The sequence below is a fragment of the Phyllobates terribilis genome, unplaced genomic scaffold, assembly GCF_046119375.1.
Source record: "Phyllobates terribilis strain yellow unplaced genomic scaffold, ASM4611937v1 Scaffold_2__4_contigs__length_985480577, whole genome shotgun sequence".
Taxonomy (NCBI): Eukaryota; Metazoa; Chordata; class Amphibia; order Anura; family Dendrobatidae; genus Phyllobates; species Phyllobates terribilis.
This window is the reverse complement of record NW_027362762.1, coordinates 221,737,340-221,809,428: the sequence shown is the minus strand read 5'-3', so window position 1 is coordinate 221,809,428 and position 72,089 is coordinate 221,737,340.

Below are 72,089 nucleotides of genomic sequence, written 5' to 3'. Positions count from 1 at the left end.
GGTAAAAAATCTCTATTATTCAGCTTTTGGTAGTTTTTTCCGTAAAGAAAAACAGTAGTGTCTCCTGACTGTTGTGACACAAAAATATATCTTTTGAAAATAGTCTTGTGCAGGCCCGACATCCCAGTCTGGTTTCGCAGTTCCACGGGTCAAATCGCTGTACTATCCAGTTTTGGGCCTTTGGTATCTAAAAAAAAAGCAGTTTGAGTGTGTCGCTCACTGTTCAGCAGCAAATATCTCTATTTAAAAAAGTGTGGTATAACCCAGTAAACAATAACTGTGGTTTTGCCATCCCACGGTAAAAAATCTCTATTATTCAGCTTTTGGTAGTTTTTTCCGTAAAGAAAAACAGTAGTGTCTCCTGACTGTTGTGACACAAAAATATATCTGTTGAAAATAGTCTTGTGTAGGCCCGACATCCCAGTGTGGTTTTGCAGTTCCACGGGTCAAATCGCTGTACTATCCTGTTTTGGGCCTTTGGTATCTAAAAAAAAAAGCAGTTTGAGTGTGTCGCTCACTGTTCAGCCGCAAATATCTCTATTTAAAAAAGTGTGGTATACCCCAGTAAACAATAACTGTGGTTTTGCCATCCCACAGTAAAAAATCTCTATTATTCAGCTTTTGGTAGTTTTTTCCGTAAAGAAAAACAGTAGTGTCTCCTGACTGTTGTGACACAAAAATATATCTGTTGAAAATAGTCTTGTGTAGGCCCGACATCCCAGTGTGGTTTCGCAGTTCCACGGGTCAAATCGCTGTACTATCCAGTTTTGGGCCTTTGGTATCTAAAAAACAAGCAGTTTGAGTGTGTCGCTCACTGTTCAGCCGCAAATATCTCTATTTAAAAAAGTGTGGTACACCCCAGTAAACAATAACTGTGGTTTTGCCATCCCACTGTAAAAAATCTCTATTATTCAGCTTTTGGTAGTTTTTTCCGTAAAGAAAAACAATAGTGTCTCCTGACTGTTGTGACACAAAAATATATCTGTTGAAAATAGTCTTGTGTAGGCCCGACATCCCAGTGTGGTTTCGCAGTTCCACGGGTCAAATCGCTGTACTATCCAGTTTTGGGCCTTTGGTATCTAAAAAAAAAAGCAGTTTGAGTGTGTCGCTCACTGTTCAGCCGCAAATATCACGATTTAAAAAAGTGTGGTATACCCCAGTAAACAATAACTGTGGTTTTGACATCCCACGGTAAAAATTCTCTATTATTCAGCTTTTGGTAGTTTTTTCCGTAAAGAAAAACAGTAGTGTCTCCTGACTGTTGTGACACAAAAATATATCTTTTGAAAATAGTCTTGTGTAGGCCCGACATCCCAGTGTGGTTTCGCAGTTCCACGGGTCAAATCGCTGTACTATCCAGTTTTGGGCCTTTGGTATCTAAAAAAAAAGCAGTTTGAGTGTGTCGCTCACTGTTCAGCCGCAAATATCTCTATTTAAAAAAGTGTGGTATACCCCAGTAAACAATAGCTGTGGTTTTGCCATCCCACGGTAAAACATCTCTATTATTCAGCTTTTGGTAGTTTTTTCCGTAAAGAAAAACAGTAGTGTCTCCTGACTGTTGTGACACAAAAATATATCTGTTGAAAATAGTCTTGTGTAGGCCCGACATCCCAGTGTGGTTTCGCAGTTCCACGGGTCAAATCGCTGTACTATCCAGTTTTGGGCCTTTGGTATCTAAAAAAAAAAGCAGTTTGAGTGTGTCGCTCACTGTTCAGCCGCAAATATCTCTACTTAAAAAAGTGTGGAATACCCCAGTAAACAATAACAGTGGTTTTGCCATCCCACGGTAAAAAATCTCTATTATTCCTCTTTTGGTAGTTTTTCCGTAAAGAAAAACAGTAGTGTCTCCTGACTGTTGTGACACAAAAATATATCTGTTGAAAATAGTCTTGTGTAGGCCTGACATCCCAGTTTGGTTTCGCAGTTCCACGGGTCAAATCGCTGTACTATCCAGTTTTGGGCCTTTGGTATCTAAAAAAAAAAAAGCAGTTTGAGTGTGTTGCTCACTGTTCAGCCGCAAATATCTCTATTTAAAAAAGTGTGGTATACCCCAGTAAACAATAACTGTGGTTTTGCCATCCCACAGTAAAAAATCTCTATTATTCAGCTTTTGCTAGTTTTTTCTGTAAAGAAAAACAGTAGTGTCTCCTGAATGTTGTGACACAAAAATATATCTGTTGAATATAGTCTTGTGTAGGCCCGACATCCCAGTGTGGTTTCGCAGTTCCACGGGTCAAATCGCAGTACTATCCAGTTTTGGGCCTTTGGTATCTAAAAAAAAAAGCAGTTTGAGTGTGTCGCTCACTGTTCAGCCGCAAATATCTCTATTTAAAAAAGTGTGGTATACCCCAGTAAACAATAACTGTGGTTTTGCCATCCCACGGTAAAAAATCTCTATTATTCAGCTTTTGGTAGTTTTTTCCGTAAAGAAAAACAGTAGTGTCTCCTGACTGTTGTGACACAAAAATATATCTGTTGAAAATAGTCTTGTGTAGGCCCGACATCCCAGTGTGGTTTCGCAGTTCCACGGGTCAAATCGCTGTACTATCCAGTTTTGGGCCTTTGGTATCTAAAAAAAAAGCAGTTTGAGTGTGTCGCTCACTGTTCAGCCGCAAATATCTCTATTTAAAAAAGTGTGGTATACCCCAGTAAACAATAACTGTGGTTTTGCCATCCCACGGTAAAAAATCTCTATTATTCAGCTTTTGGTAGTTTTTTCCGTAAAGAAAAACAGTAGTGTCTCCTGACTGTTGTGACACAAAAATATATCTTTTGAAAATAGTCTTGTGCAGGCCCGACATCCCAGTCTGGTTTCGCAGTTCCACGGGTCAAATCGCTGTACTATCCAGTTTTGGGCCTTTGGTATCTAAAAAAAAAGCAGTTTGAGTGTGTCGGTCACTGTTCAGCAGCAAATATCTCTATTTAAAAAAGTGTGGTATAACCCAGTAAACAATAACTGTGGTTTTGCCATCCCACGGTAAAAAATCTCTATTATTCAGCTTTTGGTAGTTTTTTCCGTAAAGAAAAACAGTAGTGTCTCCTGACTGTTGTGACACAAAAATATATCTGTTGAAAATAGTCTTGTGTAGGCCCGACATCCCAGTGTGGTTTTGCAGTTCCACGGGTCAAATCGCTGTACTATCCTGTTTTGGGCCTTTGGTATCTAAAAAAAAAAGCAGTTTGAGTGTGTCGCTCACTGTTCAGCCGCAAATATCTCTATTTAAAAAAGTGTGGTATACCCCAGTAAACAATAACTGTGGTTTTGCCATCCCACAGTAAAAAATCTCTATTATTCAGCTTTTGGTAGTTTTTTCCGTAAAGAAAAACAGTAGTGTCTCCTGACTGTTGTGACACAAAAATATATCTGTTGAAAATAGTCTTGTGTAGGCCCGACATCCCAGTGTGGTTTCGCAGTTCCACGGGTCAAATCGCTGTACTATCCAGTTTTGGGCCTTTGGTATCTAAAAAACAAGCAGTTTGAGTGTGTCGCTCACTGTTCAGCCGCAAATATCTCTATTTAAAAAAGTGTGGTACACCCCAGTAAACAATAACTGTGGTTTTGCCATCCCACTGTAAAAAATCTCTATTATTCAGCTTTTGGTAGTTTTTTCCGTAAAGAAAAACAATAGTGTCTCCTGACTGTTGTGACACAAAAATATATCTGTTGAAAATAGTCTTGTGTAGGCCCGACATCCCAGTGTGGTTTCGCAGTTCCACGGGTCAAATCGCTGTACTATCCAGTTTTGGGCCTTTGGTATCTAAAAAAAAAAGCAGTTTGAGTGTGTCGCTCACTGTTCAGCCGCAAATATCTCTACTTAAAAAAGTGTGGAATACCCCAGTAAACAATAACAGTGGTTTTGCCATCCCACGGTAAAAAATCTCTATTATTCCTCTTTTGGTAGTTTTTCCGTAAAGAAAAACAGTAGTGTCTCCTGACTGTTGTGACACAAAAATATATCTGTTGAAAATAGTCTTGTGTAGGCCTGACATCCCAGTTTGGTTTCGCAGTTCCACGGGTCAAATCGCTGTACTATCCAGTTTTGGGCCTTTGGTATCTAAAAAAAAAAAAGCAGTTTGAGTGTGTTGCTCACTGTTCAGCCGCAAATATCTCTATTTAAAAAAGTGTGGTATACCCCAGTAAACAATAACTGTGGTTTTGCCATCCCACAGTAAAAAATCTCTATTATTCAGCTTTTGCTAGTTTTTTCTGTAAAGAAAAACAGTAGTGTCTCCTGAATGTTGTGACACAAAAATATATCTGTTGAAAATAGTCTTGTGTAGGCCCGACATCCCAGTGTGGTTTCGCAGTTCCACGGGTCAAATCGCTGTACTATCCAGTTTTGGGCCTTTGGTATCTAAAAAAAAAAGAAGTTTGAGTGTGTCGCTCACTGTTCAGCCGCAAATATCTCTATTTAAAAAAGTGTGGTATACCCCAGTAAACAATAACTGTGGTTTTGCCATCCCACTGTAAAAAATCTCTATTATTCAGCTTTTGCTAGTTTTTTCCGTAAAGAAAAACAGTAGTGTCTCCTGACTGTTGTGACACAAAAATATATCTGTTGAAAATAGTCTTGTGTAGGCCCGACATCCCAGTGTGGTTTCGCAGTTCCACGGGTCAAATCGCTGTACTATCCAGTTTTGGGCCTTTGGTATCTAAAAAAAAAAGCAGTTTGAGTGTGTTGCTCACTGTTCAGCCGCAAATATCTCTATTTAAAAATGTGTGGTATACCCCAGTAAACAATAACTGTGGTTTTGCCATCCCTCTGTAAAAAATCTCTATTATTCAGCTTTTGGTAGTTTTTTCCGTAAAGAAAAACAGTAGTGTCTCCTGACTGTTGTGACACAAAAATATATCTGTTGAAAATAGTCTTGTGTAGGCCCGACATCCCAGTGTGGTTTCGCAGTTCCACGGGTCAAATCGCTGTACTATCCAGTTTTGGGCCTTTGGTATCTAAAAAAAAAAAGCAGTTTGAGTGTGTCGCTCACTGTTCAGCCGCAAATATCTCTATTTAAAAAAGTGTGGTATACCCCAGTAAACAATAACTGTGGTTTTGCCATCCCACAGTAAAAAATCTCTATTATTCAGCTTTTGGTAGTTTTTTCCGTAAAGGAAAACAGTAGTGTCTCCTGACTGTTGTGACACAAAAATATATCTGTTGAAAATAGTCTTGTGTAGGCCCGACATCCCAGTGTGGTTTCGCAGTTCCACGGGTCAAATCGCTGTGCTATCCAGTTTTGGGCCTTTGGTATCTAAAAAACAAGCAGTTTGAGTGTGTCGCTCACTGTTCAGCCGCAAATATCTCTATTTAAAAAAGTGTGGTATACCCCAGTAAACAATAACTGTGGTTTTGCCATCCCACAGTAAAAGATCTCTATTATTCAGCTTTTGGTAGTTTTTTCTGTAAAGAAAAACAGTAGTGTCTATTGACTGTTGTGACACAAAAATATATCTGTTGAAAATAGTCTTGTGTAGGCCCGACATCCCAGTGTGGTTTCGCAGTTCCACGGGTCAAATCGCTGTACTCTCCAGTTTTGGGCCTTTGGTATCTAAAAAAAAATCAGTTTGAGTGTGTCGCTCACTGTTCAGCCGCAAATATCTCTATTTTAAAAAGTGTGGTATACCCCAGTAAACAATAACTGTGGTTTTGCCATCCCACGGTAAAAAATCTCTATTATTCAGCTTTTGGTAGTTTTTTCCGTAAAGAAAAACAGTAGTGTCTCCTGACTGTTGTGACACAAAAATATATCTGTTGAAAATATTCTTGTGTAGGCCCGACATCCCAGTGTGGTTTCGCAGTTCCACGGGTCAAATCGCTGTACTATCCAGTTTTGGGCCTTTGGTATCTAAAAAAAAAAGCAGTTTGAGTGTGTCGCTCACTGTTCAGCCGCAAATATCTCTATTTAAAAAAGTGTGGTATACCCCAGTAAACAATAACTGTGGTTTTGCCATCCCACGGTAAAAAATCTCTATTATTCAGCTTTTGGTAGTTTTTTCCGTAAAGAAAAACAGTAGTGTCTCCTGACTGTTGTGACACAAAAATATATCTGTTGAAAATAGTCTTGTGTAGGCCCGACATCCCAGTGTGCTTTCGCAGTTCCACGGGTCAAATCGCTGTACTATCCAGTTTTGGGCCTTTGGTATCTAAAAAAAAAGCAGTTTGAGTGTGTCGCTCACTGTTCAGCCGCAAATATCTCTATTTAAAAAAGTGTGGTATGCCCCAGTAAACAATAACTGTGGTTTTGCCATCCCACTGTAAAAAATCTCTATTATTCAGCTTTTGGTAGTTTTTTCCGTAAAGAAAAACAGTAGTGTCTACTGACTGTTGTGACACAAAAATATATCTGTTGAAAATAGTCTTGTGTAGGCCCGACATCCCAGTGTGGTTTCGCAGTTCCACGGGTCAAATCGCTGTACTATCCAGTTTTGGGCCTTTGGTATCTAAAAAAAAAAGCAGTTTGAGTGTGTCGCTCACTGTTCAGCCGCAAATATCTCTACTTAAAAAAGTGTGGTATACCCCAGTAAACAATAACTGTGGTTTTGCCATCCCACAGTAAAAGATCTCTATTATTCAGCTTTTGGTAGTTTTTTCTGTAAAGAAAAACAGTAGTGTCTATTGACTGTTGTGACACAAAAATATATCTGTTGAAAATAGTCTTGTGTAGGCCCGACATCCCAGTGTGGTTTCGCAGTTCCACGGGTCAAATCGCTGTACTCTCCAGTTTTGGGCCTTTGGTATCTAAAAAAAAATCAGTTTGAGTGTGTCGCTCACTGTTCAGCCGCAAATATCTCTATTTTAAAAAGTGTGGTATACCCCAGTAAACAATAACTGTGGTTTTGCCATCCCACGGTAAAAAATCTCTATTATTCAGCTTTTGGTAGTTTTTTCCGTAAAGAAAAACAGTAGTGTCTCCTGACTGTTGTGACACAAAAATATCTCTGTTGAAAATATTCTTGTGTAGGCCCGACATCCCAGTGTGGTTTCGCAGTTCCACGGGTCAAATCGCTGTACTATCCAGTTTTGGGCCTTTGGTATCTAAAAAAAAAAGCAGTTTGAGTGTGTCGCTCACTGTTCAGCCGCAAATATCTCTATTTAAAAAAGTGTGGTATACCCCAGTAAACAATAACTGTGGTTTTGCCATCCCACGGTAAAAAATCTCTATTATTCAGCTTTTGGTAGTTTTTTCCGTAAAGAAAAACAGTAGTGTCTCCTGACTGTTGTGACACAAAAATATATCTGTTGAAAATAGTCTTGTGTAGGCCCAACATCCCAGTGTGCTTTCGCAGTTCCACGGGTCAAATCGCTGTACTATCCAGTTTTGGGCCTTTGGTATCTAAAAAAAAAGCAGTTTGAGTGTGTCGCTCACTGTTCAGCCGCAAATATCTCTATTTAAAAAAGTGTGGTATGCCCCAGTAAACAATAACTGTGGTTTTGCCATCCCACTGTAAAAAATCTCTATTATTCAGCTTTTGGTAGTTTTTTCCGTAAAGAAAAACAGTAGTGTCTACTGACTGTTGTGACACAAAAATATATCTGTTGAAAATAGTCTTGTGTAGGCCCGACATCCCAGTGTGCTTTCGCAGTTCCACGGGTCAAATCGCTGTACTATCCAGTTTTGGGCCTTTGGTATCTAAAAAAAAAGCAGTTTGAGTGTGTCGCTCACTGTTCAGCCGCAAATATCTCTATTTAAAAAAGTGTGGTATGCACCAGTAAACAATAACTGTGGTTTTGCCATCCCACTGTAAAAAATCTCTATTATTCAGCTTTTGGTAGTTTTTTCCGTAAAGAAAAACAGTAGTGTCTACTGACTGTTGTGACACAAAAATATATCTGTTGAAAATAGTCTTGTGTAGGCCCGACATCCCAGTGTGGTTTCGCAGTTCCACGGGTCAAATCGCTGTACTATCCAGTTTTGGGCCTTTGGTATCTAAAAAAAAAAAGCAGTTTGAGTGTGTTGCTCACTGTTCAGCCGCAAATATCTCTATTTAAAAAAGTGTGGTATACCCCAGTAAACAATAACTGTGGTTTTGCCATCCCACTGTAAAAAATCTCTATTATTCAGCTTTTGGTAGTTTTTTCCGTAAAGAAAAACAGTAGTGTCTCCTGACTGTTGTGACACAAAAATATATCTGTTGAAAATAGTCTTGTGTAGGCCCGACATCCCAGTGTGGTTTCGCAGTTCCACGGGTCAAATCGCTGTACTATCCAATTTTGGGCCTTTGGTATCTAAAAAAAAAAGCAGTTTGAGTGTGTCGCTCACTGTTCAGCCGCAAATATCTCTATTTAAAAAAGTGTGGTATACCCCAGTAAACAATAACTGTGGTTTTGCCATCCCACAGTAAAAGATCTCTATTATTCAGCTTTTGGTAGTTTTTTCCGTAAAGAAAAACAGTAGTGTCTCCTGACTGTTGTGACACAAATATATATCTGTTGAAAATAGGCTTGTGTAGGCCCGACATCCCAGTGTGGTTTCGCAGTTCCACGGGTCAAATCGCTGTACTATCCAGTTTTGGGCCTTTGGTATCTAAAAAACAAGCAGTTTGAGTATGTCGCTCACTGTTCAGCCGCAAATATCTCTATTTAAAAAAGTGTGGTATACCCCAGTAAACAATAACTGTGGTTTTGCCATCCCACAGTAAAAGATCTCTATTATTCAGCTTTTGGTAGTTTTTTCTGTAAAGAAAAACAGTAGTGTCTCCTGACTGTTGTGACACAAAAATATATTTGTTGAAAATAGTCTTGTGTAGGCCCGACATCCCAGTGTGGTTTCGCAGTTCCACGGGTCAAATCGCTGTACTATCCAGTTTTGGGCCTTTGGTATCTAAAAAAAAATCAGTTTGAGTGTGTCGCTCACTGTTCAGCCGCAAATATCTCTATTTTAAAAAGTGTGGTATACCCCAGTAAACAATAACTGTGGTTTTGCCATCCCACGGTAAAAAATCTCTATTATTCAGCTTTTGGTAGTTTTTTCCGTAAAGAAAAACAGTAGTGTCTCCTGACTGTTGTGACACAAAAATATCTGTGTTGAAAATATTCTTGTGTAGGCCCGACATCCCAGTGTAGTTTCGCAGTTCCACGGGTCAAATCGCTGTACTATCCAGTTTTGGGCCTTTGGTATCTAAAAAAAAAAGCAGTTTGAGTGTGTCGCTCACTGTTCAGCCGCAAATATCTCTATTTAAAAAAGTGTGGTATACCCCAGTAAACAATAACTGTGGTTTTGCCATCCCACGGTAAAAAATCTCTATTATTCAGCTTTTGGTAGTTTTTTCCGTAAAGAAAAACAGTAGTGTCTCCTGACTGTTGTGACACAAAAATATATCTGTTGAAAATAGTCTTGTGTAGGCCCGACATCCCAGTGTGCTTTCGCAGTTCCACGGGTCAAATCGCTGTACTATCCAGTTTTGGGCCTTTGGTATCTAAAAAAAAAGCAGTTTGAGTGTGTCGCTCACTGTTCAGCCGCAAATATCTCTATTTAAAAAAGTGTGGTATGCCCCAGTAAACAATAACTGTGGTTTTGCCATCCCACTGTAAAAAATCTCTATTATTCAGCTTTTGGTAGTTTTTTCCGTAAAGAAAAACAGTAGTGTCTACTGACTGTTGTGACACAAAAATATATCTGTTGAAAATAGTCTTGTGTAGGCCCGACATCCCAGTGTGGTTTCGCAGTTCCACGGGTCAAATCGCTGTACTATCCAGTTTTGGGCCTTTGGTATCTAAAAAAAAAAGCAGTTTGAGTGTGTCGCTCACTGTTCAGCCGCAAATATCTCTATTTAAAAAAGTGTGGTATACCCCAGTAAACAATAACTGTGGTTTTGCCATCCACTGTAAAAAATCTCTATTATTCAGCTTTTGGTTGTTTTTTCCATAAAGAAAAACAGTAGTGTCTCCTGACTGTTGTGACACAAAAATATATCTGTTGAAAATAGTCTTGTGTAGGCCCGACATCCCAGTGTGGTTTCGCAGTTCCACGGGTCAAATCGCTGTACTATCCAGTTTTGGGCCTTTGGTATCTAAAAAAAAAAAGCAGTTTGAGTGTGTTGCTCACTGTTCAGCCGCAAATATCTCTATTTAAAAAAGTGTGGTATACCCCAGTAAACAATAACTGTGGTTTTGCCATCCCACTGTAAAAAATCTCTATTATTCAGCTTTTGGTAGTTTTTTCCGTAAAGAAAAACAGTAGTGTCTCCTGACTGTTGTGACACAAAAATATATCTGTTGAAAATAGTCTTGTGTAGGCCCGACATCCCAGTGTGGTTTCGCAGTTCCACGGGTCAAATCGCTGTACTATCCAGTTTTGGGCCTTTGGTATCTAAAAAAAAAAGCGGTTTGAGTGTGTCGCTCACTGTTCAGCCGCAAATATCTCTTTTTAAAAAAGTGTGGTATACCCCAGTAAACAATAACTGTGGTTTTGCCATCCCACAGTAAAAGATCTCTATTATTCAGCTTTTGGTAGTTTTTTCCGTAAAGAAAAACAGTAGTGTCTCCTGACTGTTGTGACGCAAAAATTTATCTGTTGAAAATAGTCTTGTGTAGGCCCGACATCTCAGTGTGGTTTCGCAGTTCCACGGGTCAAATCGCTGTACTATCCAGTTTTGGGCCTTTGGTATCTAAAAAAAAAGCAGTTTGAGTGTGTCGCTCACTGTTCAGCCGCAAATATCTCTATTTAAAAAAGTGTGGTATACCCCAGTAAACAATAACTGTGGTTTTGCCATCCCACGTTAAAAAATCTCTATTATTCAGCTTTTGGTAGTTTTTTCCGTAAAGAAAAACAGTAGTGTCTCCTGACTGTTGTGACACAAAAATATATCTGTTGAAAATAGTCTTGTGTAGGCCCGACAACTCAGTGTGGTTTCGCAGTTCCACGGGTCAAATCGCTGTACTATCCAGTTTTGGGCCTTTGGTATCTAAAAAAAAAAGCAGTTTGAGTGTGTCGCTCACTGTTCAGCCGCAAATATCTCTTTTTAAAAAAGTGTGGTATACCCCAGTAAACAATAACTGTGGTTTTGCCATCCCACAGTAAAAGATCTCTATTATTCAGCTTTTGGTAGTTTTTTCCGTAAAGAAAAACAGTAGTGTCTCCTGACTGTTGTGACGCAAAAATTTATCTGTTGAAAATAGTCTTGTGTAGGCCCGACATCTCAGTGTGGTTTCGCAGTTCCACGGGTCAAATCGCTGTACTATCCAGTTTTGGGCCTTTGGTATCTAAAAAAAAAGCAGTTTGAGTGTGTCGCTCACTGTTCAGCCGCAAATATCTCTATTTAAAAAAGTGTGGTATACCCCAGTAAACAATAACTGTGGTTTTGCCATCCCACGGTAAAAAATCTCTATTATTCAGCTTTTGGTAGTTTTTTCCGTAAAGAAAAACAGTAGTGTCTCCTGACTGTTGTGACACAAAAATATATCTGTTGAAAATAGTCTTGTGTAGGCCCGACAACTCAGTGTGGTTTCGCAGTTCCACGGGTCAAATCGCTGTACTATCCAGTTTTGGGCCTTTGGTATCTAAAAAAAAGCACTTTGAGTGTGTCGCTCACTGTTCAGCCGCAAATATCTCTATTTAAAAAAGTGTGGTATACCCCAGTAAACAATAACTGTGGTTTTGCCATCCCACGGTAAAAAATCTCTATTATTCAGCTTTTGGTAGTTTTTTCCGTAAAGAAAAACAGTAGTGTCTCCTGACTGTTGTGACACAAAAATATATCTGTTGAAAATAGTCTTGTGTAGGCCCGACATCTCAGTGTGGTTTCGCAGTTCCAAGGGTCAAATCGCTGTACTATCCAGTTTTGGGCCTTTGGTATCTAAAAAAAAATCAGTTTGAGTGTGTCGCTCACTGTTCAGCCGCAAATATCTCTATTTTAAAAAGTGTGGTATACCCCAGTAAACAATAACTGTGGTTTTGCCATCCCACGGTAAAAAATCTCTATTATTCAGCTTTTGGTAGTTTTTTCCGTAAAGAAAAACAGTAGTGTCTCCTGACTGTTGTGACACAAAAATATATCTGTTGAAAATATTCTTTTGTAGGCCCGACATCCCAGTGTGGTTTCGCAGTTCCACGGGTCAAATCGCTGTACTATCCAGTTTTGGGCCTTTGGTATCTAAAAAAAAAGCAGTTTGAGTGTGTCGCTCACTGTTCAGCCGCAAATATCTCTATTTAAAAAAGTGTGGTATACCCCAGTAAACAATAACTGTGGTTTTGCCATCCCACTGTAAAAAATCTCTATTATTCAGCTTTAGGTAGTTTTTTCTGTGAAGAAAAACAGTAGTGTCTACTGACTGTTGTGACACAAAAATATATCTGTTGAAAATAGTCTTGTGTAGGCCCGACATCCCAGTGTGGTTTCGCAGTTCCACGGGTCAAATCGCTGTACTATCCAGTTTTGGGCCTTTGGTATCTAAAAAAAAAAGCGGTTTGAGTGTGTCGCTCACTGTTCAGCCGCAAATATCTCTTTTTAAAAAAGTGTGGTATACCCCAGTAAACAATAACTGTGGTTTTGCCATCCCACAGTAAAAGATCTCTATTATTCAGCTTTTGGTAGTTTTTTCCGTAAAGAAAAACAGTAGTGTCTCCTGACTGTTGTGACGCAAAAATTTATCTGTTGAAAATAGTCTTGTGTAGGCCCGACATCTCAGTGTGGTTTCGCAGTTCCACGGGTCAAATCGCTGTACTATCCAGTTTTGGGCCTTTGGTATCTAAAAAAAAAGCAGTTTGAGTGTGTCGCTCACTGTTCAGCCGCAAATATCTCTATTTAAAAAAGTGTGGTATACCCCAGTAAACAATAACTGTGGTTTTGCCATCCCACGTTAAAAAATCTCTATTATTCAGCTTTTGGTAGTTTTTTCCGTAAAGAAAAACAGTAGTGTCTCCTGACTGTTGTGACACAAAAATATATCTGTTGAAAATAGTCTTGTGTAGGCCCGACAACTCAGTGTGGTTTCGCAGTTCCACGGGTCAAATCGCTGTACTATCCAGTTTTGGGCCTTTGGTATCTAAAAAAAAAAGCAGTTTGAGTGTGTCGCTCACTGTTCAGCCGCAAATATCTCTTTTTAAAAAAGTGTGGTATACCCCAGTAAACAATAACTGTGGTTTTGCCATCCCACAGTAAAAGATCTCTATTATTCAGCTTTTGGTAGTTTTTTCCGTAAAGAAAAACAGTAGTGTCTCCTGACTGTTGTGACGCAAAAATTTATCTGTTGAAAATAGTCTTGTGTAGGCCCGACATCTCAGTGTGGTTTCGCAGTTCCACGGGTCAAATCGCTGTACTATCCAGTTTTGGGCCTTTGGTATCTAAAAAAAAAGCAGTTTGAGTGTGTCGCTCACTGTTCAGCCGCAAATATCTCTATTTAAAAAAGTGTGGTATACCCCAGTAAACAATAACTGTGGTTTTGCCATCCCACGGTAAAAAATCTCTATTATTCAGCTTTTGGTAGTTTTTTCCGTAAAGAAAAACAGTAGTGTCTCCTGACTGTTGTGACACAAAAATATATCTGTTGAAAATAGTCTTGTGTAGGCCCGACAACTCAGTGTGGTTTCGCAGTTCCACGGGTCAAATCGCTGTACTATCCAGTTTTGGGCCTTTGGTATCTAAAAAAAAGCACTTTGAGTGTGTCGCTCACTGTTCAGCCGCAAATATCTCTATTTAAAAAAGTGTGGTATACCCCAGTAAACAATAACTGTGGTTTTGCCATCCCACGGTAAAAAATCTCTATTATTCAGCTTTTGGTAGTTTTTTCCGTAAAGAAAAACAGTAGTGTCTCCTGACTGTTGTGACACAAAAATATATCTGTTGAAAATAGTCTTGTGTAGGCCCGACATCTCAGTGTGGTTTCGCAGTTCCAAGGGTCAAATCGCTGTACTATCCAGTTTTGGGCCTTTGGTATCTAAAAAAAAATCAGTTTGAGTGTGTCGCTCACTGTTCAGCCGCAAATATCTCTATTTTAAAAAGTGTGGTATACCCCAGTAAACAATAACTGTGGTTTTGCCATCCCACGGTAAAAAATCTCTATTATTCAGCTTTTGGTAGTTTTTTCCGTAAAGAAAAACAGTAGTGTCTCCTGACTGTTGTGACACAAAAATATATCTGTTGAAAATATTCTTTTGTAGGCCCGACATCCCAGTGTGGTTTCGCAGTTCCACGGGTCAAATCGCTGTACTATCCAGTTTTGGGCCTTTGGTATCTAAAAAAAAAGCAGTTTGAGTGTGTCGCTCACTGTTCAGCCGCAAATATCTCTATTTAAAAAAGTGTGGTATACCCCAGTAAACAATAACTGTGGTTTTGCCATCCCACTGTAAAAAATCTCTATTATTCAGCTTTAGGTAGTTTTTTCTGTGAAGAAAAACAGTAGTGTCTACTGACTGTTGTGACACAAAAATATATCTGTTGAAAATAGTCTTGTGTAGGCCCGACATCCCAGTGTGGTTTCGCAGTTCCACGGGTCAAATCGCTGTACTATCCAGTTTTGGGCCTTTGGTATCTAAAAAAAAAAGCAGTTTGAGTGTGTCGCTCACTGTTCAGCCACAAATATCTCTACTTAAAAAAGTGTGGTATACCCCAGTAAACAATAACAGTGGTTTTGCCATCCCACGGTAAAAAATCTCTATTATTCAGCTTTTGGTAGTTTTTTCCGTAAAGAAAAACAGTAGTGTCTCCTGACTGTTGTGACACAAAAATATATCTGTTGAAAATAGTCTTGTGTAGGCCCGACATCCCAGTGTGGTTTCGCAGTTCCACGGGTCAAATCGCTGTACTATCCAGTTTTGGGCCTTTGGTATCTAAAAAAAAAAGCAGTTTGAGTGTGTCGCTCACTGTTCAGCCGCAAATATCTCTATTTAAAAAAGTGTGGTATACCCCAGTAAACAATAACTGTGGTTTTGCCATCCACTGTAAAAAATCTCTATTATTCAGCTTTTGGTAGTTTTTTCTGTAAAGAAAAACAGTAGTGTCTCCTGACTGTTGTGACACAAAAATATATCTGTTGAAAATAGTCTTGTGTAGGCTCGACATCCCAGTGTGGTTTCGCAGTTCCACGGGTCAAATCGCTGTACTATCCAGTTTCGGGCCTTTGGTATCTAAAAAAAAGCACTTTGAGTGTGTCGCTCACTGTTCAGCCGCAAATATCTCTATTTAAAAAAGTGTGGTATACCCCAGTAAACAATAACTGTGGTTTTGCCATCCCACGGTAAAAAATCTCTATTATTCAGCTTTTGGTAGTTTTTTCCGTAAAGAAAAACAGTAGTGTCTCCTGACTGTTGTGACACAAAAATATATCTGTTGAAAATAGTCTTGTGTAGGCCCGACATCTCAGTGTGGTTTCGCAGTTCCAAGGGTCAAATCGCTGTACTATCCAGTTTTGGGCCTTTGGTATCTAAAAAAAAATCAGTTTGAGTGTGTCGCTCACTGTTCAGCCGCAAATATCTCTATTTTAAAAAGTGTGGTATACCCCAGTAAACAATAACTGTGGTTTTGCCATCCCACGGTAAAAAATCTCTATTATTCAGCTTTTGGTAGTTTTTTCCGTAAAGAAAAACAGTAGTGTCTCCTGACTGTTGTGACACAAAAATATATCTGTTGAAAATATTCTTTTGTAGGCCCGACATCCCAGTGTGGTTTCGCAGTTCCACGGGTCAAATCGCTGTACTATCCAGTTTTGGGCCTTTGGTATCTAAAAAAAAAGCAGTTTGAGTGTGTCGCTCACTGTTCAGCCGCAAATATCTCTATTTAAAAAAGTGTGGTATACCCCAGTAAACAATAACTGTGGTTTTGCCATCCCACTGTAAAAAATCTCTATTATTCAGCTTTAGGTAGTTTTTTCCGTGAAGAAAAACAGTAGTGTCTACTGACTGTTGTGACACAAAAATATATCTGTTGAAAATAGTCTTGTGTAGGCCCGACATCCCAGTGTGGTTTCGCAGTTCCACGGGTCAAATCGCTGTACTATCCAGTTTTGGGCCTTTGGTATCTAAAAAAAAAAGCAGTTTGAGTGTGTCGCTCACTGTTCAGCCACAAATATCTCTACTTAAAAAAGTGTGGTATACCCCAGTAAACAATAACAGTGGTTTTGCCATCCCACTGTAAAAAATCTCTATTATTCAGCTTTTGGTAGTTTTTTCCGTAAAGAAAAACAGTAGTGTCTCCTGACTGTTGTGACACAAAAATATATCTGTTGAAAATAGTCTTGTGTAGGCCCGACATCTCAGTGTGGTTTCGCAGTTCCAAGGGTCAAATCGCTGTACTATCCAGTTTTGGGCCTTTGGTATCTAAAAAAAAAGCAGTTTGAGTGTGTCGCTCACTGTTCAGCCGCAAATATCTCTATTTAAAAAAGTGTGGTATACCCCAGTAAACAATAACTGTGGTTTTGCCATCCACTGTAAAAAATCTCTATTATTCAGCTTTTGGTAGTTTTTTCCGTAAAGAAAAACAGTAGTGTCTCCTGACTGTTGTGACACAAAAATATATCTGTTGAAAATAGTCTTGTGTAGGCCCGACATCCCAGTGTGGTTTCGCAGTTCCACGGGTCAAATCGCTGTACTATCCAGTTTTGGGCCTTTGGTATCTAAAAAAAAAAAGCAGTTTGAGTGTGTTGCTCACTGTTCAGCCGCAAATATCTCTATTTAAAAAAGTGTGGTATACCCCAGTAAACAATAACTGTGGTTTTGCCATCCCACTGTAAAAAATCTCTATTATTCAGCTTTTGGTAGTTTTTTCCGTAAAGAAAAACAGTAGTGTCTCCTGACTGTTGTGACACAAAAATATATCTGTTGAAAATAGTCTTGTGTAGGCCCGACATCCCAGTGTGGTTTCGCAGTTCCACGGGTCAAATCGCTGTACTATCCAGTTTTGGGCCTTTAGTATCTAAAAAAAAAAGCAGTTTGAGTGTGTCGCTCACTGTTCAGCCGCAAATATCTCTTTTAAAAAAAGTGTGGTATACCCCAGTAAACAATAACTGTGGTTTTGCCATCCCACAGTAAAAGATCTCTATTATTCAGCTTTTGGTAGTTTTTTCCGTAAAGAAAAACAGTAGTGTCTCCTGACTGTTGTGACGCAAAAATTTATCTGTTGAAAATAGTCTTGTGTAGGCCCGACATCTCAGTGTGGTTTCGCAGTTCCACGGGTCAAATCGCTGTACTATCCAGTTTTGGGCCTTTGGTATCTAAAAAAAAAGCAGTTTGAGTGTGTCGCTCACTGTTCAGCCGCAAATATCTCTATTTGAAAAAGTGTGGTATACCCCAGTAAACAATAACTGTGGTTTTGCCATCCCACGTTAAAAAATCTCTATTATTCAGCTTTTGGTAGTTTTTTCCGTAAAGAAAAACAGTAGTGTCTCCTGACTGTTGTGACACAAAAATATATCTGTTGAAAATAGTCTTGTGTAGGCCCAACAACTCAGTGTGGTTTCGCAGTTCCACGGGTCAAATCGCTGTACTATCCAGTTTTGGGCCTTTGGTATCTAAAAAAAAGCACTTTGAGTGTGTCGCTCACTGTTCAGCCGCAAATATCTCTATTTAAAAAAGTGTGGTATACCCCAGTAAATAATAACTGTGGTTTTGCCATCCCACGGTAAAAAATCTCTATTATTCAGCTTTTGGTAGTTTTTTCCGTAAAGAAAAACAGTAGTGTCTCCTGACTGTTGTGACACAAAAATATATCTGTTGAAAATAGTCTTGTGTAGGCCCGACATCTCAGTGTGGTTTCGCAGTTCCAAGGGTCAAATCGCTGTACTATCCAGTTTTGGGCCTTTGGTATCTAAAAAAAAAGCAGTTTGAGTGTGTCGCTCACTGTTCAGCCGCAAATATCTCTATTTGAAAAAGTGTGGTATACCCCAGTAAACAATAACTGTGGTTTTGCCATCCCACGTTAAAAAATCTCTATTATTCAGCTTTTGGTAGTTTTTTCCGTAAAGAAAAACAGTAGTGTCTCCTGACTGTTGTGACACAAAAATATATCTGTTGAAAATAGTCTTGTGTAGGCCCGACAACTCAGTGTGGTTTCGCAGTTCCACGGGTAAAATCGCTGTACTATCCAGTTTTGGGCCTTTGGTATCTAAAAAAAAGCACTTTGAGTGTGTCGCTCACTGTTCAGCCGCAAATATCTCTATTTAAAAAAGTGTGGTATACCCCAGTAAACAATAACTGTGGTTTTGCCATCCCACGGTAAAAAATCTCTATTATTCAGCTTTTGGTAGTTTTTTCCGTAAAGAAAAACAGTAGTGTCTCCTGACTGTTGTGACACAAAAATATATCTGTTGAAAATAGTCTTGTGTAGGCCCGACATCTCAGTGTGGTTTCGCAGTTCCAAGGGTCAAATCGCTGTACTATCCAGTTTTGGGCCTTTGGTATCTAAAAAAAAATCAGTTTGAGTGTGTCGCTCACTGTTCAGCCGCAAATATCTCTATTTTAAAAAGTGTGGTATACCCCAGTAAACAATAACTGTGGTTTTGCCATCCCACGGTAAAAAATCTCTATTATTCAGCTTTTGGTAGTTTTTTCCGTAAAGAAAAACAGTAGTGTCTCCTGACTGTTGTGACACAAAAATATATCTGTTGAAAATAGTCTTGTGTAGGCCCGACAACTCAGTGTGGTTTCGCAGTTCCACGGGTCAAATCGCTGTACTATCCAGTTTTGGGCCTTTGGTATCTAAAAAAAAAAGCAGTTTGAGTGTGTCGCTCACTGTTCAGCCGCAAATATCTCTTTTTAAAAAGGTGTGGTATACCCCAGTAAACAATAACTGTGGTTTTGCCATCCCACAGTAAAAGATCTCTATTATTCAGCTTTTGGTAGTTTTTTCCGTAAAGAAAAACAGTAGTGTCTCCTGACTGTTGTGACGCAAAAATTTATCTGTTGAAAATAGTCTTGTGTAGGCCCGACATCTCAGTGTGGTTTCGCAGTTCCACGGGTCAAATCGCTGTACTATCCAGTTTTGGGCCTTTGGTATCTAAAAAAAAAGCAGTTTGAGTGTGTCGCTCACTGTTCAGCCGCAAATATCTCTATTTGAAAAAGTGTGGTATACCCCAGTAAACAATAACTGTGGTTTTGCCATCCCACGTTAAAAAATCTCTATTATTCAGCTTTTGGTAGTTTTTTCCGTAAAGAAAAACAGTAGTGTCTCCTGACTGTTGTGACACAAAAATATATCTGTTGAAAATAGTCTTGTGTAGGCCCGACATCTCAGTGTGGTTTCGCAGTTCCAAGGGTCAAATCGCTGTACTATCCAGTTTTGGGCCTTTGGTATCTAAAAAAAAAGCAGTTTGAGTGTGTCGCTCACTGTTCAGCCGCAAATATCTCTATTTAAAAAAGTGTGGTATACCCCAGTAAACAATAACTGTGGTTTTGCCATCCACTGTAAAAAATCTCTATTATTCAGCTTTTGGTAGTTTTTTCCGTAAAGAAAAACAGTAGTGTCTCCTGACTGTTGTGACACAAAAATATATCTGTTGAAAATAGTCTTGTGTAGGCCCGACATCCCAGTGTGGTTTCGCAGTTCCACGGGTCAAATCGCTGTACTATCCAGTTTTGGGCCTTTGGTATCTAAAAAAAAAAAGCAGTTTGAGTGTGTTGCTCACTGTTCAGCCGCAAATATCTCTATTTAAAAAAGTGTGGTATACCCCAGTAAACAATAACTGTGGTTTTGCCATCCCACTGTAAAAAATCTCTATTATTCAGCTTTTGGTAGTTTTTTCCGTAAAGAAAAACAGTAGTGTCTCCTGACTGTTGTGACACAAAAATATATCTGTTGAAAATAGTCTTGTGTAGGCCCGACATCCCAGTGTGGTTTCGCAGTTCCACGGGTCAAATCGCTGTACTATCCAGTTTTGGGCCTTTAGTATCTAAAAAAAAAAGCAGTTTGAGTGTGTCGCTCACTGTTCAGCCGCAAATATCTCTTTTAAAAAAAGTGTGGTATACCCCAGTAAACAATAACTGTGGTTTTGCCATCCCACAGTAAAAGATCTCTATTATTCAGCTTTTGGTAGTTTTTTCCGTAAAGAAAAACAGTAGTGTCTCCTGACTGTTGTGACGCAAAAATTTATCTGTTGAAAATAGTCTTGTGTAGGCCCGACATCTCAGTGTGGTTTCGCAGTTCCACGGGTCAAATCGCTGTACTATCCAGTTTTGGGCCTTTGGTATCTAAAAAAAAAGCAGTTTGAGTGTGTCGCTCACTGTTCAGCCGCAAATATCTCTATTTGAAAAAGTGTGGTATACCCCAGTAAACAATAACTGTGGTTTTGCCATCCCACGTTAAAAAATCTCTATTATTCAGCTTTTGGTAGTTTTTTCCGTAAAGAAAAACAGTAGTGTCTCCTGACTGTTGTGACACAAAAATATATCTGTTGAAAATAGTCTTGTGTAGGCCCAACAACTCAGTGTGGTTTCGCAGTTCCACGGGTCAAATCGCTGTACTATCCAGTTTTGGGCCTTTGGTATCTAAAAAAAAGCACTTTGAGTGTGTCGCTCACTGTTCAGCCGCAAATATCTCTATTTAAAAAAGTGTGGTATACCCCAGTAAATAATAACTGTGGTTTTGCCATCCCACGGTAAAAAATCTCTATTATTCAGCTTTTGGTAGTTTTTTCCGTAAAGAAAAACAGTAGTGTCTCCTGACTGTTGTGACACAAAAATATATCTGTTGAAAATAGTCTTGTGTAGGCCCGACATCTCAGTGTGGTTTCGCAGTTCCAAGGGTCAAATCGCTGTACTATCCAGTTTTGGGCCTTTGGTATCTAAAAAAAAAGCAGTTTGAGTGTGTCGCTCACTGTTCAGCCGCAAATATCTCTATTTGAAAAAGTGTGGTATACCCCAGTAAACAATAACTGTGGTTTTGCCATCCCACGTTAAAAAATCTCTATTATTCAGCTTTTGGTAGTTTTTTCCGTAAAGAAAAACAGTAGTGTCTCCTGACTGTTGTGACACAAAAATATATCTGTTGAAAATAGTCTTGTGTAGGCCCGACAACTCAGTGTGGTTTCGCAGTTCCACGGGTAAAATCGCTGTACTATCCAGTTTTGGGCCTTTGGTATCTAAAAAAAAGCACTTTGAGTGTGTCGCTCACTGTTCAGCCGCAAATATCTCTATTTAAAAAAGTGTGGTATACCCCAGTAAACAATAACTGTGGTTTTGCCATCCCACGGTAAAAAATCTCTATTATTCAGCTTTTGGTAGTTTTTTCCGTAAAGAAAAACAGTAGTGTCTCCTGACTGTTGTGACACAAAAATATATCTGTTGAAAATAGTCTTGTGTAGGCCCGACATCTCAGTGTGGTTTCGCAGTTCCAAGGGTCAAATCGCTGTACTATCCAGTTTTGGGCCTTTGGTATCTAAAAAAAAATCAGTTTGAGTGTGTCGCTCACTGTTCAGCCGCAAATATCTCTATTTTAAAAAGTGTGGTATACCCCAGTAAACAATAACTGTGGTTTTGCCATCCCACGGTAAAAAATCTCTATTATTCAGCTTTTGGTAGTTTTTTCCGTAAAGAAAAACAGTAGTGTCTCCTGACTGTTGTGACACAAAAATATATCTGTTGAAAATAGTCTTGTGTAGGCCCGACAACTCAGTGTGGTTTCGCAGTTCCACGGGTCAAATCGCTGTACTATCCAGTTTTGGGCCTTTGGTATCTAAAAAAAAAAGCAGTTTGAGTGTGTCGCTCACTGTTCAGCCGCAAATATCTCTTTTTAAAAAGGTGTGGTATACCCCAGTAAACAATAACTGTGGTTTTGCCATCCCACAGTAAAAGATCTCTATTATTCAGCTTTTGGTAGTTTTTTCCGTAAAGAAAAACAGTAGTGTCTCCTGACTGTTGTGACGCAAAAATTTATCTGTTGAAAATAGTCTTGTGTAGGCCCGACATCTCAGTGTGGTTTCGCAGTTCCACGGGTCAAATCGCTGTACTATCCAGTTTTGGGCCTTTGGTATCTAAAAAAAAAGCAGTTTGAGTGTGTCGCTCACTGTTCAGCCGCAAATATCTCTATTTGAAAAAGTGTGGTATACCCCAGTAAACAATAACTGTGGTTTTGCCATCCCACGTTAAAAAATCTCTATTATTCAGCTTTTGGTAGTTTTTTCCGTAAAGAAAAACAGTAGTGTCTCCTGACTGTTGTGACACAAAAATATATCTGTTGAAAATAGTCTTGTGTAGGCCCGACAACTCAGTGTGGTTTCGCAGTTCCACGGGTCAAATCGCTGTACTATCCAGTTTTGGGCCTTTGGTATCTAAAAAAAAGCACTTTGAGTGTGTCGCTCACTGTTCAGCCGCAAATATCTCTATTTAAAAAAGTGTGGTATACCCCAGTAAATAATAACTGTGGTTTTGCCATCCCACGGTAAAAAATCTCTATTATTCAGCTTTTGGTAGTTTTTTCCGTAAAGAAAAACAGTAGTGTCTCCTGACTGTTGTGACACAAAAATATATCTGTTGAAAATAGTCTTGTGTAGGCCCGACATCTCAGTGTGGTTTCGCAGTTCCAAGGGTCAAATCGCTGTACTATCCAGTTTCGGGCCTTTGGTATCTAAAAAAAAGCACTTTGAGTGTGTCGCTCACTGTTCAGCCGCAAATATCTCTATTTAAAAAAGTGTGGTATACCCCAGTAAACAATAACTGTGGTTTTGCCATCCCACGGTAAAAAATCTCTATTATTCAGCTTTTGGTAGTTTTTTCCGTAAAGAAAAACAGTAGTGTCTCCTGACTGTTGTGACACAAAAATATATCTGTTGAAAATAGTCTTGTGTAGGCCCGACATCTCAGTGTGGTTTCGCAGTTCCAAGGGTCAAATCGCTGTACTATCCAGTTTTGGGCCTTTGGTATCTAAAAAAAAATCAGTTTGAGTGTGTCGCTCACTGTTCAGCCGCAAATATCTCTATTTTAAAAAGTGTGGTATACCCCAGTAAACAATAACTGTGGTTTTGCCATCCCACGGTAAAAAATCTCTATTATTCAGCTTTTGGTAGTTTTTTCCGTAAAGAAAAACAGTAGTGTCTCCTGACTGTTGTGACACAAAAATATATCTGTTGAAAATATTCTTTTGTAGGCCCGACATCCCAGTGTGGTTTCGCAGTTCCACGGGTCAAATCGCTGTACTATCCAGTTTTGGGCCTTTGGTATCTAAAAAAAAAGCAGTTTGAGTGTGTCGCTCACTGTTCAGCCGCAAATATCTCTATTTAAAAAAGTGTGGTATACCCCAGTAAACAATAACTGTGGTTTTGCCATCCCACTGTAAAAAATCTCTATTATTCAGCTTTAGGTAGTTTTTTCCGTGAAGAAAAACAGTAGTGTCTACTGACTGTTGTGACACAAAAATATATCTGTTGAAAATAGTCTTGTGTAGGCCCGACATCCCAGTGTGGTTTCGCAGTTCCACGGGTCAAATCGCTGTACTATCCAGTTTTGGGCCTTTGGTATCTAAAAAAAAAAGCAGTTTGAGTGTGTCGCTCACTGTTCAGCCACAAATATCTCTACTTAAAAAAGTGTGGTATACCCCAGTAAACAATAACAGTGGTTTTGCCATCCCACTGTAAAAAATCTCTATTATTCAGCTTTTGGTAGTTTTTTCCGTAAAGAAAAACAGTAGTGTCTCCTGACTGTTGTGACACAAAAATATATCTGTTGAAAATAGTCTTGTGTAGGCCCGACATCTCAGTGTGGTTTCGCAGTTCCAAGGGTCAAATCGCTGTACTATCCAGTTTTGGGCCTTTGGTATCTAAAAAAAAAGCAGTTTGAGTGTGTCGCTCACTGTTCAGCCGCAAATATCTCTATTTAAAAAAGTGTGGTATACCCCAGTAAACAATAACTGTGGTTTTGCCATCCACTGTAAAAAATCTCTATTATTCAGCTTTTGGTAGTTTTTTCCGTAAAGAAAAACAGTAGTGTCTCCTGACTGTTGTGACACAAAAATATATCTGTTGAAAATAGTCTTGTGTAGGCCCGACATCCCAGTGTGGTTTCGCAGTTCCACGGGTCAAATCGCTGTACTATCCAGTTTTGGGCCTTTGGTATCTAAAAAAAAAAAGCAGTTTGAGTGTGTTGCTCACTGTTCAGCCGCAAATATCTCTATTTAAAAAAGTGTGGTATACCCCAGTAAACAATAACTGTGGTTTTGCCATCCCACTGTAAAAAATCTCTATTATTCAGCTTTTGGTAGTTTTTTCCGTAAAGAAAAACAGTAGTGTCTCCTGACTGTTGTGACACAAAAATATATCTGTTGAAAATAGTCTTGTGTAGGCCCGACATCCCAGTGTGGTTTCGCAGTTCCACGGGTCAAATCGCTGTACTATCCAGTTTTGGGCCTTTAGTATCTAAAAAAAAAAGCAGTTTGAGTGTGTCGCTCACTGTTCAGCCGCAAATATCTCTTTTAAAAAAAGTGTGGTATACCCCAGTAAACAATAACTGTGGTTTTGCCATCCCACAGTAAAAGATCTCTATTATTCAGCTTTTGGTAGTTTTTTCCGTAAAGAAAAACAGTAGTGTCTCCTGACTGTTGTGACGCAAAAATTTATCTGTTGAAAATAGTCTTGTGTAGGCCCGACATCTCAGTGTGGTTTCGCAGTTCCACGGGTCAAATCGCTGTACTATCCAGTTTTGGGCCTTTGGTATCTAAAAAAAAAGCAGTTTGAGTGTGTCGCTCACTGTTCAGCCGCAAATATCTCTATTTGAAAAAGTGTGGTATACCCCAGTAAACAATAACTGTGGTTTTGCCATCCCACGTTAAAAAATCTCTATTATTCAGCTTTTGGTAGTTTTTTCCGTAAAGAAAAACAGTAGTGTCTCCTGACTGTTGTGACACAAAAATATATCTGTTGAAAATAGTCTTGTGTAGGCCCAACAACTCAGTGTGGTTTCGCAGTTCCACGGGTCAAATCGCTGTACTATCCAGTTTTGGGCCTTTGGTATCTAAAAAAAAGCACTTTGAGTGTGTCGCTCACTGTTCAGCCGCAAATATCTCTATTTAAAAAAGTGTGGTATACCCCAGTAAATAATAACTGTGGTTTTGCCATCCCACGGTAAAAAATCTCTATTATTCAGCTTTTGGTAGTTTTTTCCGTAAAGAAAAACAGTAGTGTCTCCTGACTGTTGTGACACAAAAATATATCTGTTGAAAATAGTCTTGTGTAGGCCCGACATCTCAGTGTGGTTTCGCAGTTCCAAGGGTCAAATCGCTGTACTATCCAGTTTTGGGCCTTTGGTATCTAAAAAAAAAGCAGTTTGAGTGTGTCGCTCACTGTTCAGCCGCAAATATCTCTATTTGAAAAAGTGTGGTATACCCCAGTAAACAATAACTGTGGTTTTGCCATCCCACGTTAAAAAATCTCTATTATTCAGCTTTTGGTAGTTTTTTCCGTAAAGAAAAACAGTAGTGTCTCCTGACTGTTGTGACACAAAAATATATCTGTTGAAAATAGTCTTGTGTAGGCCCGACAACTCAGTGTGGTTTCGCAGTTCCACGGGTAAAATCGCTGTACTATCCAGTTTTGGGCCTTTGGTATCTAAAAAAAAGCACTTTGAGTGTGTCGCTCACTGTTCAGCCGCAAATATCTCTATTTAAAAAAGTGTGGTATACCCCAGTAAACAATAACTGTGGTTTTGCCATCCCACGGTAAAAAATCTCTATTATTCAGCTTTTGGTAGTTTTTTCCGTAAAGAAAAACAGTAGTGTCTCCTGACTGTTGTGACACAAAAATATATCTGTTGAAAATAGTCTTGTGTAGGCCCGACATCTCAGTGTGGTTTCGCAGTTCCAAGGGTCAAATCGCTGTACTATCCAGTTTTGGGCCTTTGGTATCTAAAAAAAAATCAGTTTGAGTGTGTCGCTCACTGTTCAGCCGCAAATATCTCTATTTTAAAAAGTGTGGTATACCCCAGTAAACAATAACTGTGGTTTTGCCATCCCACGGTAAAAAATCTCTATTATTCAGCTTTTGGTAGTTTTTTCCGTAAAGAAAAACAGTAGTGTCTCCTGACTGTTGTGACACAAAAATATATCTGTTGAAAATAGTCTTGTGTAGGCCCGACAACTCAGTGTGGTTTCGCAGTTCCACGGGTCAAATCGCTGTACTATCCAGTTTTGGGCCTTTGGTATCTAAAAAAAAAAGCAGTTTGAGTGTGTCGCTCACTGTTCAGCCGCAAATATCTCTTTTTAAAAAGGTGTGGTATACCCCAGTAAACAATAACTGTGGTTTTGCCATCCCACAGTAAAAGATCTCTATTATTCAGCTTTTGGTAGTTTTTTCCGTAAAGAAAAACAGTAGTGTCTCCTGACTGTTGTGACGCAAAAATTTATCTGTTGAAAATAGTCTTGTGTAGGCCCGACATCTCAGTGTGGTTTCGCAGTTCCACGGGTCAAATCGCTGTACTATCCAGTTTTGGGCCTTTGGTATCTAAAAAAAAAGCAGTTTGAGTGTGTCGCTCACTGTTCAGCCGCAAATATCTCTATTTGAAAAAGTGTGGTATACCCCAGTAAACAATAACTGTGGTTTTGCCATCCCACGTTAAAAAATCTCTATTATTCAGCTTTTGGTAGTTTTTTCCGTAAAGAAAAACAGTAGTGTCTCCTGACTGTTGTGACACAAAAATATATCTGTTGAAAATAGTCTTGTGTAGGCCCGACAACTCAGTGTGGTTTCGCAGTTCCACGGGTCAAATCGCTGTACTATCCAGTTTTGGGCCTTTGGTATCTAAAAAAAAGCACTTTGAGTGTGTCGCTCACTGTTCAGCCGCAAATATCTCTATTTAAAAAAGTGTGGTATACCCCAGTAAATAATAACTGTGGTTTTGCCATCCCACGGTAAAAAATCTCTATTATTCAGCTTTTGGTAGTTTTTTCCGTAAAGAAAAACAGTAGTGTCTCCTGACTGTTGTGACACAAAAATATATCTGTTGAAAATAGTCTTGTGTAGGCCCGACATCTCAGTGTGGTTTCGCAGTTCCAAGGGTCAAATCGCTGTACTATCCAGTTTTGGGCCTTTGGTATCTAAAAAAAAAGCAGTTTGAGTGTGTCGCTCACTGTTCAGCCGCAAATATCTCTATTTGAAAAAGTGTGGTATACCCCAGTAAACAATAACTGTGGTTTTGCCATCCCACGTTAAAAAATCTCTATTATTCAGCTTTTGGTAGTTTTTTCCGTAAAGAAAAACAGTAGTGTCTCCTGACTGTTGTGACACAAAAATATATCTGTTGAAAATAGTCTTGTGTAGGCCCGACAACTCAGTGTGGTTTCGCAGTTCCACGGGTCAAATCGCTGTACTATCCAGTTTTGGGCCTTTGGTATCTAAAAAAAAGCACTTTGAGTGTGTCGCTCACTGTTCAGCCACAAATATCTCTATTTAAAAAAGTGTGGTATACCCCAGTAAACAATAACTGTGGTTTTGCCATCCCACGGTAAAAAATCTCTATTATTCAGCTTTTGGTAGTTTTTTCCGTAAAGAAAAACAGTAGTGTCTCCTGACTGTTGTGACACAAAAATATATCTGTTGAAAATAGTCTTGTGTAGGCCCGACATCTCAGTGTGGTTTCGCAGTTCCAAGGGTCAAATCGCTGTACTATCCAGTTTTGGGCCTTTGGTATCTAAAAAAAAATCAGTTTGAGTGTGTCGCTCACTGTTCAGCCGCAAATATCTCTATTTTAAAAAGTGTGGTATACCCCAGTAAACAATAACTGTGGTTTTGCCATCCCACGGTAAAAAATCTCTATTATTCAGCTTTTGGTAGGTTTTTCCGTAAAGAAAAACAGTAGTGTCTCCTGACTGTTGTGACACAAAAATATATCTGTTGAAAATATTCTTTTGTAGGCCCGACATCCCAGTGTGGTTTCGCAGTTCCACGGGTCAAATCGCTGTACTATCCAGTTTTGGGCCTTTGGTATCTAAAAAAAAAGCAGTTTGAGTGTGTCGCTCACTGTTCAGCCGCAAATATCTCTATTTAAAAAAGTGTGGTATACCCCAGTAAACAATAACTGTGGTTTTGCCATCCCACTGTAAAAAATCTCTATTATTCAGCTTTAGGTAGTTTTTTCCGTAAAGAAAAACAGTAGTGTCTACTGACTGTTGTGACACAAAAATATATCTGTTGAAAATAGTCTTGTGTAGGCCCGACATCCCAGTGTGGTTTCGCAGTTCCACGGGTCAAATCGCTGTACTATCCAGTTTTGGGCCTTTGGTATCTAAAAAAAAAGCAGTTTGAGTGTGTCGCTCACTGTTCAGCCCCAAATATCTCTATTTAAAAAAGTGTGGTATACCCCATTAAACAATAACTGTGGTTTTGCCATCCCACGGTAAAAAATCTCTATTATTCAGCTTTTGGTAGTTTTTTCCGTGAAGAAAAACAGTAGTGTCTCCTGACTGTTGTGACACAAAAATATATCTGTTGAAAATAGTCTTGTGTAGGCCCGACATCTCAGTGTGGTTTCGCAGTTCCAAGGGTCAATTCGCTGTACTATCCAGTTTTGGGCCTTTGGTATCTAAAAAAAAAGCAGTTTGAGTGTGTCGCTCACTGTTCAGCCGCAAATGTCTCTATTTAAAAAAGTGTGGTATACCCCAGTAAACAATAACTGGTTTTGCCATCCCACTGTAAAAAATCTCTATTATTCAGCTTTTGGTAGTTTTTTCCGTAAAGAAAAACATTAGTGTCTCCTGACTGTTGTGACACAAAAATATATCTGTTGAAAATAGTCTTGTGTAGGCCCGACATCCCAGTGTGGTTTCGCAGTTCCACGGGTCAAATCGCTGTACTATCCAGTTTTGGGCCTTTGGTATCTAAAAAAAAACAGTTTGAGTGTGTCGCTCACTGTTCAGCCGCAAATATCTCTATTTAAAAAAGTGTGGTATACCCCAGTAAACAATAACTGTGGTTTTGCCATCCCACGGTAAAAAATCTCTATTATTCAGCTTTTGGTAGTTTTTTCCGTAAAGAAAAACAGTAGTGTCTCCTGACTGTTGTGACACAAAAATATATCTTTTGAAAATAGTCTTGTGTAGGCCCGACATCCCAGTGTGGTTTCGCAGTTCCACGGGTCAAATCGCTGTACTATCCAGTTTTGGGCCTTTGGTATCTAAAAAAAAAGCAGTTTGAGTGTGTCGCTCACTGTTCAGGCGCAAATATCTCTATTTAAAAAAGTGTGGTATACCCCAGTAAACAATAACTGTGGTTTTGCCATCCCACGGTAAAAAATCTCTATTATTCAGCTTTTGGTAGTTTTTTCCGTAAAGAAAAACAGTAGTGTCTCCTGACTGTTGTGACACAAAAATATATCTGTTGAAAATAGTCTTGTGTAGGCCCGACATCTCAGTGTGGTTTCGCAGTTCCAAGGGTCAAATCGCTGTACTATCCAGTTTTGGGCCTTTGGTATCTAAAAAAAAAGCAGTTTGAGTGTGTCGCTCACTGTTCAGCCGCAAATATCTCTATTTAAAAAAGTGTGGTATACCCCAGTAAACAATAACTGTGGTTTTGCCATCCACTGTAAAAAATCTCTATTATTCAGCTTTTGGTAGTTTTTTCCGTAAAGAAAAACAGTAGTGTCTCCTGACTGTTGTGACACAAAAATATATCTGTTGAAAATAGTCTTGTGTAGGCCCGACATACCAGTGTGGTTTCGCAGTTCCAAGGGTCAAATCGCTGTACTATCCAGTTTTGGGCCTTTGGTATCTAAAAAAAAAGCAGTTTGAGTGTGTCGCTCACTGTTCAGGCGCAAATATCTCTATTTAAAAAAGTGTGGTATACCCCAGTAAACAATAACTGTGGTTTTGCCATCCCACGGTAAAAAATCTCTATTATTCAGCTTTTGGTAGTTTTTTCCGTAAAGAAAAACAGTAGTGTCTCCTGACTGTTGTGACACAAAAATATATCTGTTGAAAATAGTCTTGTGTAGGCCCGACATCTCAGTGTGGTTTCGCAGTTCCAAGGGTCAAATCGCTGTACTATCCAGTTTTGGGCCTTTGGTATCTAAAAAAAAAGCAGTTTGAGTGTGTCGCTCACTGTTCAGCCGCAAATATCTCTATTTAAAAAAGTGTGGTATACCCCAGTAAACAATAACTGTGGTTTTGCCATCCACTGTAAAAAATCTCTATTATTCAGCTTTTGGTAGTTTTTTCCGTAAAGAAAAACAGTAGTGTCTCCTGACTGTTGTGACACAAAAATATATCTGTTGAAAATAGTCTTGTGTAGGCCCGACATACCAGTGTGGTTTCGCAGTTCCAAGGGTCAAATCGCTGTACTATCCAGTTTTGGGCCTTTGGTATCTAAAAAAAAAGCAGTTTGAGTGTGTCGCTCACTGTTCAGCCGCAAATATCTCTATTTAAAAAAGTGTGGTATACCCCAGTAAACAATAACTGTGGTTTTGCCATCCACTGTAAAAAATCTCTATTATTCAGCTTTTGGTAGTTTTTTCCGTAAAGAAAAACAGTAGTGTCTCCTGACTGTTGTGACACAAAAATATATCTGTTGAAAATAGTCTTGTGTAGGCCCGACATACCAGTGTGGTTTCGCAGTTCCACGGGTCAAATCGCTGTACTATCCAGTTTTGGGCCTTTGGTATCTAAAAAAAAAGCAGTTTGAGTGTGTCGCTCACTGTTCAGCCCCAAATATCTCTATTTAAAAAAGTGTGGTATACCCCATTAAACAATAACTGTGGTTTTGCCATCCCACGGTAAAAAATCTCTATTATTCAGCTTTTGGTAGTTTTTTCCGTGAAGAAAAACAGTAGTGTCTCCTGACTGTTGTGACACAAAAATATATCTGTTGAAAATAGTCTTGTGTAGGCCCGACATCTCAGTGTGGTTTCGCAGTTCCAAGGGTCAATTCGCTGTACTATCCAGTTTTGGGCCTTTGGTATCTAAAAAAAAAGCAGTTTGAGTGTGTCGCTCACTGTTCAGCCGCAAATGTCTCTATTTAAAAAAGTGTGGTATACCCCAGTAAACAATAACTGTGGTTTTGCCATCCCACTGTAAAAAATCTCTATTATTCAGCTTTTGGTAGTTTTTTCCGTAAAGAAAAACATTAGTGTCTCCTGACTGTTGTGACACAAAAATATATCTGTTGAAAATAGTCTTGTGTAGGCCCGACATCCCAGTGTGGTTTCGCAGTTCCAAGGGTCAAATCGCTGTACTATCCAGTTTTGGGCCTTTGGTATCTAAAAAAAAACAGTTTGAGTGTGTCGCTCACTGTTCAGCCGCAAATATCTCTATTTAAAAAAGTGTGGTATACCCCAGTAAACAATAACTGTGGTTTTGCCATCCCACGGTAAAAAATCTCTATTATTCAGCTTTTGGTAGTTTTTTCCGTAAAGAAAAACAGTAGTGTCTCCTGACTGTTGTGACACAAAAATATATCTTTTGAAAATAGTCTTGTGTAGGCCCGACATCCCAGTGTGGTTTCGCAGTTCCACGGGTCAAATCGCTGTACTATCCAGTTTTGGGCCTTTGGTATCTAAAAAAAAAGCAGTTTGAGTGTGTCGCTCACTGTTCAGGCGCAAATATCTCTATTTAAAAAAGTGTGGTATACCCCAGTAAACAATAACTGTGGTTTTGCCATCCCACGGTAAAAAATCTCTATTATTCAGCTTTTGGTAGTTTTTTCCGTAAAGAAAAACAGTAGTGTCTCCTGACTGTTGTGACACAAAAATATATCTGTTGAAAATAGTCTTGTGTAGGCCCGACATCTCAGTGTGGTTTCGCAGTTCCAAGGGTCAAATCGCTGTACTATCCAGTTTTGGGCCTTTGGTATCTAAAAAAAAAGCAGTTTGAGTGTGTCGCTCACTGTTCAGCCGCAAATATCTCTATTTAAAAAAGTGTGGTATACCCCAGTAAACAATAACTGTGGTTTTGCCATCCACTGTAAAAAATCTCTATTATTCAGCTTTTGGTAGTTTTTTCCGTAAAGAAAAACAGTAGTGTCTCCTGACTGTTGTGACACAAAAATATATCTGTTGAAAATAGTCTTGTGTAGGCCCGACATACCAGTGTGGTTTCGCAGTTCCACGGGTCAAATCGCTGTACTATCCAGTTTTGGGCCTTTGGTATCTAAAAAAAAAAAGCAGTTTGAGTGTGTTGCTCACTGTTCAGCCGCAAATATCTCTATTTAAAAAAGTGTGGTATACCCCAGTAAACAATAACTGTGGTTTTGCCATCCCACTGTAAAAAATCTCTATTATTCAGCTTTTGGTAGTTTTTTCCGTAAAGAAAAACAGTAGTGTCTCCTGACTGTTGTGACACAAAAATATATCTGTTGAAAATAGTCTTGTGTAGGCCCGACATCCCAGTGTGGTTTCGCAGTTCCACGGGTCAAATCGCTGTACTATCCAGTTTTGGGCCTTTGGTATCTAAAAAAAAAAGCAGTTTGAGTGTGTCGCTCACTGTTCAGCCGCAAATATCTCTTTTTAAAAAAGTGTGGTATACCCCAGTAAACAATAACTGTGGTTTTGCCATCCCACAGTAAAAGATCTCTATTATTCAGCTTTTGGTAGTTTTTTCTGTAAAGAAAAACAGTAGTGTCTCCTGACTGTTGTGACGCAAAAATTTATCTGTTGAAAATAGTCTTGTGTAGGCCCGACATCTCAGTGTGGTTTCGCAGTTCCACGGGTCAAATCGCTGTACTATCCAGTTTTGGGCCTTTGGTATCTAAAAAAAAAGCAGTTTGAGTGTGTCGCTCACTGTTCAGCCGCAAATATCTCTATTTAAAAAAGTGTGGTATACCCCAGTAAACAACAACTGTGGTTTTGCCATCCCACGTTAAAAAATCTCTATTATTCAGCTTTTGGTAGTTTTTTCCGTAAAGAAAAACAGTAGTGTCTCCTGACTGTTGTGACACAAAAATATATCTGTTGAAAATAGTCTTGTGTAGGCCCGACAACTCAGTGTGGTTTCGCAGTTCCACGGGTCAAATCGCTGTACTATCCAGTTTTGGGCCTTTGGTATCTAAAAAAAAAAGCAGTTTGAGTGTGTCGCTCACTGTTCAGCCGCAAATATCTCTTTTTAAAAAAGTGTGGTATACCCCAGTAAACAATAACTGTGGTTTTGCCATCCCACAGTAAAAGATCTCTATTATTCAGCTTTTGGTAGTTTTTTCCGTAAAGAAAAACAGTAGTGTCTCCTGACTGTTGTGACGCAAAAATTTATCTGTTGAAAATAGTCTTGTGTAGGCCCGACATCTCAGTGTGGTTTCGCAGTTCCACGGGTCAAATCGCTGTACTATCCAGTTTTGGGCCTTTGGTATCTAAAAAAAAAGCAGTTTGAGTGTGTCGCTCACTGTTCAGCCGCAAATATCTCTATTTGAAAAAGTGTGGTATACCCCAGTAAACAATAACTGTGGTTTTGCCATCCCACGTTAAAAATCTCTATTATTCAGCTTTTGGTAGTTTTTTCCGTAAAGAAAAACAGTAGTGTCTCCTGACTGTTGTGACACAAAAATATATCTGTTGAAAATAGTCTTGTGTAGGCCCGACAACTCAGTGTGGTTTCGCAGTTCCACGGGTCAAATCGCTGTACTATCCAGTTTTGGGCCTTTGGTATCTAAAAAAAAGCACTTTGAGTGTGTCGCTCACTGTTCAGCCGCAAATATCTCTATTTAAAAAAGTGTGGTATACCCCAGTAAATAATAACTGTGGTTTTGCCATCCCACGGTAAAAAATCTCTATTATTCAGCTTTTGGTAGTTTTTTCCATAAAGAAAAACAGTAGTGTCTCCTGACTGTTGTGACACAAAAATATATCTGTTGAAAATAGTCTTGTGTAGGCCCGACATCTCAGTGTGGTTTCGCAGTTCCAAGGGTCAAATCGCTGTACTATCCAGTTTTGGGCCTTTGGTATCTAAAAAAAAAGCAGTTTGAGTGTGTCGCTCACTGTTCAGCCGCAAATATCTCTATTTGAAAAAGTGTGGTGTACCCCAGTAAACAATAACTGTGGTTTTGCCATCCCACGTTAAAAAATCTCTATTATTCAGCTTTTGGTAGTTTTTTCCGTAAAGAAAAACAGTAGTGTCTCCTGACTGTTGTGACACAAAAATATATCTGTTGAAAATAGTCTTGTGTAGGCCCGACAACTCAGTGTGGTTTCGCAGTTCCACGGGTCAAATCGCTGTACTATCCAGTTTTGGGCCTTTGGTATCTAAAAAAAAGCACTTTGAGTGTGTCGCTCACTGTTCAGCCGCAAATATCTCTATTTAAAAAAGTGTGGTATACCCCAGTAAACAATAACTGTGGTTTTGCCATCCCACGGTAAAAAATCTCTATTATTCAGCTTTTGGTAGTTTTTTCCGTAAAGAAAAACAGTAGTGTCTCCTGACTGTTGTGACACAAAAATATATCTGTTGAAAATAGTCTTGTGTAGGCCCGACATCTCAGTGTGGTTTCGCAGTTCCAAGGGTCAAATCGCTGTACTATCCAGTTTTGGGCCTTTGGTATCTAAAAAAAAATCAGTTTGAGTGTGTCGCTCACTGTTCAGCCGCAAATATCTCTATTTTAAAAAGTGTGGTATACCCCAGTAAACAATAACTGTGGTTTTGCCATCCCACGGTAAAAAATCTCTATTATTCAGCTTTTGGTAGTTTTTTCCGTAAAGAAAAACAGTAGTGTCTCCTGACTGTTGTGACACAAAAATATATCTGTTGAAAATATTCTTTTGTAGGTCCGACATCCCAGTGTGGTTTCGCAGTTCCACGGGTCAAATCGCTGTACTATCCAGTTTTGGGCCTTTGGTATCTAAAAAAAAAGCAGTTTGAGTGTGTCGCTCACTGTTCAGCCGCAAATATCTCTATTTAAAAAAGTGTGGTATACCCCAGTAAACAATAACTGTGGTTTTGCCATCCCACTGTAAAAAATCTCTATTATTCAGCTTTAGGTAGTTTTTTCCGTAAAGAAAAACATTAGTGTCTACTGACTGTTGTGACACAAAAATATATCTGTTGAAAATAGTCTTGTGTAGGCCCGACATCCCAGTGTGGTTTCGCAGTTCCACGGGTCAAATCGCTGTACTATCCAGTTTTGGGCCTTTGGTATCTAAAAAAAAAAGCAGTTTGAGTGTGTTGCTCACTGTTCAGCCACAAATATCTCTACTTAAAAAAGTGTGGTATACCCCAGTAAACAATAACAGTGGTTTTGCCATCCCACGGTAAAAAATCTCTATTATTCAGCTTTTGATAGTTTTTTCCGTAAAGAAAAACAGTAGTGTCTCCTGACTGTTGTGACACAAAAATATATCTGTTGAAAATAGTCTTGTGTAGGCCCGACATCCCAGTGTGGTTTCGCAGTTCCACGGGTCAAATCGCTGTACTATCCAGTTTTGGGCCTTTGGTATCTAAAAAAAAAAGCAGTTTGAATGTGTCGCTCACTGTTCAGCCGCAAATATCTCTATTTAAAAAAGTGTGGTATACCCCAGTAAACAATAACTGTGGTTTTGCCATCCACTGTAAAAAATCTCTATTATTCAGCTTTTGGTAGTTTTTTCCGTAAAGAAAACAGTAGTGTCTCCTGACTGTTGTGACACAAAAATATATCTGTTGAAAATAGTCTTGTGTAGGCCCGACATCCCAGTGTGGTTTCGCAGTTCCACGGGTCAAATCGCTGTACTATCCAGTTTTGGGCCTTTGGTATCTAAAAAAAAAAAGCAGTTTGAGTGTGTTGCTCACTGTTCAGCCGCAAATATCTCTATTTAAAAAAGTGTGGTATACCCCAGTAAACAATAACTGTGGTTTTGCCATCCCACTGTAAAAAATCTCTATTATTCAGCTTTTGGTAGTTTTTTCCGTAAAGAAAAACAGTAGTGTCTCCTGACTGTTGTGACACAAAAATATATCTGTTGAAAATAGTCTTGTGTAGGCCCGACATCCCAGTGTGGTTTCGCAGTTCCACGGGTCAAATCGCTGTACTATCCAGTTTTGGGCCTTTGGTATCTAAAAAAAAAAAGCAGTTTGAGTGTGTCGCTCACTGTTCAGCCCCAAATATCTCTATTTAAAAAAGTGTGGTATACTCCAGTAAACAATAACTGTGGTTTTGCCATCCCACAGTAAAAGATCTCTATTATTCAGCTTTTGGTAGTTTTTTCCGTAAAGAAAAACAGTAGTGTCTCCTGACTGTTGTGACGGAAAAATTTATCTGTTGAAAATAGTCTTGTGTAGGCCCGACATCTCAGTGTGGTTTCGCAGTTCCACGGGTCAAATCGCTGTACTATCCAGTTTTGGGCCTTTGGTATCTAAAAAAAAAGCAGTTTGAGTGTGTCGCTCACTGTTCAGCCGCAAATATCTCTATTTAAAAAAGTGTGGTATACCCCAGTAAACAATAACTGTGGTTTTGCCATCCCACGTTAAAAAATCTCTATTATTCAGCTTTTGCCAGTTTTTTCCGTAAAGATAAACAGTAGTGTCTCCTGACTGTTGTGACACAAAAATATATCTGTTGAAAATAGTCTTGTGTAGGCCCGACAACTCAGTGTGGTTTCGCAGTTCCACGGGTCAAATCGCTGTACTATCCAGTTTTGGGCCTTTGGTATCTAAAAAAAAGCACTTTGAGTGTGTCGCTCACTGTTCAGCCGCAAATATCTCTATTTAAAAAAGTGTGGTATACCTCATTAAACAATAACTGTGGTTTTGCCATCCCACGGTAAAAAATCTCTATTATTCAGCTTTTGGTAGTTTTTTCCGTGAAGAAAAACAGTAGTGTCTCCTGACTGTTGTGACACAAAAATATATCTGTTGAAAATAGTCTTGTGTAGGCCCGACATCTCAGTGTGGTTTCGCAGTTCCAAGGGTCAATTCGCTGTACTATCCAGTTTTGGGCCTTTGGTATCTAAAAAAAAAGCAGTTTGAGTGTGTCGCTCACTGTTCAGCCGCAAATGTCTCTATTTAAAAAAGTGTGGTATACCCCAGTAAACAATAACTGTGGTTTTGCCATCCCACTGTAAAAAATCTCTATTATTCAGCTTTTGGTAGTTTTTTCCGTAAAGAAAAACATTAGTGTCTCCTGACTGTTGTGACACAAAAATATATGTGTTGAAAATAGTCTTGTGTAGGCCCGACATCCCAGTGTGGTTTCGCAGTTCCACGGGTCAAATCGCTGTACTATCCAGTTTTGGGCCTTTGGTATCTAAAAAAAAACAGTTTATGTGTGTCGCTCACTGTTCAGCCGCAAATATCTCTATTTAAAAAAGTGTGGTATACCCCAGTAAACAATAACTGTGGTTTTGCCATCCCACGGTAAAAAATCTCTATTATTCAGCTTTTGGTAGTTTTTTCCGTAAAGAAAAACAGTAGTGTCTCCTGACTGTTGTGACACAAAAATATATCTTTTGAAAATAGTCTTGTGTAGGCCCGACATCCCAGTGTGGTTTCGCAGTTCCACGGGTCAAATCGCTGTACTATCCAGTTTTGGGCCTTTGGTATCTAAAAAAAAAAGCAGTTTGAGTGTGTCGCTCACTGTTCAGGCGCAAATATCTCTATTTAAAAAAGTGTGGTATACCCCAGTAAACAATAACTGTGGTTTTGCCATCCCACGGTAAAAAATCTCTATTATTCAGCTTTTGGTAGTTTTTTCCGTAAAGAAAAACAGTAGTGTCTCCTGACTGTTGTGACACAAAAATATATCTGTTGAAAATAGTCTTGTGTAGGCCCGACATCTCAGTGTGGTTTCGCAGTTCCAAGGGTCAAATCGCTGTACTATCCAGTTTTGGGCCTTTGGTATCTAAAAAAAAAGCAGTTTGAGTGTGTCGCTCACTGTTCAGCCGCAAATATCTCTATTTAAAAAAGTGTGGTATACCCCAGTAAACAATAACTGTGGTTTTGCCATCCCACTGTAAAAAATCTCTCTTATTCAGCTTTTGCTAGTTTTTTCCGTAAAGAAAAATAGTAGTGTCTCCTGACTGTTGTGACACAAAAATATATCTGTTGAAAATAGTCTTGTGTAGGCCCGACATCCCAGTGTGGTTTCGCAGTTCCACGGGTCAAATCGCTGTACTATCCAGTTTTGGGCCGTTGGTATCTAAAAAAAAAAGCAGTTTGAGTGTGTTGCTCACTGTTCAGCCGCAAATATCTCTATTTAAAAATGTGTGGTATACCGCAGTAAACAATAACTGTGGTTTTGCCATCCCACAGTAAAAAATGTCTATTATTCAGCTTTTGCTAGTTTTTTCCATAAAGAAAAACAGTAGTGTCTCCTGACTGTTGTGACACAAAAATATATCTGTTGAAAATAGTCTTGTGTAGGCCCGACATCCCAGTGTGGTTTCGCAGTTCCACGGGTCAAATCGCTGTACTATCCAGTTTTGGGCCTTTGGTATCTAAAAAAAAAGCAGTTTGAGTGTGTCGCTCACAGTTCAGCTGCAAATATCTCTATTTAAAAAAGTGTGGTATACCCCAGTAAACAATAACTGTGGTTTTGCCATCCCACTGTAAAAAATCTCTATTATTCAGCTTTTGGTAGTTTTTTCCGTAAAGAAAAACAGTAGTATCTACTGACTGTTGTGACACAAAAATATATCTGTTGAAAATAGTCTTGTGTAGGCCCGACATCCCAGTGTAGTTTCGCAGTTCCACGGGTCAAATCGCTGTACTATCCAGTTTTGGGCCTTTGGTATCTAAAAAAAAAAGCAGTTTGAGTGTGTCGCTCACTGTTCAGCCACAAATATCTCTACTTAAAAAAGTGTGGTATACCCCAGTAAACAATAACAGTGGTTTTGCCATCCCACGGTAAAAAATCTCTATTATTCAGCTTTTGGTAGTTTTTTCCGTAAAGAAAAACAGTAGTGTCTCCTGACTGTTGTGACACAAAAATATATCTGTTGAAAATAGTCTTGTGTAGGCCCGACATCCCAGTGTGGTTTCGCAGTTCCATGGGTCAAATCGCTGTACTATCCAGTTTTGGGCCTTTGGTATCTAAAAAAAAAAGCAGTTTGAGTGTGTCGCTCACTGTTCAGCCGCAAATATTTCTATTTAAAAAAGTGTGGTATACCCCAGTAAACAATAACTGTGGTTTTGCCATCCACTGTAAAAAATCTCTATTATTCAGCTTTTGGTAGTTTTTTCCGTAAAGAAAAACAGTAGTGTCTACTGACTGTTGTGACACAAAAATATATCTGTTGAAAATAGTCTTGTGTAGGCCCGACATCCCAGTGTGGTTTCGCAGTTCCACGGGTCAAATCGCTGTACTATCCAGTTTTGGGCCTTTGGTATCTAAAAAAAAAAAGCAGTTTGAGTGTGTTGCTCACTGTTCAGCCGCAAATATCTCTATTTAAAAAAGTGTGGTATACCCCAGTAAACAATAACTGTGGTTTTGCCATCCCACTGTAAAAAATCTCTATTATTCAGCTTTTGGTAGTTTTTTCCGTAAAGAAAAACAGTAGTGTCTCCTGACTGTTGTGACACAAAAATATATCTGTTGAAAATAGTCTTGTGTAGGCCCGACATCCCAGTGTGGTTTCGCAGTTCCACGGGTCAAATCGCTGTACTATCCAGTTTTGGGCCTTTGGTATCTAAAAAAAAAAGCAGTTTGAGTGTGTCGCTCACTGTTCAGCCCCAAATATCTCTATTTAAAAAAGTGTGGTATACCCCAGTAAACAATAACTGTGGTTTTGCCATCCCACAGTAAAAGATCTCTATTATTCAGCTTTTGGTAGTTTTTTCCGTAAAGAAAAACAGTAGTGTCTCCTGACTGTTGTGACGCAAAAATTTATCTGTTGAAAATAGTCTTGTGTAGGCCCGACATCTCAGTGTGGTTTCGCAGTTCCACGGGTCAAATCGCTGTACTATCCAGTTTTGGGCCTTTGGTATCTAAAAAAAAAGCAGTTTGAGTGTGTCGCTCACTGTTCAGCCGCAAATATCTCTATTTAAAAAAGTGAGGTATACCCCAGTAAACAATAACTGTGGTTTTGCCATCCCACGTTAAAAAATCTCTATTATTCAGCTTTTGCTAGTTTTTTCCGTAAAGAAAAACAGTAGTGTCTCCTGACTGTTGTGACACAAAAATATATCTGTTGAAAATAGTCTTGTGTAGGCCCGACAACTCAGTGTGGTTTCGCAGTTCCACGGGTCAAATCGCTGTACTATCCAGTTTTGGGCCTTTGGTATCTAAAAAAAAGCACTTTGAGTGTGTCGCTCACTGTTCAGCCGCAAATATCTCTATTTAAAAAAGTGTGGTATACCCCATTAAACAATAACTGTGGTTTTGCCATCCCACGGTAAAAAATCTCTATTATTCAGCTTTTGGTAGTTTTTTCCGTGAAGAAAAACAGTAGTGTCTCCTGACTGTTGTGACACAAAAATATATCTGTTGAAAATAGTCTTGTGTAGGCCCGACATCTCAGTGTGGTTTCGCAGTTCCAAGGGTCAATTCGCTGTACTATCCAGTTTTGGGCCTTTGGTATCTAAAAAAAAAGCAGTTTGAGTGTGTCGCTCACTGTTCAGCCGCAAATGTCTCTATTTAAAAAAGTGTGGTATACCCCAGTAAACAATAACTGTGGTTTTGCCATCCCACTGTAAAAAATCTCTATTATTCAGCTTTTGGTAGTTTTTTCCGTAAAGAAAAACATTAGTGTCTCCTGACTGTTGTGACACAAAAATATATCTGTTGAAAATAGTCTTGTGTAGGCCCGACATCCCAGTGTGGTTTCGCAGTTCCACGGGTCAAATCGCTGTACTATCCAGTTTTGGGCCTTTGGTATCTAAAAAAAAACAGTTTGAGTGTGTCGCTCACTGCTCAGCCGCAAATATCTCTATTTAAAAAAGTGTGGTATACCCCAGTAAACAATAACTGTGGTTTTGCCATCCCACGGTAAAAAATCTCTATTATTCAGCTTTTGGTAGTTTTTTCCGTAAAGAAAAACAGTAGTGTCTCCTGACTGTTGTGACACAAAAATATATCTTTTAAAAATAGTCTTGTGTAGGCCCGACATCCCAGTGTGGTTTCGCAGTTCCACGGGTCAAATCGCTGTACTATCCAGTTTTGGGCCTTTGGTATCTAAAAAAAAAGCAGTTTGTGTGTGTCGCTCACTGTTCAGGCGCAAATATCTCTATTTAAAAAAGTGTGGTATACCCCAGTAAACAATAACTGTGGTTTTGCCATCCCACGGTAAAAAATCTCTATTATTCAGCTTTTGGTAGTTTTTTCCGTAAATAAAAACAGTAGTGTCTCCTGACTGTTGTGACACAAAAATATATCTGTTGAAAATAGTCTTGTGTAGGCCCGACATCTCAGTGTGGTTTCGTAGTTCCAAGGGTCAAATCGCTGTACTATCCAGTTTTGGGCCTTTGGTATCTAAAAAAAAAGCAGTTTGAGTGTGTCGCTCACTGTTCAGCCGCAAATATCTCTATTTAAAAAAGTGTGGTATACCCCAGTAAACAATAACTGTGGTTTTGCATCCCACTGTAAAAAATCTCTATTATTCAGCTTTTGCTAGTTTTTTCCGTAAAGAAAAACAGTAGTGTCTCCTGACTGTTGTGACACAAAAATATATCTGTTGAAAATAGTCTTGTGTAGGCCCGACATCCCAGTGTGGTTTCGCAGTTCCACGGGTCAAATCGCTGTACTATCCAGTTTTGGGCCTTTGGTATCTAAAAAAAAAAGCAGTTTGAGTGTGTTGCTCACTGTTCAGCCGCAAATATGTCTATTTAAAAATGTGTGGTATACCCCAGTAAACAATAACTGTGGTTTTGCCATCCCACAGTAAAAAATGTCTATTATTCAGCTTTTGCTAGTTTTTTCCATAAAGAAAAACAGTAGTGTCTCCTGACTGTTGTGACACAAAAATATATCTGTTGAAAATAGTCTTGTGTAGGCCCGACATCCCAGTGTGGTTTCGCAGTTCCACGGGTCAAATCGCTGTACTATCCAGTTTTGGGCCTTTGGTATCTAAAAAAAAAGCAGTTTGAGTGTGTCGCTCACTCTTCAGCCGCAAATATCTCTATTTAAAAAAGTGTGGTATACCCCAGTAAACAATAACTGTGGTTTTGCCATCCCACAGTAAAATATCTCTATTATTCAGCTTTTGGTAGTTTTTTCCGTAAAGAAAAACAGTAGTGTCTCCTGACTGTTGTGACACAAAAATATATCTGTTGAAAATAGTCTTGTGTAGGCCCGACATCCCAGTGTGGTTTCGCAGTTCCACGGGTCAAATCGCTGTACTATCCAGTTTTGGGCCTTTGGGATCTAAAAAAAAAAGCAGTTTGAGTGTGTCGCTCACTGTTCAGCCGCAAATATCTCTATTTAAAAAAGTGTGGTATACCCCAGTAAACAATAACTGTGGTTTTGCCATCCCACAGTAAAATATCTCTATTATTCAGCTTTTGGTAGTTTTTTCCATAAAGAAAAACAGTAGTGTCTCCTGACTGTTGTGACACAAAAATATATCTGTTGAAAATAGTCTTGTGTAGGCCCGACATCCCAGTGTGGTTTCGCAATTCCAAGGGTCAAATCGCTGTACTATCCAGTTTTGGGCCTTTGGTATCTAAAAAAAAAAGCAGTTTGAGTGTGTCGCTCACTGTTCAGCCGCAAATATCTCTATTTAAAAAAGTGTGGTATACCCAAGTAAACAATAACTGTGGTTTTGCCATCCCACAGTAAAAAATCTCTATTATTCAGCTTTTGGTAGTTTTTTTCGTAAAGAAAAACAGTAGTGTCTCCTGACTGTTGTGACACAAAAATATATCTGTTGAAAATAGTCTTGTGTAGGCCCGACATCTCAGTGTGGTTTCGCAGTTCCACGGGTCAAATCGCTGTACTATCCAGTTTTGGGCCTTTGGTATCTAAAAAAAAAAGCAATTTGAGTGTGTCGCTCACTGTTCAGCCGCAAGTATCTCTATTTAAAAAAGTGTGGTATACCCCAGTAAACAATAACTGTGGTTTTGCCATCCCACTGTAAAAAATCTCTATTATTCAGCTTTTGCTAGTTTTTTCCGTAAAGAAAAACAGTAGTGTCTCCTGACTGTTGTGACACAAAAATATATCTGTTGAAAATAGTCTTGTGTAGGCCCAACATCCCAGTGTGGTTTCGCAGTTTCACGGGTCAAATCGCTGTACTCTCCAGTTTTGGGCCTTTGGTATCTAAAAAGCAGTTTGAGTGTGTCGCTCACTGTTCAGCCGCAAATATCTCTATTTAAAAAAGTGTGGTATACCCCAGTAAACAATAAATGTGGTTTTGCCATCCCACGGTAAAAAATCTCTATTATTCAGCTTTTGGTAGTTTTTTCTGTAAAGAAAAACAGTAGTGTCTCCTGACTGTTGTGACACAAAAATATATCTGTTGAAAATAGTCTTGTGTAGGCCCGACATCCCAGTGTGGTTTCGCAGTTCCATGGGTCAAATCACTGTACTATCCAGTTTTGGGCCTTTGGTATCTAAAAAAAAAGCAGTTTGAGTGTGTCGCTCACTGTTCAGCCGCAAATATCTCTATTTAAAAAAGTGTACTATACCCCAGTAAACAATAACTGTGGTTTTGCCATCCCACGGTAAAAAATCTCTATTATTCAGCTTTTGGTAGTTTTTTCCGTAAAGAAAAACAGTAGTGTCTCCTGACTGTTGTGACACAAAAATATATCTGTTGAAAATAGTCTTGTGTAGGCCCGACATCCCAGTGTGGTTTCGCAGTTCCACGGGTCAAATCGCTGTACTATCCAGTTTTGGGCCTTTGGTATCTAAAAAAAAAAGCAGTTTGAGTGTGTCGCTCACTGTTCAGCCGCAAATATCTCTATTTAAAAAAGTGTGGTATACCCCAGTAAACAATAACTGTGGTTTTGCCATCCCACGGTAAAAAATCTCTATTATTCAGCTTTTGGTAGTTTTTTCCATAAAGAAAAACAGTAGTGTCTCCTGACTATTGTGACACAAAAATATATCTGTTGAAAATAGTCTTGTGTAGGCCCGACATCCCAGTGTGGTTTCGCAGTTCCACGGGTCAAATCACTGTACTATCCAGTTTTGGGCCTTTGGTATCTAAAAAAAAGCAGTTTGAGTGTGTTGCTCACTGTTCAGCCGCAAATATCTCTATTTAAAAAAGTGTGGTATACCCCAGTAAACAATAACTGTGGTTTTCCTCTTCCACGGTTCTAATCTACTCTTTATTACCCTTTTTCCATTGATAGTGCAAGTGTAAGCTATTTTACTTCATTTACAATGGGCAAGGCGCGTGGCAAGGGACGTGGAAGTGGACGTTCTGGTGATGGTGCGTGCAGAGGACGGGGCCGTGGCCAAGGTGAAAATGTGCCACAACCAACAGCCACATCTTCTCGCTCCCACTTCTTGACCGAATTACTAGGGAAGCACAGAACAACACCAGTATTGAGAACTGATCAGTGTGAACAGGTTATTAATTGGATAGCAGATAATACTTCCAGTTACCTGGGCACCACCACCTCCGGTCTGTCTTCCACACGGTCAACTCTTAGTAGCCGTGAGTCTCGACCGCATACTCCTCCTCACCCTGATGCTCCTTCCTCCCACCATGCCGAGTGTCGTCAGACAGCAAGTGATGCCACACTTGGACACTCTGAAGAGCTGTTCACTTGTCCATTTCCATATTTGGGCCCCTCGCCTGATACGCTTGAAGTGGTGGAAGAGGAGATCCCATGTTGCGATGCCCAAATATTCGAACAGCCAAGGCCACAGGAAGGCGACGTTGGCAATCTGTCACAAGAGGTGGACGATGACGAGACACAATTGCCAGGAAGTGAGGAGGAGGATCGTGGTGCGCAAGTGGAAGAGGAGGAGGTGGTGGATGATCTAGTAACTGACCCAACGTGGAAGGAGGACATGCAGAGTGAGGCCAGCAGCTCACAGGGGGAGGGAGGCAGAGTACCCCAACAGGCAGGAAGAAGCAGTGTGGTGGCCCCAGACAGAAGGCAGGCAACCGTTCCCCGTAACACCAACACGAGGGACGTTGCCAGTACAAGCGGTAGGTCTTCCAGAGTCTGGAATTTTTTTAAAGACTCTGCTGATAACCCCAAAAAGGCCATATGTTCCACCTGCCATGCCAGCATCAGCAGGGGTGACAAAACTACCAGCCTGACCACCACCAGCATGATCAGGCATATGGCAGCAAAGCACCCGACTTTGTGGGGCGAAATCCAGGGTCCACGACCAGTGTCAGCGGGTGTCACCACTGCTTCTTCCACTGTTGTGCATGCAATAGAACCCCCTGTTGTGTGTGCAAGGCAATCCCCTGTCCATACTGCATGTAAAGATACCCCCTCCTCTCAGTCTTCACTTGTTATGGCAGTTTTTCAAGAAACAGCATCAACGTCCACGTCCACGTCCCACCGCAGCGTTCAATTGTCCATATCCCAGACCTTTGAATGAAAGCGGAAATTCGCAGCTAACGCTCCACAGGCCACAGTCCTAGATTCGCACATTTCACGACTGCTTGCGTTGGAAATGCTGCCTTTTAGGCTGGTGGAGACGGAATCCTTCCGCAATCTTATGGCGGTGGCCGTCCCTCGGTACTCGGTCCCCAGCCGACACTATTTTGCCCGGTGTGCCATCCCCGCACTACACAAGCACGTGTCCCAAAGCATCTGCCGTGCCCTCAACAACGCAGTTACTGGGAGAGTCCACCTGACAACGGACATGTGGACAAGTGCTTGTGGCCAGGGACGGTACATCTCTCTGACGGCACACTGGGTAAACATAGTGGAAGCCGGGACCCAGTCGGACCTTGGGACGGAACACATCCTCCCCACACCAAGGATTGCGGGCCCTATGTCAGTCAGAGTTGCCCCCACAGTGTACAGCTCCTGCGCATCCTCCTCCTTCTCCTCCTCATCATGTTCAGCCTCCATCTCAGATATCACCACATCAGTTACAAGCTGGAAGCATTGCAGTACTGCCTCCGCCAAGCGGCAACAGGCTGCGCTGAAACTCATAAGCTTAGGTGATAAACCTCACACTGCTTGTGAGTTGTGGACAGCTGTGAAAGAGCAGGCAGATCTGTGGCTGAGACCGCTGAACCTACATCCCGGCATGGTCGAGTGTGACGATGGCCGTAACCACGTGGCGGCTCTGAGGTGAGGTGAGATCACACACGTACCATGCCTGGCTCATGGCTTAACCTTGTGGTTCAGCGGTTTCTTAAATCGTACCCCGAGTTGCCAGATCTGCTCGTGAAAGTACGCCGCCTGTCAGCTCATTTTCGCAAGTCGGCTACAGCTTCCGCCGCCCTTGCTGTGTTGCAGCAGCGTTTGCAGCTTCCGGCACACCGACTGGTGTGTGATGTCCCCACACGTTGGAACTCTACCCTCCACATGTTGCAAAGGATTTGTGAGCAGAAGAGAGCAGTTGTGGAGTACCAGCTGCAACAAGGCCGTCGATATTCAGGTCAGACTCCACACATAAGACCTCAGGAGTGGACCTGGATGTCTGACATATGTACCATTCTGACAAACTTTGAGGAGGCCACCAAGATGGTGAGTGGCGATGACGCCATCCTTAGTGTCCGCATCCCACTTGTCTGTCTTTTGCATCGCTCTCTGCAGAGAATTAAAGAGGAGGCATTGCAGCCAGAGTATGATGAGATGGATCAAGAAGCCGTAGCGGGCGATTACACACAGCCCAGCCTCATCTCATCCCAACGTGCATTGGGGGACAATGAGGGAGAGGAGGAGGAGGAGGAGAAGGAAGAACAGGAGCTGCTATCATGCATTGTAGACGGTAGTACCTGTACAAGTGTCATACCGTCGGTTCAGCGTGGGTGGCCTGAGGACAGGGGGGAGGAGGAAGAGGAGGAGGAGGAGAGCATGGTCAGTCGTCATCTTGGTGAGGACACGGAAATCTTGCCCTTTACCAGTCTGGCACGCATGGCTGACTTTATGTTATGCTGCCTTAACCGTGACCCTCGCGTTGTCAAAATGTTGGGTGACAGTCATTACTGGTTGGTGACACTTGTAGACCCCCGCTACAAGGAGAACTTTCACTCTCTTATTCCTGAGGTGGAGAGGTCTACAAAAATGGGGCAGTACCAGAAGGCCCTTGCTGCAGAACTCTTAAAAAAATTCCCATCTGAACACGCTAGCGGTAGAGGTCACAGTTCGTTGCCCAACCAAGGCGTACAGGCGAGAGAGATGCAACTCCAATCCAGCAGAGGCAGGGGAACACTGTCAACATTCTGGGACAGTTTTCTGACACCCGCCCAACTTACAGGCCCTGAGGCGCGGGGTACTCTCACAAGGAGTGGAAAGTTTCAAAAGATGGTGAGGGAGTACCTTGCCGAACGTACCAGCGTCCTCCATGATTCATCTGTGCCTTTTAATTATTGGGTATCTGTACGCCTTGGAGGTCCAGGCCTGCCCAGCCGCTAGCGTGTTATCGGAGCGTGTTTTTAGTGCCGCTGGGGGAATTATAACTGATAAGCGCACTCGCCTGTCAACTGACAATGCTGACAAGCTGACCCTTATCAAAATGAACAAGGGCTGGATTGGGCCAGACTTCTCATCACCACCAAATGACAGCAGAGTAACATAAAGTCAAATCCACTGTGTTATTTCGGGAGGTGTATTCACATGCACCGCTTCACACCCACACATGGGTACACGCTTCCTCGTTTCGGCTGTTTTATCTTCTTCTCCTTATCCTCAGCCTCCACCACCACTATACCACCAGGGTGCCAGCATTGCAAGTTCCTCCGTCCTTATTTTTGGCAGCTTTTGCTTGCAAGGCATAAGCAAATAATATGGGACACCCACTCCCCAATAATGGGACTTATGTTTGTAATATGCTCTACTGCATGGCTCTTGTAAGGGGCATTACAAGTTGCTCCGTCCTAATTTTTGGCAGCTTTTGCTTGGAAAGCATAAGCAAATACCATGGGACACCCACTCCCCAATAATGGGACTTATGTTTGTAATATGCTGTACTGCATGGCTCTTGTAAGGGGCATTGCAAGTTGCTCCGTCCTAATTTTTGCCAGCTTTTGCTTGCAAGGCATAAGCAAATACTATGGGACACCCACTCCCCAATAATGGGACTTATGTTTGTAATATGCTGTACTGCATGTGACGCGCCCCCTGGGCCATGTGTACACGTGTGTGGGATACCCGGTGCCGGGTCTCTGGGGTCTGTAGTCTCCGTGGCAGTGACCCGGTCCCGTGGCTCAGGCTGGTCAAACCAGTGGCAGTCTTTCTTAGGTTTTGAGGTTAATTGTCCGACTGCGCCACCCATGGATTGCGGTCAGGGAGTACCACCACTGCGAGGCAGACCACTGAGGCTGGTGTTGTGTGCGCAGCAGAGAATGGGATAACTCCCCACGGTAGGAGTATAGCCTCAGGGAAGTGAGTGTGGATGATGGGGGTGATGGTGCACGAGCGCAGCAGGAATGACTCAGAGTCTTTGCAGTGCAGTTCAGGGTCTTTACTGATGATTATAAGGTAGACCCTCCCAGGAGTACTGGCTAGCATAAGAGGCCTGGTCAGTCTGTGAGCAAGCAGGAGTTCCGCTGGCCAGGTGGAGTTGTAGGCCTCCCCGTCTGTCTGCACTCTTCCTGGCTACCTTGCTGTAAGCGGGTAGAAGTAGCCCACGTCCCTGAGTGTACCGTGTAGTGCTCACCCGTATGGCTGGTGACTTGGGGCCTTCTGTTAGCCTCCGCTCCACAACGGCGGTGCTGGTCCCTTGCTTGTGACTGAGCCTCCGGGCTTCTATGGCCAGAGGACCTGAAATCCCCTGCCGGCTGGTTTCTGCTGCTGGATATATAAGTCCTCACAGCCTCGGACTCCTGTGTCCAGTTCCTATTGTCTTCTGCCAGGGCGAGCTCTGCGCAGCTTCCAGCCCCTGGTCTTTAGCTCCTAGCTCCTACAGAGCTCCTTGCTGTTACTTTCCCTTGCTCTCACTCTGACTCTGACTGTTCTCTGTTCTCTGACTCACTCAACCCTGCCCCAGATCCAGTTTATAAGGGCAGAATTCTCCCCTCCCAGGACTGGGGCAGGAGGATGTTGCATGTTTAAGGGATCCTGACCAGGAAACCTCCCACTTGCTCTCCGACGTAATATCTCTATTACTGTGGTGACCAGACCCCTGGGGTGCCACACATGGCTCTTGTAAGGGGCATTGCAGTTCCTCATAATTTTTGGAAAGCCTTCCATTCACTGCTTAGGCCAACAGTGCACAGGAGACCCAGTTGCTATAAATGGAAAAAAAGGTTTAGTTAACGCCCTCTGACCTCCATGTCATTTCCAAGGGGCATTGGAGTGCCTCGAAATTTTTGGTAGGCATTGCACTCACTGTGTAGCCGAACCGCTCCTTTTGTTACAGAAACATATCCTACAAGACATATCTGGTTGACTGGCCTGATATTGATGTGAATGGTCCCTGTTCCTCCTGCTCTTTCTCCTTTGCCACTACCTCATCCATCATTTATCACCTGAAGCTTTGTTTTAACGGGAGTCATAGAACTTGGATAGTAGCAGGAAAACATCCAGCAATACTCGGAGGAGGTAGGATATGCGCCAAAACGCTGACCACCTCAGGCCTAACCGCTACTACATACATGCGCTTCCATTACAACAAAACAAAGCAGATGCTAACTTCTATCATCCTTATCATGCTCCTCACCTTGGCACTCTCAACTCCCCTGATGGAGAAGCCAGGGCCCACCGGAGGAGTCTGATAGTCCGGTGGGCTCGGCCAATGCTGCCTTAAAGCAGGCCAGGCTAAGAAAAGTGTGGGAAAGGTTACCGGGACAAATAGGGGTGGCTGGGGACCGAGTATGGACACCCGGCCACCCCCTGGAGGCTGGGGAGCAAGCGGGGACACACGGCCACCAGGCGGCTGGGGACTGAGTATGGATACCAGGCCGCCGACACAGCCATGGCGTGGTGGCCAGATTCCACCTCCACATGCCTAAAAGGCCCAATTTAAAGTGCAAGAAACCAAGCAGTATGGTATTGCAGCCTGGGGGTGGGTGGGTTGCAGGCTGCATACTTGCGCTTGCATTGCAAGGAATGGGAGAGGTACAATTGAACACTGCCCTGGGACAAGGACTTGAATGGGGATAGTTGCAAGTCTGCAACGACAGGTGCAAGGTGGGAGGCATCTTCGCATGTACCATGAACAGGGGTTTGGCATGCACACACTACAGCGGAATAGGCTCTCCTTCCCACTAAATGCACTGGGGAGGGCACAGGTAATGTTTTGGTATACGCACTTAATCTTATGTATAAGGCACACCAGGACAAATAGGGGCGGCTGGGGACTTAGTATGGATACCTCGCTGCCGAAGCAGCCATGAGGTAGTGGCCAGCTTCGGCCTCCTCCAAACTAAAAGGCCCCATTTCAAGTGCAAGCTAGCAGTATGGAATTGCAGTCTGGGGGTGGGTGGGGGGCAGGCTGCACACTTACACTTGCATTAAAAGAAAACATAGCAGATGCTAACTTCTGTCATCATCATCATGCTCCTCACCTTGGCACTCTCAACTCCACCGATGGAGAAGTCAGGGCCGACCGGAGGAGTCTGGTTCTCTGGAGGGCTCGTCCAATGCTGCCTAAAGCAGGCCGGGCTAAGAAAAGTGTGTGGGGGGATGTTCCAAGGAGAAATAGGGGCGGCTGGGGACCGTTTATGGACACCCGGCTGCCCCCAGGCGGCTGGGGACCGTGTGTGGACACCCGGCCGTGGGGCGGCTGGGGACCGAGTATGGACACCCGGCCGCCGGGCAGCTGGGGACTGAGTATGGATTCCAGGCCGCCAACACAGCCATGACGTGGTGGCCAGATTCCGCCTCCACATGCCTAAAAGGCCCAATTTCAAGTTCAAGCAAGCAAGCAGTATGGTATTGCAGCCTGGGGGTGGGTGGGTGGCAGGCTGCATACTTGTGCTTGCATTGCAAGGAATGGGGGAGGTACAATTGAACACTGCCCTGGGTCTAGAACTTGCATGGGGATAGTTGCAAGTCTGCATCTTCTGATGCGGCAAGGATCACTTATGATGGGCACACTTTTAGACAGTGACCTGGGAGTCAGAGATGCTTCCAGGGGTCTTCTCCATGCTGTTCCCATGTCTTTTCAGCACTTTATGCATGTGTCACACAGCACATGGCCAGATAAGGTTGTAAAATGTTAAAATGACATTTCCCGGTGAATGCATTTGTCATAGTTGAAAGCAATACAAAAGTGCAAAAACGCATAAAAAATGCTACTTGTGAACATAGCCGAAGGTGTGGAGGAGTATTTTTGTTTTTGGTCATTTATTTTAACTTATACACAAGTCTTTTCCCTGGAAAGGATGTTCCTTAACATATTTCACAGGAAAAAAGTTTCACTTTCGTTTTTGAACGTTTTATTGTGAGCCCGTAAAAGTGGCTTAATACCTCTGACCACGTTGTTGACAGCAGTGACCTGGGGGTCAGAAATGCTTCCTGGGGCGATCCCCATGCTGTCCCCATGTCATTTGAGCACTGTCACTATCGTTTTGGGCACTTGTTAGGCTTTTAAAAGACTGCCGGGGGTGCCACGGCAAAAATGCTTGAGTCTCCCATAGACTAACATTGGGCTCGTTGCTCGGGTCGAGCACCTGAGTATCACGGCGAGCTCGGCCCGAGCTTCGAGCACCCGAGCATTTTAGTGCTCGCTCAACACTAATAAAGAGTTCATCCATATCTTCAGCTTGCCCAGGTGGCCTGTAGTAAATGCCTACAATGGTGTCCTTTCCGTTGTTCTCTCCTTGTATTCTTACCCAAACAGTTTCCACAGAACTCCCAGTCTCTGGTTCAATCTCTGTGCATATATACGCTTTTCTAACATACAATGCGACACCTCCTCCTCGTTTATCAAGTGTGTTTCTTGCAAATAAGTTGTATCCTTTTAGCCTTGTATTCCAATCATGTGTATCGTCCTACCAAGTTTCAGTGATTCCAATGACATCATATTCCTTTTTCTGCGTTAGTAGTCCCAATTGTCCTTGTTTGTTGCCCATGCTTTGTGCATTTGTATAAAAACATTTTAGTTTGTGATTGGTTTCTCTTCCTCCCATATTTTTATTATTTACATTTTTTTGCCTTTGTTCATCCTTTCCACTTCCAGTAGCAGATATCTCAATAGTATTTGTCAGCTGTATATCTTTTTCTGGCCTTTTGCTTCCCTTCCCACATTGTTCTAGTTTAAAGCTCTCCTGATGAGTGTAGCAAGGCGACTTCCAAATACATGTTTTCCAGTCTTTGTAAGGTGCACCCCATCTCTAGAAAGTAGTGCATCATACAGGTAATTCATTCCGTGATCCAGAAATCCAAATCCTTGTTGACGGCACCATCGACGTAGCCAGTTGTTCACCTATAGAACCTTATTCCACCTCATTGTTCCATGGCCATCCACTGGGAGGATGGATGAGAAGACCACCTGCGCTCCCAATTCTTTCACGTTCTTGCCTAAGTCTTCAAAGTCACTGCAGATGGTTTCCAGGTCCTTTCTTGCAATGTCATTTGTCCCCACATGTATTAGCAGGAATGGGTAGTGATCTGTAGGTCTGAAGAGTCTTGATATCCTGTCAGACACATCTTTAATTTTTGCTCCTGGAAGACAGCACATTTCTCTTGAGGTTATGTCTGGTCTGCAGATAGCGGCCTCTGTTCCTTTCAACAGGGAATCCCCCATGACCACCACTCTTTTTTTTCACAACATTTTTCTTTCTCCATCCAGGAGGATTTTGAGGGCTTACAAGGTTCTTCATTGTGGGCAAAGTCTTATCTTGCAGTATTTCTTCGTGGTTCTCCTGCGTGAGAGCCTGGTACTGGTTCCTGAGCAGTATGGGTGCTGACTGCCTCTCGATCCTCCTGCTTCTCTGGGTCACATGCTTTCATTCCTCTGTTTCGTCAGGTGCAGTTCGAATTTCTTCTCTTTCTGTATCATGAAGAGATAATTCTGCTCTGTCTAAGAACTCTTCACCTTCCTTAATGATTTTCAAGGTAGTTAACCTCTCTTCTAGATTTCACAACTTTTCCTCCAACAGGGACACAAGCTTGCATTTCTGGCATGTGAAGTTTGGCTTTTCCACTGGCAAGTCTGTGAACATGTAGCAGGCTATGCAGCTCACCAAATGGCTCCTGGACTCTTCCATGTTCTTATTGTTGATATGTTATGAAAACAGTGAAAAACGCTCCTAACGGCGCACGGTTCACCGCTCGCGGAGACTCTTCACTAATCCCAAAATGCAGTGAGAATATGCAAATTGTCTCCTCAGGACTCCTCCCCTGGTTCACCGATGTCCTCCTTTCAGCTCCAATGGCCAAAATCCAGTGTTCTTTGAGCTCGCGGAGACTCTTCACTTATCCCAAAATGCAGTGAGAATATGCAAATTGTCTCCTCAGGACTCCTCCCCTGGTTCACCAATGTCCTACTTTCAGCTCCAACAGCCAAAATCCAGTGTTCTTTGAGCTTGTGTGCTCTAGTGCACATAATACTAAAAGGCTTGTTTGGTGCATCTAGGCCAGGTTTTACGGGCAGCCTGAGAGATGGTCAGGTTTGGTTGCCCACATACACCACCTCTGGGTGTGGTTCACAAGGTCAAATGGAGTCTGTTTGTTTGACACATGGTTCTGTATCTGGAGGTGAGAAGACCTCCTGTGTGATGTCTTTAGACTGAGCCGTCCTACTGGATGCTATCCACCCTGTGTGTCCTGACTTGTGACTAAAGTGACTTTGTTAAGAACTGTTTATTTTGTTTTGCTGGCACTGAAAGGCCATGTATTTTCTTTTGCTTCTGGCATGGTTTATGAAGCACCAATAAACCAGCATGGACATATAAATGGAAACAGTTCGTATATTACCTCACCACGCACCCAAGTGAGTAGCATTCCCACAGGGAGGAAAAAACCTAAATGCAAAAAACTAAAGTTGGGGTTTAGATTGACTTGTTCTTATTGCACTACCAGTTTGGTCTGAATCAACAAACAAATGTAATAGAAGAGAAATGGTCTTCAAATAAAAACCCTCCCACAACCGGTTAACAGTCAGCGTTGACAACATATTCGCTGTGAAGTTTTTCCTATTTCATGGCTAGCTTAATTCAGCTGCTTAGCTTATCAAAGTCACTGCCATGTTGCAAATTCACAGTAGCTGTTCCAGTGGAACTTGGTTAATTAAAGAAGCAAGGTGGCAGCTGTTAGTCTATATTCCCAGAATTAGGTTTCTAAAACGCATTTGCATTCGCTAATCCAGCAGGATGCATAAACAGTGTAAATGTAAAAGCAGAATAATGATATTAGTAATAATAAATGTGCGGCGCTGCTGCTGAAAGACTGATTGATATTATTAAGGTTTTTATTGAACAGATTCATAAATTACTCTGTGTTCAAAGATGATCACCTTAGGGCAAAAAACAACAAAATGCATCACTAGTTCATTAATTCCTTTACTAGTTCAGTCACAGAGGAAGGTATCACGGGATTTCTGCAGGATATACTTTGTTATTAATCTCTAAAGAGGAGACAACAGAAAATCCCAGAAGCTTCTTATACTTCCCAGAATACAGAAACCCTGGTGCCGCTCACGCAGCTCTCCTCTCTCCGTATATTCCCTCCTTTCTTTTTTGTTCTGTTCATTTCCTTCTTCTTTAATTTCTTGGTCTCACCATTCTAAATTATTCTCTCTTTTTCTAGACTGTTACATTATCACTTTCTTTCTCTCTGTTTTACATTTTAGAGAATGTGCACACGGAATTTTTTTCAAGTATTTTGGAGCACGGCAGTACCAAAAAATGCCTGAATAAAATGGTTAAAAAACACTTCAGGGAGTCTTCCTATACATTTTTTTGAAAAATGATTTGACGATCATATGTTTCGTCTTTTTAGCGTTTTTAATTAGTTTCACGTTGTCAAAAGTGACAAGTGATTAAAAGAAGTGAGAAGACTGTTCTTCAAGTGTATTCCACTGCTCCATGCTTTTCAATAGAAGTCAATGGGAATGCTAGAAAAATGCTACACAAGCATATTTTTCAGCATTTTTTAAGCAATTTTGCTTCATGAGGGCGCATTCAGACGTCCGTACATATCGTTCCGAGATCGTACCACAATGCATGGATTGGCTGTGGGTCTCCAGAACCAAGCGTAATAGCTTCATGTAAATATATGTAGCTGTCACAATCAGTACGGGAGACCCGTGGCCAGACCGTGCATTGCAATCCGATCATGGTCTCATTTGTATGGACATCTGAACGTACAATAAGACCAAGTTACCACAATGAGTATTTGATGCATTTTTGTGCAGTATTTTTGTCAGCGGGCAAAAAAAATCAGAGTATTACACTTCTAGCAAACAGAATGGGATTTCTTTAAGGCCACGAATCATCAAAGCTTTTATGGCAAAAAAGTGGCGGAAAAGATTTGAAAAATTAAAAAATTTTCACACCAATCTTTCCCAGCTCTCCCAAAATGGATGCAGGTGAGACAGGAGCGTGGCAGAGGCGTGAAAACGTATCTCATCTAATTCATGACAAACTGGGGCGTTCCCTATGCCAGAAATCTTACTCCAGCCCTTGACTGCAGTATAATTTCTGTTGTGGCACAAGGAGGCGCAAGCTACTCATTAGACGCTGCTGATTGGTGAAGAAGCCTGCAACCCTTCATAAATCAGGTACATCTGACTCCAGCACGCCCCCTAATCAAGACCGGCAAAAAAAAAACAACATTCTTGATAATACCAGTTGTGCTTTTTTTAACTCCAAATGAACTGACTTGCAGTGCGTTTTTGAAACCCGCAACATATAAACTTTTCTTGCTGTCAATATGCGTTTTATTCCGGAATTTCCCCCGTTAATTTGAAAGAGATAAGGATAATCTGCAGGTAAAAAACATATATGCGTTTTTAGTGCGTTTCCGCTGCGCAAACAAACTAAAAAGGCATGTAATCCACATATGACTTCATGAATAAAGTTCAATCAAAGTTAAGTAACAGGGATTATCCAAAATATTGCAGTTTTATTTAAAACTTGGCATACCAAAAAGTGCCAAAAAAATGCAACAAACTGCTCTTGAAACACATACAAAAAGAAATCACTTAAAAATGCAATGAAAACAAGCAAAGTAATATAATTAGGCTAATTGGTGCAGAAATGTTGCAGAAAATTTTCCACATCCGAAACAGACCAAATAAGTAATCGTGGGAATGTAGCCTAAAAAGCCAGTGTTATTTTCATTGCCTTATGGATTTCAAAACACATGATAACTTAGCATATACAAAAACTGCTTAATGTCTTTGAGCTGAGCTAATTTTTTTGTTTTCGCTCTTTCATTTTTCCTTACATTTCTTGCAAGAGCCATACCTTCTTCTTCATTTCCGTGTCGTATCATGTTTTGGAATACAGGAAAAAAATTCCAGGTGTAGTGAATTTGTGAAAAAACTGCTACTCTGCCTTTGTTTTTTTAGGTTTAGTTTTTATGGTGTTCATTGTGCAGTAAAAATGACCTATTAGCATGATTATGTTAATATCAAATTTGTATAGTTTGTTTTAATATTTTAGCCGCGAAAAAAAAATTCTGAAACTTGTATAAAAAATTATTTGTTTCGCCTTCTTCTGAAACATGCAACTTTTTATTGTTCTAGCAATGGAGCTTGTTTTTTTTGTGTGCTGAGCTGACTTTTTTCCTATTAATTTGGGTACATACAATCAATATTTTTTTTTTAATGCATTTTTGGGGGAACTGCAGTGACTACAAAAACACATCTGACATTTTTTGTTTTGTTTTTGGCATTCAACATATGTTTTAAGTAATTTTATATTTTGATAAGACTGGACATTTATGGATGCGGTAATACCAAATATGTTTATTATTATTAATATTTTATTTCTTAATTTTAAAGCTGAAAAAATGGGGTGATTTAAAGCGCACCTGTCAACAGGATTGTGCTCAGTAAACTACACTGCTCAAAAAATAAAGGGAACACTTAAACAACAGAATATAACTCCAAGTGAATCAAACTTCTGTGAAATCAAACTGTCCACTTGGGAAGCAACACTGATTGACAATCAATTTCACATGCTGTTGTGCAAATGGAATAGACAATAGATGGAACTTATTGGCAATTATCAAGACACCCTCAATAAAGGAGTAGTTCTGCAGGTGGGGACCACAGACCACATCTCAGTACCAATGCTTTCTGGATGATGTTTTGGTCACTTTTGAATGTTGGTTGTGTTTTCACACTCGTGGTAGCATGAGATGGACTCTACAACCCACAGAAGTTGCTCAGGTAGTGCAGCTCATCCAGGATTGCACATCAATGCGAACTGTGGCAAGAAGGTTTGCTGTGTCTGTCAGTGTAGTGTCCAGAAGCTGGAGGAGACAGGCCAGTACACCGGGAGAAGTGGAGGGGGCCGTAGGAATGCAACAACCCAGCAGCAGGACCGCTACCTTCGCCTTTGTGCAAAGAGGAACAGGAGGAGCACTGCCAGAGCCCTGCAAAATGACCTCCAGCAGGCCACAAATGTGCATGTGTCTGCACAAACGATTAGAAACCAACTACATGAGGGTGGTATGAGGGCCCAACGTCCACAGATGGGGGTTGTGCTCACAGCCCAACACTGTGCAGGATGCTTTGCATTTGCCACAGAACACCAGGATTGGCAAAGTCACCACTGGCGCCATGTGCTCTTCACAGATGAAAGCAGGTTGACTCTGAGCACATGTGACAGATGTGACAGAGTCTGGAGATGCCGTGGAGAGCGATCTGCTGCCTGCAATATCCTTCAGCATGACCGGTTTGGCAGTGGATGAGTAATGGTGTGGGGTGGCATATCTTTGGAGGGCCGCACAGCCCTCCATGTGCTCCCCAGAGGTAGCTTTACTGCCAAGGTACTGAGATGAGATCCTCAGACCCCTTGTGAGACCATATGCTGGTGCGGTTGGCCCTGGGTCCCTCCTAATGCAGGACAATGCCAGACCTCATGTGGCTGGAGTGTATCAGCAGTTCCTTCAAGATGAAGGCATTGAAGCTATGGACTGGCCCGTCCGTTCCCCAGACCTGAATCCGATTGAGCACATCTGGGACATCATGTCTCGCTCCATCCACCAACGTCACGTTGCACCACAGACTCTCCAGGAGTTGGCGAATGCTTTAGTCCAGGTCTGGGAGGAGATCCCACAGAAGACCATCCGCAACCTCATCAGGAGCATGCCCAGGCATTGTAGGGAGGTCATACAGGCACGTGGAGGCCACACACAATACTGAGCCTCATTTTGTCTTGTTTTAAGGACATTACATCAAAGTTGGATCAGACTGTAGTGTGTTTTTCCACTTTAATTTTGGGGATGACTTTAAATCCAGGCCTCCATTGGTTAATAAATTTGATTTCCATTGATGATTTTTGTGTGATTTTGTTGTCAGCACATTCAACTTTGTACAGAGCAAAGTATTCAATGAGAATATTTCATTCATTTAGATTTAGGATGTGTTATTTGCGTGTTCCCTTTACTTTTTTGAGCAGTGTGCATACGCTGTCAGGTGGGCGACAGACATTACACTGTTTAAAATGATACCTTGGTTGATGAAATCCATCCTGTGGTTCTTGTGTAATCTTTACTTTCAGTTGGGAGATAATGATATGCTCGTGCTCTGGGGCGGCTTTTGGGGGGCGCTCTATCTGGTGCTCTACTTACATATTCATCTGTATGCTCATATGACAGCTCAGTGTGCCTTCACTGACCTACCTCCTATTTTACCTAGCCCTGCACTACTAGATGCATTATGTAAAATAGGGGGCATCAATCAAGGTATCCTTTTAATCAGTGTAACGTCGCCAACCTGGCAGTGTATGTAGTTTACTGAGCACAATCCTGCTGACAGGAGCGCTTTAAACTTACATTTTTTTTATTTAAATAATATTTTTAAAAATATTTTTTTCACTTTGGCTCAGTGGTTAGCACTGTTGCTTTGCAGCGCTGGGTTCAAATCCCACAAAGGACAACATTTGCAAGGAGTTTGTATGTTCTCCCCGTGGGTTTCCTCCGGGTTCGCTGGTTTCCTCCCACACTCCAAAGACATATTGATAGAGAATATAGATTGTGATCCCCAAGAATTCAAGAGAATGCCAAGAATGTGCAAAGCAGTCATAAAAGCAAAAGGTGGCTACTTTGAAGAACCTAGAATATAAGACATATTTTCAGTTGTTTCACACTTTTTTGTTAAGTATATAATGCCACATGTGTTAATTCATAGTTCTGATGCCTTCAGTGTGAATGTACAATTTTCATAGTCATGAAAATACAGAAAAATCTTTAAATGAGAAGGTGTGTCCAAACTTTTGGTCTGTACTGTACATGTGGATAAGGGCTGAGAGACTGAACCCTTAGTAGAAGCATGGACATGAGAGGCAGAATGAACCTTCCAGCTCAGAAAAAGGGTGGCCACACCCTTATATGCACTAATGCACATTAGACTACAAAGAAAAAACCTGGGAGTCTGAACTGAAACATTAATTGGTGTGCATGCAAGGTTCATTCTGCCTCTCAGGTCCATGCTCCACATCTTGGAGCTAAAATCCATATTAAATGGCTAAATTCTACACACTCTATAAGCTCATTCCAATGTATGCTGTTCGAGTTTGAGTTTAGAAGGCTTTACAGTTCCGGGAAAAAACTATTAAGCCTGAGATTCAGATTTTGGGTAAAAGAAAGGTCTCTCCTCTAGAAAACTAGGACACTTGTAAGTCATAGCTGTATTTGTCGTATTCTATTTGCTTGATCCTGTTTGCCAATATGCAAGTGTAATTTTGTCTTCAAATTTTTTATGACCTTTGAGCCACACTAAAGTCCTCGCAGCCACATCCAGCGGTGACAGATCCCGCAGCTTATTGTGTTACTAAGTAGTTACTTTTATTGCAATATTACTTAGTGTCATCAAGCACAAACAAGTATTAGACAGTTCTGGTTTCCAACTCCAACATGTTTACATTCAGAGATTTGTAATCCTCCTTTTCTTAAGGGCAATAGGAGATCTGGCAGAGTTATTCGACATGACCCAAAGCCATCTGTTAAGTTAAGATTTAGAGCATGCTGTGGTAATTCATAGCCCTGTGAAATCATGTTACTAGAGTCTTCTTTCATGTACTGAGATGTCATGGTAAATACTATCAGGGTTTATCCATCTATGAGATTATCCAGAAGGGATGCTTTTATCCGAGCTTGCTGCAGTTTAACACAAAGCCTTAAAGCTAAAAATGTTCCTTTTAAAGTATACATTTCTCCCTAAAGAAACCGGCTCAAATGTCCAGCCACTGAACCACTGCTTAGTAGGCACAACAATGAGGTAAGGAATCACTAAATAACTCGCCTTTCACAAAGTCAGGCTGGCACTGCCCAGCATTGCTATAGTCTATGAGTAACATAACTTAACCCATTACGGACAGAGACATTCTTTGTTTTTTGTATTTCAGGTTTGTTTTTTTTCTGTCAAGGGCCATAACTTTTTTTTTCCTGCAAATATAGCGAGATCTTGTTTTTTTGTGTGACGAGCTATATTATTGAATGACGCCATGCATTTTATCATTAGATGTACAGAAAAATGGGAAAAAAATTCCAAGTCCGGTGAAACTGCAAAAAAAATAGAATCCATAATTGTTTTTTGAGTTTTTTTTATGGTGTAGTAAAAATGAACTGGCAATAAATTCTCCAGGTCAGTACAATTACAGCAATACTAAATTTTAATTTTTTAAGTGATAAAAGAGATTTCGGAAAAAAATTTAGCTTGTTTCACCATTGTCTGAGACCTGAAACATTTTTATTTTTTGACTGATGGAGATGTGTGAGGGCTTCATTTTTTGATGCCCTGACCTGACTCATGGTAAGCAGGGGGGTCTTCAGCAGACCCCAGACTGCCATAGTAAGAACCCCGCAGTTGCGTAGCCAGGGTACTCATGGACTGGCACCTTCCCAGGCTGCGTTTTGTAAATGCAGCTGTCAGAGATTGACAGCGGTATTTAACAGGTTAACAGCAACAGGCAGATCACTGCTGAGTAACATACAGTGGTGGCCAAAAGTTTTGGCACCCCTGCAATTCTGTCAGATAATACTCAGTTTCTTCCTGAGAATGATTGCAATCACAAATTCTTTGGTATTATTATCTTCATTTTATTTGTCTTCAATGAAAAAACACAAAAAGAATTGTCCTAAAGCCAAATTGGATATAATTCCACCCCAAACCTAAAAAGGGGGGTGGACAAAAGTATTGGCACTGTTTGAAAAATCATGTGATGCACCTGTAACTTACCTGTGGCACCTAACAGGTGTTGGCAATAACTAAATCACACTTGCAGCCAGTTAACATGGATTAAAGTTGACTCAACCTCTGTGCTGTGTCCTTGTGTGTACCACATTGAGCATGGAGAAAAGAAAGAAGACCAAAGAACTGTCTGAGGACTTGAGAAACCAAATTGTGAGGAAGCATGAGCAATCTCAAGGCTACAAGTCCATCTCCAAAGACCTGAATGTTCCTGTGTCTTCCGTGCGCAGTGTCATCAAGAAGTTTAAAGCCCATGGCACTGTGGCTAACCTCCCTAGATGTGGACGGAAAAGAAAAATTGACGAGAGATTTCAACGCAAGATTGTGCGGATGGTGGATAAAGAACCTAGACTAACATCCAAACAAGTTCAAGCTGCCCTGCAGCCCGAGGGTACAACAGTGTCAACCTGTACTATCCGTCGGCGTCTGAATGAAAAGGGACTGTATAGTAGGATACCCAGGAAGACCCCACTTCTTACACCGAGACATAAAAAAGCCAGGCTGGAGTTTGCCAAAACTTACCTGAGAAAGTCTAAAAAAAATTTGGAAGAATGTTTTCTGGTCAGATGAGTCAAAAGTAGAGCTTTTTGGGAAAAAGCATCAACATAGAGTGTACAGGAAAAAAAAAGAGGCATTCAAAGAAAAGAACACGGTCCCTACAGTCAAACATGGCGGAGGTTCCCTGATGTTTTGGGGTTGCTTTGCTGCCTCTGGCACTGGACTGCTTGACCGTGTGCATGGCATTATTAAGTCTGAAGACTACCAACAAATTTTGCAGCATAATGTAGGGCCCAGTGTGAGAAAGCTGGGTCTCCCTCAGAGGTCATGGGTCTTCCAGCAAGACAATGACCCAAAACACACTTCCAAAAGCACTATAAAATGGTTTGAGAGAAAGCACTGGAGACTTCTAAGGGGGCCAGCAATGAGTCCAGACCTGAATCCCATAGAACACCTGTGGAGAGATCTCAAAATGGCAGTTTGGAGAAGGCACCTGTAACGGGTCTGGGAGGCGGAACCTCTGAGCTACTATACAAGGGGGCGGTCCTTGTAAGGGAGCGGGTGGCGACCAGGGTAGACGGGCAGGCAGTCACAGCAGGTGACTGGGACAGTCTCTGAATGAACGGACAGGAGGTCACGGCAAGTGACCGGGGCAGTCTCTGGATGAACGGGCAGGAGGTCACGGCAAGTGACCGGGGCAGTCTCTGGATGAACGGGCAGAAGGTCACGGCAAGTGACCGGGGCAGTCTCTGGATGAACGGGCAGGAGGTCACGGCAAGTGACCGGGGCAGTCTCTGGATGAACGGGCAGGAGGTCACGGCAAGTGACCGGGGCAGTCTCTGGGTAAAGGATTGGTACGACCTGTGGCGGCAGATGATAGATGTGAGCTCCCAGGTGAGCAGGCGAGAGTCTCTGGATAAACGGGTGGTCACAGCATGTGACGGCGGAGCCTCCAGGAAGACCAACAGACAGGTAGCAGATGAGCGCTCCCAGGTGAGCGGGCAGGAGTCTCTGGACAGGCGGGTGGTCACAGCACGTGACGGCAGAGCCTCCTGGTAGGCTAGCAGACAGGCAGCAGATGAGCGCTCCCAAGTGAGCGGGCAAGCTGGTCCTTAGACAGACTGACAGGAGTTGGAATGCAGACCGTCGGACCTCAGGCAAGCAGGCAGGTAGAAGATGTGCGCTCCCAGGTGAGCGGGCAAGCTGGTCCTTAGACAGACTGACAGAAGTTGGAGGGCAGACCGTCGGACCTCAGGCTAGCAGGCAGGTAGCAGGATATCAGGCAGGAATTAGACAGCAGACTGGCAGGAATCTGGCAGGTATCTGGCAGGTAACTGGCAACGGGACCTGAGGGCTGAAGCAGAGTAGTGAACAGTGCTACAACATTGCTCGGGCACCTCCATTTTGGAGGAGGTGCCTTTTATATGGGAGGTCCTCCGGCAATTGGCCGGGGACTCCTTAGGACGGCGCGCGCGGTCCCTTTAAGAGAGGGGGAGCGCGCGCGCGCCCTAAGCACACTGCCGGGGAAGGAGCGCGTGCCGGAAGCAGCGGGGAGAGAAGCGCTGGAGGACGCCGCGCCAGGAGCGGGGAGGTGAGAGGGACGGCGTCTCTGCCTAGAACGGGGCAGAGACGCCGATACTACAGTACCCCCCCCTTTAGGCCCCCTCTTTTTTTGGCCAGAAAGAAATTTCTCAAGGAGAAGCGGAGCGTTGATATTCTCCCTGGGTTCCCAAGTTCTCTCCTCAGGACCAAACCCCTTCCAATCTACCAGAAAAAAGGTTTTTCCTCTTACCCTCTTGGAGGCCAGAATACTCTCTACCTCAAAGATGTCATCAGCGGAAACCGGAGCAGGAGGGGCACCTGGATTTTTGGAAAAAAAGTTAAAGACAACGGGTGTGAGGAGAGATACGTGGAAGGAGTTGGGGATCCGTAGGGTGGCCGGGAGTTTTAATTTGTAGGCCACAGGGTTAATTTGCCTGAGGACTTCGAAGGGGCCGATGAATCGAGGACCCAACTTGTAGGAGGGTACTTTGAGCCGCACATGTTTGGATGAGAGCCAAACCTTGTCTCCCGGACGGAATTGGGGCGGATCCAGACGTCTCTTATCAGCATATCTCTTCATCCGCTCAGAGGAGAGAAGAAGAGCGGACCTGGTGCTCTCCCAAATAGTAGAAAATTCGCTGACAAGAGACTCCGCAGCAGGGTTGTCCACAGAAACGGAGACAGGAAGTGGAATCCGGGGATGTTGGCCACCGACTATAAAGAACGGGGATTTGGAAGAGGACTCGCTCTCATGGTTGTTATAAGAGAACTCGGCCCATGGTAAGAGATCCACCCAGTCCGAGTGGTGAGCATCAACGAAGTGCCGGAGGTAGCTGGACAAGATCTGATTGATCCGCTCCACTTGACCATTGGACTGAGGTTGGTAAGCGGAGGAGAAATCCAGGGTAATGTCCAGCAGCTTACATGTGGCTCTCCAGAAGCGAGAGGTGAACTGAACCCCACGATCCGACACGATGTGGAGGGGCAGACCATGGAGACGGAAGATGTGGCGGATAAAGTCTTTAGCCAGCTCGGGTGCAGACGGAAGACCAGGCAGGGGAATGAAGTGGGCCATCTTAGAAAAACGGTCAGCGACAACCCAAATGACAGTACAACCGGCAGAAACTGGAAGGTCGGTGATAAAGTCCATAGCGATGTGTTGCCAAGGAGCAGCAGGTACGGGAAGGGGCAGGAGATGGCCGGCAGGTAGATGTCGGGGAACTTTGTTACGGGCACAGGATGAACAGGCCGCGACGAAGTCTACCACGTCCTTACGCAGGGTAGGCCACCAGTAATGCCGGGTAATAAGTTGGAAGGTCTTCTTTTGGCCAGCATGGCCAGCTAGTTTAGAAGAATGTCCCCAGCGAAGAACCCTCTCCCGATCTGGCACAGCTACGAACGTCTTACCGGGTGGAAGACGAGTCAGATCCAAGGGGGCCACATTCATCACCTTGGAGGAGTCGATGATGTGCGTAGGTTCCTCCTCTTGATCGGAGGACAGGAAGGACCGGGACAAGGCATCAGCTTTGACGTTCTTGTCCGCCGGACGGAAATGAAGAATGAAGTCGAAGCGGGCAAAAAACAACGACCACCGGGCCTGGCGAGGATTGAGTCTCTGGGCATTTTGGAGATATGCCAGGTTTTTGTGATCCGTGTAGATAATTACCGGGTAGAGAGCCCCTTCAAGCAGATAGCGTCACTCTCCCAGTGCCAATTTGATGGCTAGCAATTCCCGGTCTCCAATGGAGTAGTTGCGCTCCGACGAGGAGAAGATTTTGGAGAAGAAGCCGCACGTTACCATTCTCCCGGTAGAAGACTTCTGGGTGAGCACCGCTCCGGCTCCGGAGGAGGAGGCATCAACCTCCAGGTAGAATTGTTTATTACAGTCCGGACGGTGCAGGACGGGAGCAGAGGCGAAGGCTTTCTTTAGGGAAAGGAAGGCCTCCTCGGCTTCAGGCGACCATGTCCTGGGGTTAGCCCCCTTACGGGTAAGTGCAGATATGGGAGCAGTCCGAGACGAGAAGTGTGGGATGAAAAGACGATAATAATTAGCGAAGCCCAGGAATCGCTGTATCGCCTTCAAACCTTCAGGACGAGGCCATTTTAGAACGGAAGAGAGCTTCTCGGGATCCATTTGCAGACCTGTTTGGGAGATGACATAGCCCAAGAACGGAAGGGAGGTCTGATCGAAGAGGCACTTCTCGTATTTGGCGTAAAGGTGGTTCTGCCGAAGCCTAAGCAGGACCTGACGAACATCCCTCCGGTGTGTGGGGAGATCCGGAGAGAAGACCAAGATATCGTCCAGGTATACCACTACGCAGGAGTACAGGAGGTCACGGAAGACGTCGTTGACTAGTTCCTGAAAGACCGCGGGAGCATTACAGAGACCGAAGGGCATCACAAGGCACTCGTAGTGACCGTCCCGGGTATTGAATGCCGTCTTCCACTCGTCTCCTTGACGGATACGGACCAGATTATACGCTCCTCGTAGATCCAGCTTGGAGAAGATCCTGGCGCCCTTGAGACGGTCAAACAATTCGGAGATGAGTGGCAGGGGATATTTGTTTTTTACCGTGATGAGATTGAGTCCTCTGTAGTCAATACAGGGACGTAGCGAGCCGTCTTTCTTTTTAACAAAGAAGAATCCGGCTCCAGCCGGGGAGGTAGATTTTCGGATAAATCCCCTAGCCAGATTCTCTTCAATGTACTCAGACATGGCTCGGGTCTCGGCTGCAGACAACGGGTAGATACGCCCACGGGGAGGAGTGGTGCCAGGTACCAGGTCGATCGGGCAATCGTATGGCCTATGGGGTGGCAATGTCTCAGCTTCCTTCTTACCGAAGACGTCCGCATAGGGCCAGTAGGGAGCCGGGAGACCAGGTAAGTTAGCTGGAGTAGGCTGAGGGCGAAGTGGACGGACCGGGACCAGGCAGGTCCTATGGCAGTCAGGACCCCATCGGAGTACTTCACCGGACCACCAGTTCAATACGGGTTCATGTGTCCGGAGCCAAGGTAGACCTAGCAACAGGGAGTGAGAAAGTCCGGACAGCACATGGAATGAGATCTCCTCAGAGTGCAGCATTCCCACCTGCAGGGTTATGGGTTCGGTGACGAGCAGGATGGTCTCCGAGAGAAGTCTTCCATCCACGGAGGCGACTGACAATGGTTCAGCCAAGGACTTGGTGGGAATATGGTATCTCTCTACCAGAGACTGGGAGATGAGGTTTCCAGCAGCTCCAGAATCCAGATGGGCGAGTTTAAAGAGACGGTTCTCTCCCCAAGCAATAGAGACCGGTAAGGTCAGAGACGGAGAGGGCTTACTTTTGTCTAGGACGACCTCTCCGAGTGGTCCTAGACACTGGCGTTTCCCGGTTTTTCCGGGCAGGAACGGATGAAGTGCTTCATACTGCCACAATAGAAACAGCTTCCCTCGGCTCGGCGAGATTCTTGGCGAGAACCGACCATCTTGGTCTGGTCGACCTGCATAGGCTCAGGAGAGTGTAGCTGAGGAGAGACGGAGGGAGTGACGGGTTTCTGGAAAGTAGGAGCTAGACGTGGAACCCTCCTCTCACGGGTGACCTCTTTGGCACGCTCCTGGAACCGCAGGTCAATCCGGGTGGCAAGAGTTATAAGGTCATCGAGAGTGGTAGGAATGTCCCAACCGGCAAGTTCATCTTTAATACGGCCGGACAGACCCTCCCAGAAGACGGAAACCAGAGCGTCATTATCCCAGGCCAGCTCCGAGGCAAGGGTACGGAACCGTATGGCATATTGGCCCACGGTGAGACTTCCCTGACCGAGGCGTAGCAGAGATGATGCGGATGAGGTCTTCCGTCCGGGTTCGTCGAAGACTTTCCGGAAAGCCGTGAGAAAGGCAGGCAAGTCGGACACCAGGGGGTCTCCTCTCTCCCATAGAGGATTTAGCCAGGCCAGGGCCTCCCCGGTGAGATGGGACATGATGAATTCAATTTTGGCCCGGTCGGAGTTAAACTGGTGAGACAGGAGTTCAAAGTGCAGGGTGCACTGATTTATGAAGCCCCGAGCCTGGGCGGAGTCGCCTCCGAAACGAGGAGGTGCAGAAAGCCGGGGTCCGGGGTAGGATACCATGTTATTAGTGGGCAGTGGAGCTGCCGGATTGCGAGTCATGGCACTGGCGGTGGTTGCAGGCAGAGCAGTCAGAGTGTCCAGGCGAGAATTGACATTCCGCAGGTGACCCAGGATGGACTCCTGTTGGGACCTCTGACGGGACAGTTCATGACACAGGTCCGAGAGCGAGAAAGCTTGGGTGCTACCGGGTTCCATGGCCCGAGCAAACTGTAACGGGTCTGGGAGGCGGAACCTCTGAGCTACTATACAAGGGGGCGGTCCTTGTAAGGGAGCGGGTGGCGACCAGGGTAGACGGGCAGGCAGTCACAGCAGGTGACTGGGACAGTCTCTGAATGAACGGACAGGAGGTCACGGCAAGTGACCGGGGCAGTCTCTGGATGAACGGGCAGGAGGTCACGGCAAGTGACCGGGGCAGTCTCTGGATGAACGGGCAGGAGGTCACGGCAAGTGACCGGGGCAGTCTCTGGATGAACGGGCAGGAGGTCACGGCAAGTGACCGGGGCAGTCTCTGGATGAACGGGCAGGAGGTCACGGCAAGTGACCGGGGCAGTCTCTGGATGAACGGGCAGGAGGTCACGGCAAGTGACCGGGGCAGTCTCTGGGTAAAGGATTGGTACGACCTGTGGCGGCAGATGATAGACGTGAGCTCCCAGGTGAGCAGGCGAGAGTCTCTGGATAAACGGGTGGTTACAGCATGTGACGGCGGAGCCTCCAGGAAGACCAACAGACAGGTAGCAGATGAGCGCTCCCAGGTGAGCGGGCAGGAGTCTCTGGACAGGCGGGTGGTCACAGCACGTGACGGCAGAGCCTCCTGCTAGGCTAGCAGACAGGCAGCAGATGAGCGCTCCCAGGTGAGCGGGCAAGCTGGTCCTTAGACAGACTGACAGGAGTTGGAAGGCAGACCGTCGGACCTCAGGCAAGCAGGCAGGTAGAAGATGTGCGCTCCCAGGTGAGCGGGCAAGCTGGTCCTTAGACAGACTGACAGAAGTTGGAGGGCAGACCGTCGGACCTCAGGCTAGCAGGCAGGTAGCAGGATATCAGGCAGGAATTAGACAGCAGACTGGCAGGAATCTGGCAGGTATCTGGCAGGTAACTGGCAACGGGACCTGAGGGCTGAAGCAGAGTAGTGAACAGTGCTACAACATTGCTCGGGCACCTCCATTTTGGAGGAGGTGCCTTTTATATGGGAGGTCCTCCGGCAATTGGCTGGGGACTCCTTAGGACGGCGCGCGCGGTCCCTTTAAGAGAGGGGGAGCGCGCGCGCGCCCTAAGCACACTGCCGGGGAAGGAGCGCGTGCCGGAAGCAGCGGGGAGAGAAGCGCTGGAGGACGCCGCGCCAGGAGCGGGGAGGTGAGAGGGACGGCGTCTCTGCCTAGAACGGGGCAGAGACGCCGATACTACAGCACCCTTCAAATATCAGGGACCTGGAGCAGTTTGCCAAAGAAGAAAGGTCTACAATTCCAGCAGAGCATTGTAAGAAACTCATTGATGGTTACCGGAAGCGGTTGTTCGCAGTTATTTTGGCTAAAGGTTGTGCAACCAAGTATTAGGCTGAGGTTGCCAATACTTTTGTCTGGCCCATTTTTGGAGTTTTGTGTGAAATGATCAATGATTTGATTTTTGCTTCATTCTCTTTTGTGTTTTTTCCTTGCAAGCAAATTAAATGAAGATAATAATACCAAAGAATTTGTGATTGCAATCATTTTCAGGAAGAAACTGAGTATTATCTGACAGAATTGCAGGGGTGCCAATACTTTTGGCCACCACTGTAGCCATCAACTGCTGGGCATAGGGCGGGCTCATTTCCGGGTATATCACTCTCTGAAATGCTGCAACGTTTCAGAGAAAATATATTTCAAAGATCAGGTGATTGAAAGATCTTTCCCTATTTACAAGCCAGTGATAGACCTTTCAATCACCTGCAGCGGTGCTGGGAAGAGCTGGTCAGGGGCGGCAAAAGACTAGTCTAGTCTCCAGCTATGGCCCCATATCTTTAAAGTATACTTTCGCTGAAACAGAGTATTCTAGAGGAAAATATGCCTGGCTGCAAATCTACAGTCAGGCTCCTCTTCATGTTGCCCCCTGGTTTAGGGCAGCATTAATTTCTTAACCCCTTAGTCATGGAGCTAATTTTGACCTTAATGGCCAAGCCAAATTTTTTAAATCTGACCAGTGACACTTTATGTGGTAATAACTCTGGAATGCTTCAACTGATCCCAGTGATTCTGAGATTGTACTTCATGCTAGTGGTAAATTTTGGTAGATATAATTTGCGAATATTTCTGAAAATATCAAAAATTTCAAAATGTTCAAACTTTACATTATGCCCTTAAAGCAGATAGTTATACTACACAAAATAATTAATAAATAACATTTCCCATACGTCTGCTTTACATCTGTATACTTTTTTAAACATGATTTTTTTTTTTGCTAGGATGTTAGAGGGGTTAAAAGTTTAGCAGCAATTTCATATTTTTTCAATAAATTTACAAAACTTGTTTCTTTAGGGATCTATTTAGATTTAAATGTACTTTGCGGGGCCTATATATTGAAAACTTCCCAAAAGTGAGGCCATTTTAAAAAAACACACCCCTCAAATACTTCAAAACTGTTGTCGGGAATTTTTTTAACTCCTCAGTTGCTACATAGGAATTAATACAAAGTGGAATGAAAAAAAAAGTACATTTAAATTTTATCTCTAGCCCCACATTTCTCACTTTTTCCAGAAATAAAACCAAAAACTGGACCCCACAATTTGTTACCCACTTTCTTATGAGTGCGACGATACCCCACATGTAATCAAAAAGTTATATTTGGACAAATAACAGAGCTCGGAGCGGAAGGAGCAATATTTGAATATTGGAACACAAATTGGCTGAAATAGATTGCTGGCGACATGTCACATTTGCTGAGCCCCTTAGACTTGCAAACATCAGCGACCCCGAACAACTGTCCCAAATTTGGAAACTACACCCCTCAAGGATTTCATCCAGGGGTGTAGTGAGGAGTTTGAAACCAAAGGTACTACACAGAATCTTATAACATTAGGTCGTCATGTTAAATATGTCGTCATTAGTGTTGAGCACAAGTGCTCGCTACTTGAGTTTGCATCGAGTGCTCGGTATCGCGAGTGCTCAAGTGACATGTTTCGCGGGATTGAAAACATGCAGGGATTGCCCATGTATGACAGGAAATCCCGCATGATTTTTTTGGCTGTCTATCAGCAGCGAAACATGCGGGGCAGGACTTGAGCATGTCACTCGAGCTCCTGCGATGCTCTGTGCATACCCAAGTACCCGATGCTAACTCGAGTAGCCAGCACTTGCTCTCAACACTAGTCATCATATCGTCTCTTTTTTTACATTTGAAAAAACCCAAGCCCAACCCTAACCTTAACACCAACCCTAACCCTATGCCTAACCCTAACGGCAAAGAATGAATTAAATAAAAATTATAAAATAAAAATAATTAATTTGACTAAGGGGATGACACAAGATTGGTATGATTTACCAATTATTGGCTTTTGATCACTGTAATAGGGTGCTTATCTGGGTTAAAAGGTTCTCTATTAACTGAGTTCATAGTAAATGGTAAGAAAATAATGATAACTCAAAGTGACAGTCGCAGAAATAGCATATCCGTAAAGCTATATTCACATACTGTGTTTTTTTCTGCAGCCAAAACTTGCTCTCTTGGCAGTAAAAAAGCACATTTTGCAATGCTTTTGCAGCATTTTTCGCTGCGCTTTTGCCACGATTTTTTGCAGCACTTTTTGGGTGCAGATTACATGTGTGCTTTGTCTACAGTAAATATTTAATAAAGTTAGTTATATTCAACTTAAACACTGCAAAAATGTTTGTTGCTGGTTTTGCAACATTTTTTTCAATTTTCCATTGCTTTCTATGGGTGAAAAATGCTGCAAAAACACTGAAAGAACTGACATGCAGCAGATTTCAAAGACGCTGAAGTTCTCAAATTCAATCAGGAAAAGAAAAACAAGCATGTGCTGAGATTTCTGAAATCTCACAGCTTTTGCTAGTGCTATACAAAGCAGCTTTTAAAAAAACTGTAAAAACGCTGCATGTGAACATTGCCTAATAATAAGTGTATATCAGAATCTGTCCGTTTTTGTAAGCCATGGTGACCCAACATAAAAACTGTCCATCTGTTTCAAGTTGATATTCCCGAATGGTGGTTGAGACATTAGAACAAGCAGAATGTAAGCTGTTGTTTTGGTATTACTATACGACTCTCTGTGAAGTCAATTTACAAGGAAATTGCAAATATCATAACTACCTGATACACTTACCTCCTGTGTATCACTCTCACTATGAGAACTATACATTACATGGCGGGCATTAAATTCATTGGGCACAGTGTATTGCTTCACTTCCACTGTGAGATTGTCCCATCAGCAGTACTCAGTTTACAGTAACTTACTTTCAGAAGCACCATATGCTTGATCAGTAAGACATTGCTTCTAAAAGAAAAGTTCTCCTTAAAACAGCATGCAATACAATATGCCACAATTGATTACAAATACTAAATCTATACAAAAAAGTTAAATCAATGTATGGCCCATAGACTATGCACACGGTCTGAATGAAATAAGTAAGGGGACAGCACGCCCTCTAGAATGTTGCAGACACTTCTTCAAATTGTTTCTTTTCTTACCCTGCAAAGTAGGGGTGAGGAATCTTTTTTCTGTCAAGGGCCATTTAGATATTTATTCCATCCTTCGGGGGCCATACACATTCTGTGCTAACTCCCTCCACATAGTATAGTCCTGATGCTGGCACTGGTGTCAGGACATAATTGTCA